The 63,559-nt window shown below is 41.8% G+C and overlaps 1 protein-coding gene across 2 annotated transcripts; it reads right to left on the reverse strand.

The window, feature by feature from the left end:
* Window positions 1-8,948: 8,948 nt before the first annotated feature.
* On the reverse strand, window positions 8,949-54,097 carry UVSSA (UV stimulated scaffold protein A). 2 transcript variants are annotated; one of them, XM_059470053.1, is made up of 13 exons: window positions 53,879-54,097; window positions 53,314-53,644; window positions 49,841-49,961; window positions 48,353-48,793; window positions 47,169-47,278; window positions 46,445-46,573; window positions 33,303-33,414; window positions 25,797-25,974; window positions 24,765-24,914; window positions 19,994-20,177; window positions 19,026-19,137; window positions 14,456-14,639; window positions 8,949-11,409 (listed from the first exon to the last, which is right to left on the reverse strand). In XM_059470053.1, the coding sequence occupies exons 1-13, from the start codon at window positions 53,974-53,976 to the stop codon at window positions 11,316-11,318; spliced, it is 2,244 nt and encodes a 747-aa protein (XP_059326036.1). In that variant the 5' UTR covers window positions 53,977-54,097; the 3' UTR covers window positions 8,949-11,315. The 2 variants fall into 2 exon arrangements, 1 of the variants encoding a protein (XP_059326036.1); XR_009418285.1 differs by lacking the exon at window positions 8,949-11,409 and adding an exon at window positions 18,159-18,501 and having other exon boundaries at window positions 14,489-14,639.
* Between the last annotated feature and the right edge of the window lie 9,462 nt (window positions 54,098-63,559).

The raw sequence follows: 63,559 nt of genomic DNA on the forward strand, positions 1-63,559 counted from the left end.
TTTGTTTGGGGTGGTTTTTCCCTTTTTTCCCTCGGGAGCAATTCTAATACACCGACATTTTGCGGAGGGATTTTTGGGTGGCAGAGCATCCTCCTCCTCTCGGCAGTCACCGAGGGGTGCAGGGGTCTCCGTGCTTTGCTCCCCGCTCCTCTCCTTTCCCTCAGCCCGGCTCCGATCTGGGACTGTGCGGGGCCGGGAGCTCCAGAGCCGCATCCCGCTGCCTCGCACCCGCTCCAGAATGGAACCAAATGGAATCAAATGTCTGAGCCCTCCCGTGGAAACAAAATCTGCCGCGACCGCCGGTGTCAGAGACGAGGGGCTGAGGCCTCCTCTGCGGGGTTTGGCAGCCTGCGGGAGCCGCGGGGAGGATGGGGGATGCTGCAGGTAATGCGGGATGCTGCAGGTAATGCGGGATGCTGCAGGTAATGTGGGATGCTGCAGGTAATGCGGGATGGTCCAGGTAATGTGGGATGCTCCAGGTAATGTGGGATGCTGCAGGTAATGCGGGATGCTGCAGGTAATGTGGGATGGTCCAGGTAATGTGGGATGGTCCAGGTAATGCGGGATGCTGCAGGTAATGTGGGATGGTCCAGGTAATGCGGGATGGTCCAGGTAATGTGGGATGGTCCAGGTAATGTGGGATGGTCCAGGTAATGCGGGATGCTGCAGGTAATGCGGGATGGTCCCGGTAATGTGGGATCGTCCAGGAAATGTGGGATGCTCCAGGTAATGCGGGATGGTCCAGGTAATGTGGGATGGTCCAGGTAATGTGGGATGCTCCAGGTAATGTGGGATGGTCCAGGTAATGTGGGATGGTCCAGGTAATGTGGGATGCTGCAGGTAATGTGGGATGCTCCAGGTAATGCGGGATGCTGCAGGTAATGTGGGATGCTCCAGGTAATGCGGGATGCTGCAGGTAATGCGGGATGCTGCAGGTAATGTGGGATGCTGCAGGTAATGCGGGATGCTGCAGGTAATGCGGGATGCTGCAGGTAATGTGGGATGCTCCAGGTAATGCGGGATGCTCCAGGTAATGCGGGATGCTGCAGGTAATGTGGGATGCTCCAGGTAATGTGGGATGCTCCGGGTAATGCGGGATGCTCCGGGTAATGCGGGATGCTCCAGGTAATGTGGGATGGTCCAGGTAATGCGAGATGCTCCAGGTAATGTGGGATGCTCTGGATAATGTGGGATGCTCCGGGTAATGCGGGATGCTCCGGGTAATGCGGGATGCTCCAGGTAATGTGGGATGGTCCAGGTAATGCGGGATGCTCCAGGTAATGTGGGATGCTCTGGATAATGCGGGATGCTCCGGGAAATGCGGGATGCTCCAGGTAATGTGGGATGCTCCGGGAAATGCGGGATGCTCCAGGTAATGTGGGATGCTCCAGGTAATGTGGGATGCTCCGGATAATGTGGGATGCTCCGGGTAACGTGGGATGCTCCAGGTTCTCACTTCCCCACCTGCAGAAGCCTACAAGCACCAGAAGTCTCTGACCAGACTCATTTGCATTTTTGAACATAAGATCTGTTACAATGAAAGGAGTTCTGAAATAAATTTTCAGGGAAAAACATGACAAGTAGTAATGCTTGGAGTATGTAAGACCGTGTACTGCTCTGCACAGTTTTTACTGGTAGAAGAAAAGCAGCCAAACTGGGAAACAGGCACTGGGGAGACGCTCTCACACTGCACCGCTGTGCACCAGCTTTGAGTCAGTGCCACCAGCAGCCAAACTGCTGGCCCAGGTGAGGCATGACACAGCTGAATAAAGAGATAATTCAACCCCTGCCTGCAGCTCCAAGCAGTTCCCTGCCAGTGGGGAATAATTTGGCTCCAACAGGAGCTGCCCAGAGCTGCAGAGTGCAGGATTGCCCTCCTCCAGGCTGGTTAGTGTCCTGCCAGTGAAACCTGCTCATGTGAGTATTATTACTCACAGCTGCTGGGTGAAGGAGTCAGTTAGCCTGAGATTCCCAGTCATTAAATGCAATTTAACAAGGCTTCTCACATTTTATGGCAGCGCTGAAAACAGAGCCGCAGGTATCTTTCTCAGCATAGTTCAGGCAGTTATTGATAACCCTTGCCCCAGTGCCTCATCCAGAGCTGTGAGATCATAAAATTCTAGAGCAGAGCTGCACAGCCTCAACTCTAGTGTGTGCCTTCCCCAGCACGCAGCTCCTGCAGTGGTGTAGGGCACGTTTTACACTCTGCTCACAGGTACTGTCTGTGCCCAGTGGGCATTTGCAGCACCAGCACCAAAGAGCCAGCTCCAATAATGCTCCCTGGAGCAGAACTCTGCAGCTGGCTCGTGGTGCTGGATCAGAGTGTGTGGGTGTTGACAGTGAGAAGAATGATGGTGTTGACACAGGGCAGCTGCTGAGGAACAGCTCAGGTGTGAGTGCTCAGCCCCTGGTGTGCTGAAGCAAAATGCTCTCACCTGCCTGAAGCTCCCTGCTCCATCCCCTGTTCCTGCCCACTGACACTGGCTCTGCAGGAGTCAAACAGGGCTCGATGCAGCATTGCAGGCTGTCCCATCAGGTGGTCACAGAAAGCCCCCAAAGCTCCCACAGTGACCCCCAAAAGCCAATTCCCACGTGGTGCCTGTGTGGTGTCCCTGGTGCTCCTGCCCAGGGCTCTGGAGCTCATTTTCCGTGAATCATCAATGGAGCAGAGCAATGGAACACTCTGACTGAGGGGATGAGGGCTACGACACAAGCAGGAGGTGTTTGCTCTGGTCCATTCTGTCAGTCTAATTGTCGTTTTAATTACTTCATGATTCATTGATAAAATGTGAAGTGTTAGGGGATTCAGGACAGGGAGCACATCCAAGGGGACATGAGCAGAGCATTTCCAGAGGGCAGAGTCTCAGCTCTGACAGACAGCAGCACATTCAAACCCCAATTCAGTGTGGTCAAGTGATGTCTTTGGCAGGTACCAGAGACGATCTGGGGCATCAGCACATTTTTGGACTAATTCCCATGAAACCAATGCTAAATCCAAGGGTGCAAACCTATATTAGTAAGAAAAGATGCAGATATTAATTGCATCTTGCTATTGTTCACTCTGTGAATGAATGAGGTTAAAAAAAGGAAAGTGCTCCATTTTACTTCATATAACTCAGCTTATACTGAACAAGTTTCAGTTGTTCAGTAAAATGTCTTATAATCAAAACAACAGAAAGAAGCACATAAATACAGACAGATACATTCCAAACAATTGAGAGAGAATGGAAAAATATTTCAAAATATTGTCTGTCATTGATTTCACTCAGCAGTCAATGATGTTTCACAAAGTCATTGCAAACCAGTTCTGTACTATCACCTGCAAAAATTCCTTGTGTTGTTTCCACCAGAGCAGCGTGCAGTGAGTTACTTTTTTAATTCTTAGAGATTTTTGACATGTATTTCAGAGCTTCTGTTTGAGACTAAACTCAGTCATGTTACACATTTCTAGTCTTATACTACACAAATGAAATGTTAAAAATAAGCTTTGGCTGTATAAACTTAAATCCATTTTCCAAAAATACACCGTGATGTCTGCTTGCATTATGTTATATTAACAAATATTAATTCCTGTATTACATGACAAAATAATTCTGCTCAAACAGTTGAATTTAAATACTCAAAGGAAAATTATTTCACAATGCTTGGGCATTTCTGGTCTTCAGGTTGTGTCTCAAAGATAACAAAGTAAATATGGTTGTTGTAGAGCCTTTCTTAAGAGCAAATAAAAGAAAGGTTTTTTTCGGATACTGGAAGATTTTCCAGACTCTGGGAGGTAAACCAAGGCAGGGAACAGAGGGACACTGGGGATGAAGAGGACGGGCAAGTAAAAAAAGAGGATCTTAATCAGTTTGTTGCTCAAAGTGGGCTTACATAAATGGTTCACATAAACCACATTCTTCTCTATCTGGTGGGTTTTTTACTTCTTTCCCTCTTGCTCACACACTCGTGTGCCACATGCTCACATTAAAGAGACATCTCAGGTGGACAGAATGGGGGCTGTCACAGTGAACATAACCCTGGCAGGAAGAGCTTTTCTCCTTTCCTGATGCTGTCTGGCAGAGATGTGAGTTCATGATACAGAATAAGCTTTAAAAAAGGTCATCAAAGCCTTGGAAGGCTACAGCTATGTGCCCACTCAGGAGAAATCCTGCTGGTGCTGGAATTCCTATGGATGAGCCTTGTATCAATAGGATTTCCAGCCAGAAACCAGAGCACGGCCAGAACATAAAAGTCTGGACATGCAGGGTCAGGCAATATCTGCATGTGATTTACTAATTTATTCTCATTATGTGACACATGTTCAGGTAGCTAAAACGAGCCAGGCTCACCCAAAGTGATAGACTTCATTTTAGAATACATCTTATAGATTTTCTTCTCTGCAACGACACAGAAACATTTTACAGTGACAATGAGGGAGAGATGACACCAGAGCAAAGAACTGAAATATTGTCACAGTAACGTTTATGTGAGGTGATGGTTTACACTGTAAATATTCACCCCCTCAGTAAACTGCTGCTTTTTCAAGAGAAGAAAAATAATTATACTAACTTAGTACAAATAAATGAATTATAGCTATTTTTCTTTCTAATTTTTTTTTTCTCTGTAACCACACACATACACTACAAGAACTCATCCTGCTCATACAGGGACTCTGTCCTGCCTTTTCACTGTAACACAGGCAGAGTGACCAGTTTATTTCCTGTTCCTTGGTTCCCAAGGAGGGGAGGAGAAGCGCAGGAAGAGAGAATCTGAATGAGCTGCAGGTTGGGCTCCTCCAGCTCCGTGTGTTGCCCAGGAGTTCACAGCACCAAGCTGCACTCTCTGTGACCTGTTAAATGTTCTGAGAGCTGTGATTAAGGATGCTCTTTGGGACTTCAAGCACCAGCACTATGCCTTGTAGGGGTGATTTGGAGTGAAATACTGTGTTTGCCTTGAGCATGCTCTGCAGCACACCTGATCACACTCACCTCTGCTGCCTCTGCTCCAGCACTGAGGAAAATGAACTCCCCTGCACATGTGGAAGCAGCGTTTAATTTCTGCCCCAGTGAAACCGTGTGGCAGACTCTCCTGGTGGTGCTGTTAGCCTTCAGCTGCCAAAAACACTATTACAAAAATTCAAAGATATCCAAAAGCAATTTCCAAACAAGCAGGATCATATATTACATTTCCATATACCTTTTACAGTGCATGAGGATAAGAGTGGCTCCATAATGGCATTATAAATACAGCAAATGAATGGTGGATGCAATGCCAACACCTTGTCATTATGCAAATTGGAATGTGGCAGAAATGGCTATTCAACAACCCCTTTCAAACAACCACAGGTCTAATGCTGCTCATTACATCCGAACTAATTAGCACCACATTTAAAAAAAAATTAATAAGATTTTCCTTAACCCCTCAACAGAGAGGATTCCTCAGATAATGGAAAAGCATACACTTGGCACAGGTGGGTTTTTGCTCAGGGCACTGGCAGGCAGAAAAGCAAGGGGCAGCCTACCCAGAAAGGCAAATGATGAAATTTCATCACAGACATTTAGAGATGGAGAAACAGGTTGTGCTGACACGAGCCCAGCTCGGTTTGCCCAGGCTCTGGGGCAGCCTGTCTCTGGCACTAACACCCCGTGCCCTCCTCCCTGGCACAGCCTGCTGCCCAGCTCTCCCCCGAGCTGCCACCGGGGCTCTGGGCTCCCCAGACCCAGATGATAGGAAAGGCTCAGCGAGGACACGAATCCTTTTCTTTCTCCACTCAATCAGCTTTGAAGAAGAGGAGGCAAAGCATCAACTCAGAAACATGAGTAATTAAGGGATCTTTCTCCTTCCTTTCCTGCAGGGGCAGCATCCCACTCCCACACCTGGAAGAACAATTTTATCCCACAGGTCACCATCTGTCCCGCTGTCAGGCACCCTGGCTCTCATCCACATGTGCTTCCTAGGGGATGTGCTGTTTTAGGATCTTTAACATCTCTCCCAGCTGAAGGGGTGGGGAGGTGCTGCTGCATGAGGAGGGGGCAGACTGGTCTGACCTAGGCTGCTGCTTTAGGCTTTTCCCTCTTAATTCCTTCAATTTCTGTAGAGGATTTTGTAATAGGACCATCACCACATCCAGTAAGAGATGCTCTGAGGGCTCTGAATGCACCAGCAGGATCTAATTTCTCTCATTACACTCTCACCACCTTTGTAATCCTCTTGGTGTCCCCATCCCACACCTGAAGGGCCCTGCAAAAGACAGTAAACACAACGTTAGTCTATGAAAAGCCTTAGGTTGATGTTCCAGACTGTGAAAAGCAAAACTAAATCAGAACTTACAAATGTATGTTCCTACTGTGATGTGTTGCCTGAACATTTGCATACTGTTAGTCCTTCGTGAGATATGTGAGTATGTTACAGCATCAATTTACTCAAACATATCTTTCCACAGATGCTGCAACTTTGTAATTAAAAGAAAAGGGGGAATTGTGGAGGGATAGAATGTAAGAAAATATAGATAGTGCAGAAGGTAGTGTCACACCTGAGGAGTTGCAGCTGCACTAATCACCAAAGATTAGGAACAGGCCTGCCCTTAACAGGTCACAGCTGTGCCCAGTGAGGATGAGTGCTGCAGAAGAGTGGGCTAGCTGCAGTTTGCTGGCTGTGCTGTGAGGAGGTGCCCGTGAGGAATCGCCCAGAAGGTATGGGACTTTTGAAATAGGATGACAACACTTTTCCTGGCAGGTGTCAGGGGAATAAGCTGATCTGGCCCTCCCTTGCCCCAGTCTGGGACTGTAATCTGCAGAGATCTCTTCCTCTCTGTTTAGTTTCCTACATGAGGCAGTTTTAGCTTCACAGTGGTTCAATTCCAGTTCCCAAGGGGAACAGGTGATGGGAGCTCTCCCACCAGCTCCCCTGCTTTAACTTGCTGGTGGCTTGGGCTGTCCCCTGAGCCAGGACATGGAACTGTCCCCTCTGAGGCTGAGGAGGGACCTGGGCTCCACCTCCTGACCCCGTGCTCCAGCAGGAGAGCTGTTCAGTGCACCACAGCTGCCACTGCCTGTTCAGAGCCAGTGACCTTGCTGAAGGTGTGAGGCATTCCAAAAGGCGTGGATTATTTAAATGGCCAGTTCTCATCACTGAAGTATTGCTGTAGCATCCTTACCTCTTCTGGTGCACAACCTACAGAGACACTCACACCAGCTCTGAGTAAAAGCATTAAAGTACTGACAGAACTGGATGAACCCCAGGCAGCTGCAGCACAGCCAGGCACTTGCAGAATGTGGGACACCACCAGTGGCCATCAGCCTGTGCTGTGACACACCTGAACTGGCTTTGTGCTGCTCCTGACATTCAACACCTCTCGCTTCTGCCTAGAGGCTCCTTGTAACTACTAACACCCTTCTCACCCATTTCCACAGCCACTTTAAATGGAACAGGTTTCTTTTTGCTTTCCACAAAACAAAGGTGGTGTCTTCATTCTTTTTTTTCCCAGTAATGCCCACTTTGATTAACTGAAGCCTTTCCCCAATGTGGAAACTCTTCTGTGTGGCACGATCCACTGTCCATGCAGAACTGCTTACAAATCTCATTTGTATGTTTTGCTTACCAGTAAGAAAATAACTACAAATAAGTATTACAGTTTTCTAATGGAAACTTTCAGCCCTATCCAGTTGATAAAGCCAGCCTTAAGTGAGTTTAAAGAAAATGGAGTCACAAGGCATTGTGCTAAAGATGAGTAAGGGCACATCACCCTGGCCCAGAAACCTTGGATGTGCTGGAGGGTGGCTCTCATTCTTATTCTCACAAGGTCTATTCCAAGCTCATTTATGTCACTAAATGCTCTGAGTTTGAGTGCCAGACCATACATGCTGTGGTCTTTTTCCTTCCAGGCTTTTACTCCCCAGGTGTAACCATGTGCTCAGGTAAGAATAACCACAGAGATTTCTGCTTGCAGTTCTTGTTTGTCCCACTGACACAGCCCTGGTTCAGACAGGATGATTCAGATGCACCAGGATGATTTACCTGCACCAGCACAGCTCACTTCAGCTCAGAGTCCCTTCAAGAACAGAATATTCAGCCTGTATGACACCTGCTCACCTTAACAACTCTCCAAGGACCAAATCACCTCAAGGTGTGCAGGTACCTGGAAATCACACACAGCATCCCCAGTCAGCACAAGCACAATTGCACAGGTGCTGGGGTGAGTTACAAAGACAAAACCACACACAGAGATTATGAGAATTATACTTGTATTTATTCTTTTTTCCCCAGAAGCCCTGAGCACAGGAATAGAAAAGTTCCAGTACAAATGTCACAGGGACAGTAGAGCAACATTTGAACCAGTGAGCCCAGGACCTCAAATTTGTAAACTGACACACAAAAAGTGTGATGTATCAAAAAAGCAGATTCATCTATTTTGAATTTTTGAACATAAAAGGATTTCTATTTGGTGGAGGTATACTGGATCTTTCGGGAGAGATGTCTTCTTAAATTTCTTCTTCCAGCACAGCTACAGATAAACTCAGGAAAAGGAGAAAGTTCCCCCAAAATCTCTGAATTATGTTTGACCAGGTTTAACAAGACAACATCCAAGACCTGCTGCATGTATACCTGCTGAGTGGCTCTTGTAGAGAAATAATTGGATAAAAAGTGTCAGTAATTAACAAGGGCTAAGGGAAGGGTTTGTCCCACACTGGACCATGGGAACACAACACAAAGAAGTGCTACAGGGGATGTGCCATCTACACGTTTTCCTATGAAGGGTCAATGGTTCATCTTGCCTCAAGGCAATAAATGAAGAAAAAGATGCAGAGGAAAAACACCAGAAGAGCTTTAAAAGAAGTCAGCACTGGCCATCAACCTGTCCCAAAGTCCAGGCACCTCTGTCTGAGTTGGCCATTTCTGAGCCACCTGCCAGGGAACTTCAACTTTGAAAATTCTCCTTCTGCACAAATGAGGCACTCCAGGAAGACTTTTTTTTTTTTTTTTAAGCATGCTTTTAATATACAGAGAAAGCACACATATCAGGTTTAACTGCCAGATTGGACAACTGGGTCCAGAAAGGAAGTTTTAATTGCTAATTCTAGAACTGATGTGACTGAGTAGCATCATTAGAACCACAGCATGGTTTGGGTTAGGAGGGGTTAGGAGGGACCTCAAAGATCACCTATTTCCAGCCCTTCTGCCAGAGGCAGGGACACCTTCCATCAGACCAGGCTGCTCACAGTGGAACATAACTGACTGACCACACTTTTCTTTTTTCCCCCTCAGATTTCTGCCATTTCCATTCCCTGTCTTGGTCTTTGGAATCTTTATTTAAGGCCCACAATGGGAACTCCATGGGGTCAAGTGCATCTACTGTTTGCTTTGTAGTGCTGACATTTCATGGCCCCAGCAAAGGAGGGCTAAGAGTCACTGCACAATATAAATTCCCTATTCTTCTTACAGGGGGAAAGCATGTTTTATAATTAACACCTTCAGCCTTTGCAGGCTCAAGAATCTGTGGAATACTGGCACAATGACCTTGGTGGCTGTTTGAAGGTTAATCACCAAATGTCAGTGAAGTCTGGACTGTCTGGGAATCCCAGCAGCCAATGATTACCATCACATTCTAACGTGTGAGGTGGTGGAGCTGCTGGCTTTGTGTGTTTTCTACTTTGTGGGTGCTTTCTATTTTGTGTGTGTGACTTTGTCCTCAGTAAGAAATCAAGTAAGTTCAGCAGTTGATTCAACTGACTTGGTGATGAACTTGATTTGTCCTTATCCACATTTTCACCTGAAATCTTTACTACCACATTAGCAAGACTGACACTAGAAGTGGCTTAACTTTCCAGTGCAGTCAGTAGATGTTACTTGAAATTCTGCCTCTTTATTGTATTAGTTTCAGTATTTCAGAAGTATATCAACCTGTGTTGAAGAACAAAATATGTCTTCCAAATTACAGAGCTCTTGCAAGAAAAATTATCAAAAGTCAGCATTAATTGTTTTCTATGCAATACTTGTGCAAATCAGAAAGCATTTGGCAGAACTGTAAATCAGCTTTTGTCTGAGGTGGTCAGAAGCTACACTGAGTTGTTAAAATTTTCCCAATTTTTAATTCTTAGTCTCCTTACACATGAGGAAACACCTCCAACAGGTGAGTAACTAAGTCTGTGCTATAGAGAATCTATTCTACTCTGTAATGAGCACTTTATTAGAGACTTTTGCAGGTCACTTGAAATTGATTTTCAAACACAACCCTCCTGATTCTCTGGATTTTCTTTACCCAGAAATCTGTATGCAATGTTCCAAGAGCACAACTGGTCACTGCTTTATCCTCTCTCCTTAAGCTTACTGTAGCCAGCAAACAAGTCTGGCAGATTTGTTTAAGTACCCAGCCAAGAACTACAACCCACAGTGGATCCAGCTGCACATTACCTCTCTGGAGTTAGAAGATTCCAGATGCTTGTGTTTATATCTAGGGCCTTAGACTCTGGGGCTTTACCTGATGTAATTTTATCTGTTCCAAGCCAGGCAGTTCACTTGTGCCACTTGAGTGATTCTCTTAAACTTCCTATTTTCACCTCATTCTGGAGCTTTTTTGGCTGCAGTTCAACTGGAGCAACTCGGTACCTGTACAGACCTTCCCAAAGTGCTGCCAGGAGCAGCTCTGACAGACGCTGGGATGCCACCTTGGGAAGAAGCAGGCCAGGATGGTCTTTGCCACCGCAGCTTTCCCATCTGTGCCACAGCTACCAAGACTGACTTAGCCCTGGAATTCAGTTTGCAGAAATCAAACTCTGCTCCATTTATCATCTGAAGGCATGAGTTAATTTGGATTTTTTTTACTGTGCACCAAGGTGTTTGTAGAGGTGCTGCAGGAGCTGCTGGGCTGCTTGTGTGGCTCAGTTTGTACAGAAGGCTGAGAAAATGCTCTGTGCATTGCCAACCCTGGCGGCAATCAAATTGTTTTAAAGTATCTTTTTCCCCGAAGGCCTGAAAGTGGAAAATTAAACACACGTACTGTCAAAGGAAGTATAAATTACATGAGTCCCTTAGGAAGGAAAAGAACCAAGCCCCAAAACACGAACAGTTTACCCAAATTATGTACAAGTCATAAAATGTTCTATTTCATGCATATTTCAAATAATTATCAACTTTTTAAATGCATTCAATTCCACACCACCACATCTTTTCCAAAATTAATATTCATTAGCAAATAAGTTAAACTTGGAAACAATTTAAAAATGACACCTGTAAAAACGTGCCTAGCACAGTATTGTAGTGACAATACAAATATCTTTGATTAAGGGTTTTGCATTGCACTCTTGTAATAAAGAAGGGCAGAGGTGATTAGGAATTTAATTCAGCGCATAGTTGAACTGGTTGGCAAACTTCTCGTGCTTCCTTTGGTCCACCCGGTTCATGGCTTTCATGACCCGTTTCATGGCCCCTCTGAAAGAGAAACAGAACAACAATAACAGTTCTGTTGAGTCTACTCAGTCTCAGAGAACATTTATGAATGTTGGGGAATTTGATTAATCACTATCAGGCTGCTGAGCGTGGCATTGATGTGGCTGAACCAATTTGTCTTGTTAACTGAATTAGTTGCAGCAATATAAATAGTTTAATTCAGCAATGATTTTATTAACAGGAGTAAACAAATTCAAATCTTTCAGTTTATGGCTGTGTACTCCACCCTCCCAGGATTATTTCTTAGAGCCACATGGAGCAAGTTTGATTTTCAAAAGCACCTAAGTACTCCCAAGGAAAAAAAACCTGAAAGTATCTAACAGGATCTTAAAAAATTAATACTCAGAAACCCTTATGAAATCAAGCCCACAATACAGAATGTTTTTGTGAGGGAAGGGTTGGCTGTTCAGTTCATGTGAACTTCCAGAGGTTACTAGAACTCTGTTTCATCAGATGTGGGCTGAGTTAGACTCTTGCTCACACCAGCAGCATCCCCATTCCTGAGCAGCAGCTTTTAATCCACAAGAACTCTAGTTTAGAAGACACAGAGATTATTGTGTATCTCTCCAGGACGGGCTTCTGCTGCAGAAGAATTTAGCACAGGCAGGACAGTATGGCCAACACCTCACTCATAAATCATGTGCAAATGGGATTTCTGCTGCCTTGGGATGGGCAAGACCTGAGCCCTCTGCATCTCCTGCTGCGCCTGAAGAAGGCCCTGGAATATTCTTCAGGTTCAAAAAGGAAGTGAGGGAATGAACTTCAGAGCTGTTAAGCTTTCTGGTGCTCCCAAATCCAGTGAGGGCCTGTCTGTCTCCCTGTTGCTGCTCCATTGCTTCCTCCCAGTAAAATGTGCCCAGAGATTTCTCTAGGGAGGGGCTGCAATGCTTCTGAGCTGGGTCATTCAGACACCTCCTCTTTTTTCCTCTCCACAAACTTTTGAGTGAAGATCACACAGCTAGGATTTTGAGGGTGAGGAAAATGATGAACAGGAGTAGGAGATTGTCATAAAAGGCAGAGAGAGAGCAGGCCCCTACATCCTCCAGCTGGTCAGGCAGAGGAATGGGCTCACAAGTCCAGAAGAGCAAGAAGCAGCAGGAGCAGTCAGGAAAATGTTCTGCTGTGAACATCTGCCCATCAGAAACTTAAAGCAGCTGCTGTGCAGAGCTGAGGGCACTGTGCCTCAGGAATTTTGTTCCTCACTGGATTCTAAAGTTCAGTTTTTATTGGTTACTTCAGATGCCTCTGGAACAGCAGCTCAGCCATCTGAGGCAGATGTTTGCAGGTGTTCTCAGCTGTCAGCCCCCAGCACATCTCCAGGTACACATGGCTGATGGGTGAGGTAGAGCAGCTGCAGGCTTGGTTTGAGGGGCTGTGCCATTCAAAAGCAGGGCACTGACTGATGTCTCCTTTGATTTCTACAAATTTGGCAAGTTCCATCACACAAGCAGATGGTTTCAAGGCCTGTGCTCTTAAGACTCTGCATCGTCACAGTCTGTATTTATCACTTCTGAGGATGTTCCCAGCAGTGCAGGAAAATGAAGCTGATATGCACCTGGGCAGTGTTCCTCAGGATCAGCCCTTACACACTATTCCAGCTCTGCTTCCAGGGTTATCTCCAATAAACAGGCTGACTTCTGGTTTGGGAACTGTTCTCTCTAATGGCTTCATTTCCAAAGCCATTTTGAAACATCTAAAAGAGGTTTCTCCTTAATAACGCTCTAAATGGTGGGATTAAAGATTTTCTCAGCAGCAAGTGCAATGAAAACCAACATTCTGAAAACACACCCTGGAAAAGGTATACTTTTAACAAAAGTCTGCCAATAAAGTTACCAGAGTAAGGAAAATGTGGTCATGGTTTTGCACTTCAAATATTACCTAATTGGTAGGAGAAAAGTGAGCCTTTAGCAGTGCAGAGTGGCCTTGCCACTTTCATGTCATGTAGGTTTTACATTAGCACCAGTGGATTGTGTGATACTGTAAATGAAATGAGATCCCACTTTGATGATCTGTGTGCAATTTCACTTAGCTTTATAGGCAGACTAGAGCCTGGGTTTATCACCTATACATTTCAAGTAATTTGGGGTTGTTACAAGGAGCCAAGGTTATCATCTTGTTTAGTGCTGCAAAGCATGAAACCTATTAAAAACTTGACAGGTTTGATTCCCTATGCCTGGCACCAACACACACCCAAAATCATTAGCACAAACCACAGTAAACCATGATATGAAATTCTAATCACTAGAACTGTATGTCTCTGACTTCTAACTAAGACCAGGTAACTTAAGAAATTCACATAAAATGTGCTATTTCCATAACCAAAAATAATGTGGATTTGGCTTTGTTATTATAATCAGTACATGAGAGAAGGGAAAACTCAGTTTAAACAAATATTGTGTCCTGGATGGTGTTCAACTCATCCAGTATGCTTAGAGAATAACCCACCATTAATGATTTTATAATAATGATTTTTCTTTTTTGATTTGACAACTTTACTTTCCTTTAGACTACTTCATTTCTGACATGTGAAACTCTTTAAATAGCTGCAGCTGCTTCCCATTTGCTGAAGACCAGAGCATGCTCAGGCAAATTTATGTTGTAGCCACATCTAAGCAAGAACAGGCATCAAAAATAGTGTTAATAATGGACAGATGGAGCTACTGTATGTTTTAAAGCACATTTGGGAGTGGCTGGCAGGCTCCCACAGCCACCTGAGATGCTGTGCCTGACTAATAAATAATCATCCAGAGAAGCCAATCCAGCAATTGAAGTTTTTAAGAAATTGAGACAGGATGAAAAAAGCCTTTCATAGGGAAATTTTGCACATTAGTTAAAAATCACTCTCGAAGAAATAACTTTGTTTGTCAGTACCTGCTATTTTTTACCCTCCAGACATATGGAAGACATTCTTGCTTGCAGTTAGCCAAAGAATGTGTTTAGTAAGTGCATGTTAATGTAGAAACAGAAAGTACTGCTGAATCAAACTGAAACAGGAACTAACAAGCTTTAAAGAATAGAAGTATCTTACTTATTGAAGACTTTCTTCTCAAGCCGGGAACGAGACGTGTTAGCCTGCTGCTTCAGGTCTGTCAGATTTGGATATTTTTGCTTCTTCCCTTTCTTTTTCTGTCCTTTTCCATTACTTTTAGAGGAACCAAGATCCAGTCCGGTAGCAGCTTCAATTTCTCTCATGAATTCTGGGTCTCTCCACTCTGCTCAAAAGACAAAACGTGAACTCTGAAACCCCAAACCCAGGGGGATTTGCAGCCCCCTAAGGAGGAGGCTCTTGGCAGCAGTGGGTGAGGGCAGGGCCACTGTGATCCAAGCTGCACACACAAAGGAAGGGGAGGATAAAGCAGTTTCCCAAAATGACAGATCTGGATGAAGAAGCCCTGCCAGTCTGTATTAGTAGCTGCTATGGACAAAACTGTCCTGTAGGAAGAACTAAGTTGAGGTTTTTCAGTGGCACAGTAGCAAAGTCCCAAGGACATTACTCCATGCAGGAGAGATGAATAAGCACAGTGATTATTATTTAGAAATGAAAATGCCAACAATGTAGCTGAGGAACTTATCTGCAGAAATAAATTCAGCATAAGCTTAAAAATAAATCTAAAAAATGGAATATATCAAATTTTTAGCAGAGTAGGGCTGGCAACACTGTGATTTCTTTTCATCAATAATATTTACTTTAAAACATGAACTGGTAACAGACATCTCCATAAAATTCTTGAGCAGGATAACATGACCCTGTTGCCATGACACCCATTTTGCATCTGAAAAAGATACCACTTTCTAAATATCCCATATTGCCTCAGATTAATTATCTAAATCAAGTTTCTTCCCCTGACAATGGCACAAGTTAATTTATCTAAACAAAATCTTGTTTTACATTTTTTAAAACCTTAATGCTTCAGAATCCTTCAGAACTCTAAGTGGATCCTGATCCTAGATGCCAGCAGAGGAAAAAGCATGAACAATTAAGACTGTGGACTGTTTAATGAAGCTGCAGTTTTTCACCTTCAATGTAGTCTTGTGTATCAAACGAAGTAGCACAAAGTGCAAAGTAAAAATGTGGCTGGAGGATGGACATCTGCCAAGGGGAAATTAAAAAAAATTCATTTCATTGTAAAGACTTTGAGCATTTAGGTTGGAAAACAGTCTAGGAAGTACTACTTCAAAAAGAACATGGTCCACACTCAGCAGAAATGCCAGAAGCCTGCTTTTTAACAACAGTAATTGCCAGTCATTTGTCACAGTTTCCCTTATGTCAGTCAGCCCTTCTTGCCTGCAGAAATTGTAACACCAAATGTCGACTCCTCTTACATAACAACTTTGTAAATACGGAGAAATAAACAGTCCTAAAGGACTCTACAAGTTCATTTATACACCAAGATGGTCACTGAGTGTGACAAACGCTGCTAACAACATTTCAGGAAGGTCAGAGGCAATGTCCTCACTTAAGAACACGGTGTTAAGGAACAGCAGAGCAATTTTCCAAGGAAAGGTTAGATCTAAACTACCATCATACATGAAAGCAAGGCCTGATTAAAATCCAACACACCAAAAAGCACCAGGAAAACCAAGCTGTTCAAGAGCTGCACAGGAGAGTTACAAAGGGAGAAAACAGAACACATACACTTGATAGATCATAAGACCTCACAGAATTTTTTTTTTTGAAGTGAGGAATACAGAAGAGCACAATTCAGATACAGGAACGATTAATCCAAGATTAAGGAAAACTGTCTAAACAGTTTATCTCCCAGTAATAAGAAGGCGTCACAGTTTAGGAACCCCGTGAATGGAGCAATTGTTTAAACACAAGGAAAAAATGCCGGCATCCAGTAGAGATGAAATGAGCATTTGAGTAAAATGAAGGAGCAATTTAAAAGCTTTTGAGAAAAATCAATAGAATGCCAGGGAAGAGCAGGCTTTTTGAGCATTGATGGGCCCCTAAAGCTCTTCATACATTGTTACTGAGTTTAGCAGCAGGGAAAAGAAAATTACACAGTTTGCAAGGGTAGGCGGGAATCGATACTGTAGTTAGTAAAGAGATGCTATTTCACATCTGAGTGGCCAGCGGCCTGCCTTCACCAGCCTGTCCTGATACCTGTTTGTTAACAAGTCACTAAGGGCTGAAAAACCAGATACTCTTCAGGGCTGACACAAAAAATAGGCACTTAATTTGCTCCTGTGTGTGAACTATGGGAAAAGGATGAATGCTGCAGATTAGCGGGTCAGGCTAATCCCAAGTGATTCACAGTTCCAGGACTGAAGACCCCAAAGCACCTCTCTGTGGACATTAGCCAGAGTTTAAAATTTTGTACTAAGATAATAAATGATCCATAATAACAATGACAGTGCTGTCAAAACACAGTCATTAGTACACAAAACATATGACCTCTATCTAACTGTTTCCCCCTTTAATCACACAAAGACAGAAACAAATCTACATCCAGCAGGAAGGAGATGCAAGAATAATTTTGGTACAATTTAACCATAAAACTGATCCCCAAATTTAAGTGTTTTTTTCCAGATTTTTCAAACTGTTTGATTGACTACATTAATGATGTTGTCAATCAAAAAATTCTTGACTGTCCAGTAGGTTCCCAGTTGTGTATTTCCCACAGCAGCACTGCTCAGAATTGCTTCAAGACCTTTGTAATAAAAAAAACCCCAAACCAAATACCACTGAAAACCAACCAACACATCCCTCCAGACCACAAGCCTCAAAACAAGCAAAAAAGAAATCAAAATGTTGATGAAAATACTCTGAAGCAGATATAAAAATAGCAAGGCAGAACAAAAAATGAAGCGGATGGAAGTATTTAGTGACATCTGGTATATGTATGGCTATAGAAACATGGAGGATTTTGTCCAAATTGAGTGCCACAGCTTGTGCAGCATGTCCCCAGCCAGATGGGATGGACCTTTGTGTGACATTTCAGCTTAACAACCACACTCAGTAACACAAGGAGCAATGCCAACACTGGTTTGGGACTAACAGACACATCCTTGTGGACCAGAGGTGAGAAGCTGACACTGTAATAAAAATAAATACTATGTCTAGCCTCAAGCAGTGGCAATTTCACAGGAAAAAAAATCAATATTTTTGAGTCCAAGTGATTTTTATACCAGAATATTAGTTTCCAGTTTGAAATTTCAACAACACCTATCAGTTTAATTTGCTAGTTTGAGTTTGTCATAACTAAGCTGGGAACTTTCCTTTTTAACACAACATCCACACTCCTATCCTGGTTTCCCTGTGACAGTCCAACAGTGTGTGTGCTGCTGGCTGGATTCCAGTTTAGAGCACTTCCTCTGCCTGGACAGGGATGGAAACTACCTGCAAATGTAGCACTTTGACACCTGCAAATACCAGAAGGTGCTCAGTAATTGCTGCACTGCTGTGCTGCTGTAATCACCAAGCACTGCCACTCAGAGATGGTCACACAAGTATTAAAGGACACTGGGTGGGTCAATTCTATGTTTAAATGCACATTCATTCCACACAGATCTTTCTGAATACAGATTCCTGTTTTGAATATATGTAACTGCTCCTCAGGCTCTCAAGAGGTTTCATTAAAAGTTCAGTAGCTTCATTAACAATATGCATAACAGTCAAACACCAAGTCAGTCAAACCTGAAGAGAGAACTCCTGCAAGGGAGTACTGTACATAATATCAAAATGCTAATGCCTATGGGTAAGTTTAATTAGAATCCAGAATACTCACCTACAATAAATAGCTCAAACCAGAGAAAACTAAGACCTGCTGAGGGAAGCTAGGTTAAAGAAAAGCTGTCCCCTCCAATTATCCACTGTGCCTTTGCTGGATAGATCCCTCTCTCCCATCTTCCTCTGCAGTCCATCAGCTGCCAGTAGCTTCCTGCTTGTAGTCCACCTGTCCATCACTAACAGGGTTTAGTTGTACTGTTGCAAGAAAGCCTTTTATTCCCCTTGGAAGTCTTCCTGCCTGGGTACTTGTTGCCTGCATTTCTCATCTACCAGTCCAGAGCTGAACCTTGGCTAAAAATGCCCGAATTATCTTGGGAAAGAAGGAGCCCTCCCCTCCACACCTGAAGGATGCAAGAAGAAGGACAATAGTTTTGTTGCCCATTCCCAATTATTTTAAAACAAAAATCCAGCACACCCTCCCAAAACTGGTGGTAACACAGTGATCCTAATAATATTATCATTATATTGCATAAATCACAACTGCCAGGGACCAGCAAGATAAGACATCTTTGCAAAAGCATAGACCAGTTACTGCCAAGCACTTCCCAGGGAACAGGTCCAACCATCCATAAAAACGTTCCTTAAGACAAAGGCTATAACTGGTCTGTCTGAGCAGTGTTGGGAACGTTTCAAAAGCCACTGGAAATAAAGCACACATGCAATGTTAATGTTATTCTGTCTACACGTGTCCATATTTATCACATAAGCAAGAACCACTGCAAATGAGCTGTAATTTAAAATCAATAGGAATGCAAATGCAAATGGGAGAATGTGCTTAGGAGCAGAACAGGTAACAGGTATTTCCCATCTCTGCCTAGTATTTTATTTTTATTCTTATTTTTCAAGATGCTATGCTGACACAGACCTGGCTGGGCTGCTTGCTTCTCAAACTTCATCTTTTCCTCTCTGGCTCTGTCCTCTGCATTTACAGGAATCCCAGAGTCATCCCGAGGAATTATCTTTCCATGGAAAGGGCACTTGAGAAAGAAATATGGGGAAAGAAAAAAAATCTCACAGTTTTTGAATGAAAAGAAAATGTTTACCTTTTATTCAAAACAGCTTAAAGGTGGAAACTGGAATTGAGCAACAGAACTACACTTGACTCCCAGTCCTCTTTAGAAAGCATCAGAATCCCATAAACATAATGTGTTTAATATATTCAGAATGTCAAAGAAATAACCTCTTTTTGAAACAAATACACAATTTCAAGAGACCAGGTAGGACATCCTAGCAAGGCTGGAACTAGGGCACCAATGCTGCATCATATATTGTTTTTTATGCTATATCCCTATCCTGTAACAATCCCATTAAAAGTACTTAAGTTTTAGATCCTTCAATCTCAGATAATAATGGAAGAACAGAGATACTAGAACCAAGTATTTAGGCAAAGTAGTTCTGCTCAGTAGTGCTCATAATTTGAGGCTGTGTAGAGTTTAGCTTTCATAAAACTTAATTTGTAAATAAAATTTCTTTGCCCGTCAAACATGTAAGTTTCTAGAAACAGTTAATCTCAAATATGCCTCTGAGGAAAAATTTTCAGCAAAGAACTATCTCTGCCTTACTGCCAGGTATTCACACATCACAGTAAGAAATAAAATCCAGATAACCTACAATGAACACCAAAAAAATTTGACAGTTCTTTAAATGTTTACAGCTTCTTTACCAAAAGGATGTTTCCCTTACAAAGCACAAATTAGCTATGAACTTCTCCAACAAAATGTTCTTCCACTCCCTTGAGCTATACTTAGAATGTGAAATGAATTTTTATGGCTGTTTTAAGGAGACCTTCTCCATACAGCAGAGACCTTGCAAGTGCTGCAACTCAGTGCCTACCTTGATCCGATCTTGTCTTTCACACAGACTTCCATCAGGCATGGGAGCTCGACATTTATGTTTCACTGGCTCAAACTTGCCAGCAAATGTTATATACCTGGTTTTTAACATTTCTGTTATTTCTTTATTTTCCACCTCTTCCTCTACCTCACTGGGTGCCCAAAATCGATGCTCAGAGGTAAATCTGCGAAAACAACAAATGAAAATTATTCACATACAAAATCATCACACATTAAAACACATTCTCAACCTGTGCTAAACTCATATGTGAAAGGAAGGGAATTACTAGTGATTTAAAAACCCCTAGGAATCTACCAGTCTTTCTTATGGCTCCTGTCTTATGAAGATATTTTTAAAATACACCAAAGCCTGTCTAGTATTGATTTCCTGTTTAACCTGCTAAGCTATTACAAGTCTTAGCTTTAGTTCATGATCTGACATTCAGAGTCAGTTATCCAATTTCTAGATTCAGTGAATAACTTTGTAATTCTGCACTTAACATTGTTCATAACAAAATACTTCTATGATTAAGCACAGATCAAGGAGGAAACAGTTTGATCTTAACGTGGCTGATCTCATTCCTGATAGCTGGACTCCTGCAGCAGCAGTGAAGCAGAAGCTGGAATCAGGATTTTGCACTAAACTGAGACCATGGGAAAGAGAAAACAATCAGCTGAGCCTTACACAGATTCTTCCAGATTCTCCCACACAGTGTCCATAAATCTGAGAAATTAGCAGGTGTTCCTCTAGGAAATTAAGCTAACCCATTGAAAAGCTATTTTAAAATTAGAGACCTTACTGACATTTACAGACAGACAGGCAAACAAAGATTTTCTCAACACCATTAATATAATTTCATATTAATATTCACATTATTTCAGCCAACAGTCTGTAGTGAAAAACAGGCAACCCCAGAGAGCAATTACCTGACTCATTTTAATTACTAATCTTAGGAGACAATGACTATCCCTCTGATGGTAAATGTTTCTTTCTCTTAATCATGAAATGAAATTAGGGTAACCAACCTAAGCTTAGGTATCTGATTTTAAGATATCTGAAGTTAACAACAACAATCCCACCCAAAATTTAAGGAAATATGAAGTTAAAGAGGAAAAAAATACAGCTCAACTAAGGGAAAAAAAATTGCAGCCTGCATGTCTGCTGCTCATGACAAGCAAGATGAAGGTACCTAGATAACAGATGTCTCAATAAGGACATAAAATTCCTAAAGGAACCCTACAGTCCCTTTCTTGCACATAGTGCTTCGACCCAATCAGTTCCAGAGTTGTTTGAGAGGATTTTCTCTGTCCATATCCAATTCCTCTCACTCTAAAATCCTTGGGTGTCATTCCTGCTTTGCTTTCTGTGCACTGCAGAGCCACACATGAACACTGGCTTCACTCATCACGCCAGTCACAGTCTGGCAAAGCACATATGCCAATACTTGAAAGAATTACTTTAAAGGGCCTGAAAAGTTTTGATTAATTTTATCTGACCAAGTTTTCAGCAGATGATGAGGGGAAAAAAAAAAAGTAGAGGAAAATATCTGACCATAGCAACCTACAACATATCTATGTGCTGGTTTTAATGCAATAGTTGGGCATTTAAACCATGTGAAGAGGTTAGAACTAGGTAAAAAAGGGATTAAGGAAAATCTGAAACATCTCTGTGATTTGCCATCATCACAAAAATGTTCAGCAAAATTCTTGTTAAACAGATTGATTCTACCTGTAATTTCTCCATCAAATACACCTCACTAGTGCCAGAGAAATGCTAACCTGCCATAAAGTACAAATAATTTCTTTGGGTAAATTAGGGGATAAAGGCAAAGGAGTTCCAGTGGAAGCTAGTTCAACAATAAACATAGTAATGTATTTCCACAGTTTTTGGTTAAACAAAATATTTTAAATTACACACTTCTGCAAAAGGTAGCAAAAAACCCCAAAAGCCCTGAGAGTATTTCTAAAAAATAAATACTATTTCAGCCCAATATTTGAACAGTACAGTATTTTAGCTCCAGAAATTATGTGGCAAGCTTATACAATAGAGAGTAAATAAAATAATGACATTAATTTCTTATTTGCTTATTTTAATGCAATGCTGAAAGCAAAACTGGCTGGCAGCTCTGTGTCACTAACCTGAAGCCACATGGAGGGGAAAGCATTCCTAAAAAAGGCACCATACAGGATTCCCACATGCATGACAATCTTACAGAATGTCTTAGTAAAATTCTAGTGTCCTTAGGTGGTCTGAACTCCCCTCACCCTCTCAATTATCAAATTACAGTCACATGAGAATGAAGAAGCATTTAAGTTGTGCATGTCAACCCCTCCAGTTAGGAAATAATTCTATTTAACAATTTCTCTGTCTCCCTTCCCCTAAATATGCACCTAACAAATGTCAAGAATATTAAAATTATGTTTTGCCCTGTGTATCATTGACCAGTACTTGGGAACTGAATTTAAAATAGCCTGATTCCTACAAATATATTAACACATATTACTCTTTATTACAAGCATATTTTCTCCCAACATGACTTAGAAGCAGGTGAGAGAACAAAGCAGTGGCAGCTCCCAAAGTTTTCTGATTTCTTGTTGTAGGTTAAGCAACATTACAAACATGCAGATACTTGTTTGAAAAAATGATGCATGTGACAAGTAAAACCTGTTTGTAAGATGGATCAGAAAAGGAACAGATAATCAACTAAAAGATGAAGAAGATCAACAACTCACTCACATTTAGAGTGCTCCTAATCCAGGTAAATAACAGACGCTTTAATGGCAATGGCACAAAAATACATGAGGAGGAAGAGGAATAAAAGACAAGTAATGGTTAACTGAAATCTAAGAGAAACCTCCTGGAGAACTGCTGCACTCTTTCAAGGAATTGATATCATCTTAATTTCTAATCTGAGAGGAAGCTTATAAAAACATTGTATAAATATAAATTCCAACCCTAGATGCTTACAGAGATCCTGAAGTAAAATGGGCTAATTGAGACATGCTAGTCACAGTCAGTGCTGCACCAGCTATTTCACTCTGCTCCTCAGAGTGAGCAGACTTAATTCAGGGAGGAGAGCAGGTGAGCCTGGAAGGTCCATGCTATCCAAAACAAGTCTGTTAAGCTGAATAGCAGATTCTACACAATTCAACACTGTGCAGCATACACTACCTTCTGCCCCCCTGAAAAAACCCAACAAAACTTTTTAGAAAATCTTCCTGGTGGCTACATTCTCACTGTTAAAATCTTAATTTATTGTAAATGCTGTGATTAAGTAAATGCACTGCTAAATAAAATGGAAACACTCTTCCCCTTCAGATTTTAAAAATTCAAATTCCATACACATCCCACATGTGTTGTCTATTTTTCAGTTTGCTTTCTTCCCCTAAAAATCTTACAGAGCAAGTTTGAGTGCATACAGAAATGCTGAAGGAGTTGGCTGATAACTACTTTAATTTTTCAGTAAGTCTATTTTATGCCTGGGGTCAATGGTATTGTGTGTGCAGTTACTTAAATTATCTTTAGTTAGATTGGCACATCTGTAGTTATAGACTGTATGGTTCAGAAGTGTGCCCTCTATTTTATTGGGAAGCATAAAAATAAAACAGTGCAGCACGAGGCAGACAGGCAGTGAAATATGCTTCTGATTTCACTTATGACTTGAATAACTCATTTGCAATGTAAAATAAGGCCTTACTACCTTTTTTGGCATTATCACAGACAAATGCTTCTTAAAGCCCTGCTGAAAATCTCTTCACAGGCTTAGAAGAACCTATACCACAGGAGATGGAATCCAAAGCCTGCAGTGACTGTGGTAAAGCACTTTTATGCACCAAATTGCATCAGTTTACAGTAATTTAACAGATATTCAGCATTTTTCAAAATCAGGTGCAGGGGCAACGATTTCCTCTTGTTCCTTTCTGCCAACATTGTTTTAGAACTGTGACTACACACTGAGGTTTTTTGTTTGTTTTAGTAAGAAAACAAACTAAGTTAAAGTAGTACTGCTAAGAATATAATAGCTTAATTTGCAGCCCAGTCAGTCGGTGATTTTTGCCCTTTTCAAGCCAGGTATGGTACACACTGATACCAAAGTTCTGGTGAACTTAAACAAAATTTATATTTACTCTGCAACCCAACTTTCATTTAAACATAGTAAAAAGGGCTTTAAAACTGACTGCTAGAAACACATTCTGATGTGTACCTTCCACCTCTTCTCCCCAGCAGTGCTAAAGCTTTCCCTGAATCAGCAGTGCTCCATGAAACCCAAAACCTCCCAGACAGCAATGGAAAGTGAAAGATCCAAATCCAAATCCTGTAACTGCCACCTTTCTCTTGTGTGACTGAATAAGCCTAGCAGCTTCCTCAGTTACCAACAAAAACACTTCCCCAGCCTTTCTCCTACCTTGCCTGCTACTTATTTAGATCCTAAAGTCTCCAGCTCAGGGAAGGTCTACCACACACTTGGCAGAGCCCTTGGCATAATGAGGTACCAGCTTAAATTGGAGTAACTGATGCCATGCTGCAAACATAAAAAGAGCAGAAAAAAAAGTGCTTTGAAGCATCAAAGGATATTTAATTAGTATCACATCTTCTCAAAACAAATAACATTTAAAGGTAGAATTTCTGACTTTGTTTATGGGTCCTACAACACAAGGTAAAGAAGAAAAGTAATTATCAAAAGAAATAGCAGTCACCCCACTGCATGACCTCTGAGTACAAGTAAATCTATCTATTTATTTAATTTGTCTTAAAAGAAAAAGAGCATTACTTGAGAATCTTCCCAGCACCTGGCTGATCCTCTCCCCAGTAGTGAAGATCTAATCCAAAAGGCATGAGGGGAGCTTTAGCTCTTTCTTCTAGTTTTCTTCTTTTACTGTCAGGATCTTCCAAGTTTGCTGTCTCAGAAAGTGCAGGTTCACTGGAGAAAATTGATGAGAAGTCAATACAGAACAACAATGACCACAACAACTTTTCCTTTTTTTTTTTGTTTTCATTAGATTTTTTATACCAACACTAATATTACCTTACAGGTACAATTATAACTACTTTTCAAGGTTGTCTCTTTTTTTCTTTAAAGGAAGACATTATGACACAACACCACACACTCTGCAGCTCACTGCATGTTCAGCTAGGGCTGGTTAACACACATCACACTGTGGGGGCAGAAACCCAGAGATCTGATGGGGGCACAGTGGATCATGCATACTGCACTCCCACAGGAGCCACAGACGTGGAACTGGAAATATCAAATTAATTCCAGTTTGCTAGGTTTTGGGGGCCTTCCTGGTCCATGCAGAAGAGTCTTTCCAGGAACATGTCACTAAACAATGACCCCAGCATTATCCACAAATCACAGCCAAATGCTAGGCAAGGCCGGAGTTTCACCAAACTTTGAACAGGATCGATAAAGTATGTCTTTGGAAGCAATGTAACATCTCCAGGCAGCACTGACAGCATAAGTCACTGGGAACAAAGAGATATTGAAACTATTTGCTAACTAAACGTTAGGACACATTGTTCAGCTACAAACAAAATTTACCCAAATAAATGGGGTGGGGGGTGTTGGTAGCAAAGAAGGGGACAGTGAATTTTCATAAAGGCCATTTACACCAAATAAGACTCCTTAAGATCCTGGTGCAATCACCAACAAAATCCCAAACACTAAACAATGAACGTAACTTCAAAACAAGATCAAGCCAGCCTTGTCAGCTTGCCTGGTTCACAAATGCTTTTCAGTGTGCTGTCATGACTAATGAACACAAGAGCAAGAGGTTTGCACAGGAATTAAAGCAAAGATGACCTGGCCTGAGGAGATGGCAGCTTTGGGAGTTTGTCTCTGAGGAGTTTCAGGGTGGCAGCTGCACAGGTTGGATCGAGCTCATCCTCGTTCCCTTTGAGCCGAGTGTGGGAGCTCAGTGGGGCTGCTCCTGTTGATGCCTTCACCACTGCGGCTTTTGGAGGGGACTGGGGTTCAAGTCCTGCAAAAAAACCCTTGATGTTTAGGAGTGATTCACTTCTCCCACCCTCACAGTCCACCCAACCAGCTCGGGGTGCGGACTACATCTTCCTGCTCTCGGTTTGTGTCAGACATCAATCCCACCCAGAGCGAAACAGAATTATTTAGAGCACATTCGTCTTCCACAGATAGTAAACCACACAATTTGCCAGGAGAAAATATCTAAGAGCTGGCAGAAGAAGGAAGTACAGCCAGAGTCTGTCCCAGAGACAGGAAATGCCTGAGCTGCACCTGAGGAACTGCAAGGCAGTACCAGGCACTGATGCTCAGCACCAGCAGCGCAGTGGTGGGGTAACTTTAATTACTTTATACAGCCAGATTAGAGACTCAGCATGGACTGCAAGGATGCAATTAGATAGGCTGAGCTGTTAGACAGCACCTGCCTCTACTTGCTGAGCTGGAGGAGCAACTCCATTAGCCAGTAGTAGCTACAAGAACTTTTCAGCCAATGATAGCTACAATTGGAAAAATATGATTCCTCACACCAACATGATCTGTCCCCTCAGAAAGCCTTTTTATGAAATAATTTATTGAAATGCAAGGTCTCATCCCTCAAGAAAATCCCTAAATTTTATACAAGAAGTCATAGTTTCACAAACCTAACACTTTCAGCAAATTATCTGAGCCTTCTTATGAAAAGTAACTAACATTTATCTAAAATGTTTTGGCCATTACTTAATTGTAACTTTTAATCTTTTGCCCAATTCTAACCAGCCCTGAAGCTGCATTCAGAAGTATTCTTGCTTTGCTGGTCATTAAATGCTAGTCATTTAACATATCATACATTAAATGCATCAGTAAATATATTAAGTAGAAAAGGAAAAGCTAATGTTTTATCTGTGGCCAGCCATCTGAGTAGGAAATTGCAAGACCCACAGTGGCAGGGAGGCTTGGTACACAAAATATTTTTATTTGAGAGAATAATGTATTTTCCATGAACAAAATTAGAACAATTTGCTGTGACCCATCTCACCACATTATAAGGTCTGCCAGTAATTCATGCTGACCTTGACTGGTTTGCACCACTCATTCCCTTTCAGCCATGGGGTGTGAGTGCACAGATGGCACTGCCTGACCAGAACCACAGGCCAAGATGCTGAGGTGGCAACCTCTGAGATCCAGCCCTGGAAATGCACTTTCCAAACACCTGCATCAGGAGCTGAGTCCTGGTGCAGGGAACACCACCCAAACCTGGTTTCCAAACCCAGGGCACTGAGAAGGACACCTGTTTAACCCAATCCCTGGACAGCCTCTCCCCAGAGACACCAACAACCCTCACTCAAAATCCAGAGTCCATCGTGGTGCTGAGCACATCTGGCACTGCTGCTCCCTCACTCACTCCTGCTCACACTACACACTAACAGAAGCTATGAACACTCTACATTCTCCAAAGTCAACAAGCCTTTAAAGAACATTAAAAAAAAAAAAAAAAAAAAAAAAACAAACCTGAAAAAAACCCACCCAAAAATATTTAAAGTTCCAATCTCTGCACTAGAAAACTGTCTGCAGAAGGACCAGGAATAAAGAAAATGATAAATAAATACAATAGGAATGGATTTAAGCAGATATCTAGGTTAAATAGCAGAAGAAATTATTTCATTACACTTATTAAACTGTGGACTTGTTCAAGAGGGAGAATGGTGCCTCCACAAAAATGTGCTTTTAAACAGCACTTCAGTGAAATAATAATGCAGGAACTTTGAATTTATGTCTCTGGAAAGGGGGCAGGGCAGGGCTCCATCTCAGTTCAGGTCACAGGCTAGAAAGGGAAAATGCCTTTCTCAGGTGCTTTAATCAAACTGAAACAGAATTAACCAAAAACATTGTTGTTACCACACTTTAGATTCATCAGTATTTGGAGAAGCAAACTTCCTTTAATGACAGAAACAGTTACAAACAGGGCCTTTGGCCCTTCTCAGTCAACCTGGTTAAGAATATGTCATAAACTATCTGTAATGCAGAATTGCTCAGGCTATATTTAGCACTTAAACTGCCTTCTTTTTCCATTTTTTTTAAAAGGAAACTTTCTGAAAAGCATTATTTAAAGTAAGGTTTGAGAGCACTTGTACTATTTACGAATAGTAAAAAAAAAAATGCAGAAGATAGCAGCTTTGTTTCACTCACCACACCTCTCATCTTCAGAGAAAATATGTGCTATGTATTAAAAGTTCCCAGAAAACCCTATTTTTTCCATTTCTTTTCCTTTGGTGTTTACAGGAAGCATGATTGCTTGCTCACAACACTGGCTTGGTTGAGGAGGAGTGGAACAGCAGAGACAAGCAGTCAGCAACAGACAGGAAAGGCAAGAGAGATAAATGGACAATGTGACATTTAGATAAAAATCACATCTGGAAGATCAATATAGGAATTCCTAAGAGTTACAAGAGCAAAATATTTTCTCATTGATTTCTTATTTTAAACTATTAACAGAAAAATAGCTAAAAATAGATAACACTAAGACATCAGTAACATCACCTCCACTGTGGAGGTTTTAAAAAGTATTTATGTATGAAAGTAGGTTTTGCTAACAAGATAAAGACAAGAGTGACCAGGCAGACAGCCCCAGCTGAATGGTGTCCATTGCCAGGGTGGGGTTGCTTTGTTTTGGTTTTAAAACATAGATGGATTAAGTACAGTTTTTAAAGTAAAATTCCTCTCCAGAATTCTGCTGTTCTGTATGGTTTGTTTAACAAGTACAGTACTGGGTTCAAACTGTGCCAATAGCAGCTTTGAGAAAGAATCATAAAAGTGTTTAAATCCCCCTTTTTGTTTAAATTGACCAAATGGCACCTATTGCCTGAAGCAATAAGGTAGCCCATGTCCACAAGATAAATCTATAGCAGGAAAGAGAGAGGCTGGGGTTTCAGCTGAAGTTAGGCTGCTGAATGCTGACATTATTGATTTTAGCTAGTTCAGCTGGCCTTGTAATTAAAATGTAAATTTGAGAAAGAGATTATGTCCTGACAGAAATGGTGGGATTAGGGGGAGATAAAAGCCCCTCAGTGAAAATTCAGAGAAAAAGCAAGCCCAGGTTTCCTCAGCTGTGTGGATTTAGACCAAATCAAGCTACTTCAGATTCACTGAGGTTTAATTGAAAAAACAGAGATAGAATATAAACAAGTATTATGGACTTCACCTTTCCTGAAAAAAAAATTTAATAATTTCTGCTCCCCATTTGCTGAATCTTAGTCAAGCCAAGTGGATGTGATTTATAATAGACACTGTCCCAGATTGTCAGGAAAATCCAGCAGTTCAGGTCCAGCATTTCCCCTCTCACTCCACTGTGCTCACAATGAAAATGCCTGCTGGTATTTTACTCAGGAAGCACAAGAAGCCTTGGACTTTGCAAAGCTTCCCAGTATTTTGAATGTAGTTATGAATGTAGTTATGTTTCATTTATGTGAAATCTTGGAATCCTTCTTTCAAAATTCAAATTAAAGAAAAAAGATAACTAGGGTAGTTAAGGAGAAGAGTTCACTAACATTACATAAACACTTACTTTGGGTTACTGGAATTACAGAATATGGTGATATAATGTTACCTCTCATTAATTAACCCTACTTACTACTGCTTTACAATCATAGCTAAGAACCAGAAAAAGACACAAATATACAGCATTTATATCAAGCCCTTTCTATGCCTTACACCCTCACCTTTTAAGCTTCTTCCTTATGATTTTGCTTCCCCTGGCCATTGCACAGACCCTCTGAGGGATACTGCTGTGGCAAACTACTTGAAAGTGTACCAGCATCTTGTGCAGTGAGTATTAATTTCCAAGAACTTTGGCAGAAATCAAGTATATCTCATAATCTGTTAAATTTTTTGGGAATTTTTTATTTACATAGAAGAACCTCTCCTGAGAACGAGGAAAGTTTCCATGACCAGCAGATCAGGGTGCATCAGAAGTATCTACAGTCAATACTTCTACTTGGATGTTGAAGTATTTTGTTGGAAGGGATGATCATGTTTTTTCATAAATGTGAAAAGTTAATCTTTATTTCAAATACTGCATTACAAACAGTTTTACTCATTTATTGTCCTAAGTGTGGCTAGGTCTCTACAGGTTCAAGCTGTGCTAAAAGAGGTTCACGTTGGATGTTAGGAAAAATTTCTTCACTGAAAAGAAGAGTTAAACACTGGAAGAGCTCTCTGGGAAGTACTGGAGTCACCATCCCTGAAGCATTCAGCTTAAGGCTCAAATATAAGAGAAATAATCTTATTAACCAGAGTAGAAATAAAGGTTTGTGACTGCACAGTCATTCCTAATATAACTTTGGATAAAGATGAAACTTGATAAGCAGCAGACTGCTTCCATGCTGACAGTCCCAAGACAGATGGGTTCCTCCATCACCTGTAAAACAGCAACAGGACTCCCCTGTCCCCAAAGCACTATTGCATGGGTACGTAATGCTTGCAATGAGACAGACAAGAACTTTGGACTAGAGCTGAGAACTGCTCCATTTTATGTGGGAAAGCACATCCCTCATAAGAGATCACTTCCCATGTGGGTCAGAGCTCAGCTGCAAGCCAGGCCAAGACCACCAAGGGCAGGCAGGGATCTCTCATTCTTTGGCATCAGCCCAAAATTCTGTTTTATGGGACAAGAGCAGTGTCAGGGCTGCACAGTTCCATCCCTTACCTCATCCACCCTAAGGTTTTATACCAATGGAACCAAGAACTGACCAGCATGTGGCTGGAATGTGGAGAATCTCCTGTAGAAAGATTTTACTTTCCCCAAAAGTTTTCCTTTAAATGAACAATGGCTCCGTTTTCCAGGGCTGAGCAATGCCAGCCATACAAGGGCAGGTCACTCATCAGTGCTCTCAGCAACATCAGTGCCCAGTGGTGAGATCTGAGCAACTGTATGAAAATTATTTCCAGTGGTGTTTCTTTTTCAGCCAAATATTCTCTTCAGCACCACAGTGTATTTGAAATGACCCTGTGGTCCCACAGGAGAGCTGGCCTCTTGTCAGCTGCAGACATCAGATGCAAGTGTAAATAAGGGTTATACAAATGGGAGGTCATTAAAATTCTGGTAATGCTAATTTGGCATGACACCTCTAATGGGTTATATCTTCACACTTCAATTATCTAATCACCTAAATTCTTTTAACAAATTTACATTTCATTTTATACATCAAGATTCAAATTGACTTGTTCAATCCTACCTCCACCCAAACTGCACCCATGCTAAATTCAATTTCTATATTTAATATCATCACCAATTTTGAGACTGTAGTTATTAACCACATAAACACACAGATGATACAACTGCATATGTCTATGTACTTATGCACAGAACTTGTCCTTCTAAATAAATTTTCCTTTTTAACAAGTTTTCAGTTCTCAGGAAAAACACAAAATTTACCTTGTTGGTAGGACACATCTTTGTGAGAGAAGTGAAAGGAAATAAAGTGATATTTAAATCAATAATTTACATGTCATGTTTCAATCCATTTCCACAGTCATGTTTTACAGCTTTCTTTTCTGGTTTACTGTATCAAGTTAATCTGGCTTGTTCAGGAAAAGTAACAACAAAAGGAAAAATAGCTTTTAACCATTCATACCTTCCACATAACACTGGGATTTTATTTTACATGGGAGGTTTGATGTTCCAGTTAGAACATTCCACTCATGCAGACTTTCATTGTCTAAGCTGTGATTTTCAGGAATTCTGAGTTATTTTCAGACCATTTTCTAAACTGGGAACTAACATAATAGTTTTAAATGGCAGTAAGTAAAGCTGAATGTCTTCAGAAGCATCAGGAATGATTACTTTCTTTCAAAATGTTATTTTTTAATGAACACATCAGATAAAGAACATCTAAGTGTGACCATTAGCTCCTACATAACCACAGGTACACAAAATGAGAGGTTTTGTTTTCTGATTGATTGACTTCTTCACTATAATGTATTTTCCTATCAGCAATAGTTTAAATACAAATTGGGAATTTCTTAATCCATTTTGATTTTTAAAATATCCCTGAGTAGATAGCAGGGTTGTTCTTTTATCCTTCCCTATAAGAAGGAATTCAAATAGCAGCCAAGTATTTGTGATACAAAGGGTGGTAAGATGCTTTATTTTGGAAAAATGTGTGTCCATGAGGAAGATGGGATAAAAGGGAAGAGGTGAATACATTTCATTTCCAGTGGAAACTGGCAAGTGCAAACAGAACTTCTGCATGTTAGAATTACTTAGGCTGCTGCTAAAAATGAAAAAACAAGTTCCAGGTGGTAGCTGCAGCCTGACTTTTATGAGGTAAACTGCAGAAATGGGAAAAATAAGCATCAACAGGACTGATAAAGCCACAGCAACAGCACCAGTCTGACACAAACACTCATGGACAAACACAGAAGCAAGACATGCTTAGAAGTTTTTTAACTTAAAGCTTTGTGATGGCAGCTACCCTTCTCCACAATATACTGAAATCTCGGGAGTCCTCAAATATACTGAGTTACACAGAAGTAAAGCTGCAGATTTACTAAGCAAGAGGTACAAAGGACAAGGAGCAATGCACTGAAGCTGAATTAAGATGAACTTTCTTCAGTAACACCACTCTCAATTTCACAAGAACACAAGTAAGTATAACTTCATTTAAAAATTATCTACTTTTACTAAGAATGCAAAATTATAGTTGGTCATCTGGTATGTGCTCTGTGGCTGTATTCTGCACTTGAAGGCTGAGCTGCATTTAAAATCTTCTGACAGCAACACCTGAACAAAAAGAGCCACCCTGCAGAGCTCTAGGCTGGCCATTCATGGGAGGAAGGGGCTGTGCAAATCCAGCTGCTACTGATGATGGAACAGCCCCTTATCCCAGCTCACCAGACTGGCACCAGCATTTGTAACATTCAGGCTCACTGCCAACCTCACCTGGCCATCCCTTCACTCCCAGTGTGTGCTCTGCACCCCTACAAGCACACAGGGTGCTGCTCCTGGCTCTAAGCTCCTGAGGAAGATGATTGGAATGGAATGGAATGGAATGGAATGAGCTGTGGAACATGATGTGTGCTCTGCACCCCTACAAGCACACAGGGTGCTGCTCCTGGCTCTGAGCTCCTGAGGAAGATGATGGAATGGAATAAGCTGCTCGTCTCAGTTGCTCCTGCCCCTGAAAGTGTTTGTTTATCCAGAGCCAACCACTGCTCTGGTGTCCATGTAAGGACTTCCTAGAGCAGGCAGAGATTACCCACACTGCTGATCACTTTATTACTTCAGCATGGCTGTTTATTTACCTTGGTGCAGCAGTAACACGCAGGATAAAGCTTGTCACAGCTGGGCAAACTCACCATATTCCTTCCGCAGGTGGTCTGGAATGTGGGGCTCATAACCTTCCTTCTCAGGGACCTCCACAAACTCATCTTCATCCTCACCCTCGTCATCATCATCCGAGGCTTTCATCTACAGAGATATTTTTGTTGGGGTTATTTTCTCTTTATTTCCATGTGAAGACTGTTTTTCATTTCCCTTCACACTGAAAATATTTTGCAATCATCCTGATAGCCCTACTGAGACTTCTCTATGTCAAAAGTATTTCCCTAATTATGTATTTAATCTTTATCTAAGATTAGGCTTTTGCTTAACATTTTATCTCTAAAGCCATTCTCTATCCTAAGGGCTTCCTTAAAGCCCCTTTTATCCAGTAAAACACATGCACTTGGTGAAGTCTGACAAAGTGTGAAGCTATAAAATAAGACCAAAAAATCTTAAAATAACATCAAGATTTTGCCTTAATGAGCGAATTACAGTCTTAACTCTTCTCATTTTGATGATTTTACTCATTTACCAGCACCCAATCTGTGGCATGTTAAATGGTATCACAAATTGTTTAAGAGTTCAAAACCAGAGCAGGCAAACAGGAGGGAAGCTGATGAATGGGCAAGCTAAAAGTGACCCCAATAAGAATATTCAGATCTGTATGCTACAGTGGTTCATTGTGTTTCTTCACAACAGCCCTAAGAATAATTTCACACATTCATTTCTTAAGTGATTTGGTACATTCCAACAATTTACACCACCAGACAGCACACACTACTCTGATAAAGACCAACAAAACAGGATTTTCCTAAATGTGCACTTGGTCTGTCTTGCAGTCTGAAATTGAGGATCTGTGAGTAGGTGAAACAAAAAAAGGAGTTCCAACTAACCAGTGTAATTCATCCACATAAGTGGATTCCCTATGTATAATTTAAGCTAGCAACTGCTGTGTATGTGCCATCAAATCTATACTTCTTCTAAGCTTGTTCCATATCTGAAAATGATTTTTATTTCCAAATTGCACATAAGCTACAAGAATCTGTGTCACCAGACATGGCCTATACTATCAGAGCTTTAAAAAGGCAAATGCCAACTATCCTAAAAAGGCAACAATGATGGAGACTTTAAGCTTATATTTCCTTTGTCCATGTTCAGAGTCACCTCATTCCCAACAACACAATTAGCACTTTATTATTGTATGTTTGCCACGTGCTTTTACAAGAAAACAGTAAAAGGTATCCACTAAATCCAACCTCAGCACAGGCTATCACTTCTTCCACTTCATTGCAGCAACCCAACTGACAAGGAATAGCATAATTTTCACTATTTTCAGTTGTGTTCTTTACTTCTACTAGTGCACCTGGCTTCTGTCAATATTCATACCAACTACTCATTGTTACAAGCACCAGAGCATACTGCAGGTTTTGCCTGCAGCAGAATTTCCCCAATCTAATTCACTACTCTAATCTTGTGTCACAGCTGAGTTCCTTTAATCACACATATACTCTGAAGCCAAAAATCCAGCAGCTAACCTTGGTTCATCAAATGTGGTTAAAAAATTAAAATAAATAATAACTTGAAAAAAACCCAGTATTTCTTTTTGATCATAATTAATTGTAAGCTGGACTGTATTAATTTCTAACAAAGAATGTTAATTGCTATTAATACAAAGACATACATTAACACATAATGAATGGATGGTAAAAGTTAGAAGTAAAATTCTACAAGCAGGACATCATTAAAATTTTCATGTTCAGGTTCCATTTCTTACCTAGCTATTAAAAAAAGATTTAATCAGGATAAGATTTCTCATAGATTATCTCAGTCTGCAACTTTGTGTCATAATGTACAAACTGACTAACTTTCACATCATAAAAAGAGAAAGTAAATTCAGTGTATTCCCTTTGTTTTGACTCAGTCTGTAAACAAATAAACAGCAACAGGTTTAAGGAACAGAGAAATAGTGTTAGACAACAAGAGGGCAAAAGTTATCAGTCCAGCCTGATAACTTAAGTTGCCAGATTATACCTAAAATAGCAGGGACACAATGTCAGTACTTCCTTGCATGTCATATCTGAGAGACTAGAGGGAAAGCAGAGTACTATCTTTAATTGAAATTTCACCTAATTTGTTCATAGCACTGGAAGCACATATCTCTCTGTATGGTAATATTCTAAAATTCAGTGGATCTCACTAATCCTCCACCTGAAAACTGCACTGGAAGCAACTTTCTGTATTACCTGCATGATCTAAAACTTTAAAGCACGTGAAAAGCCTGGCAGAGAAAAGGCATAATCAGATGCAAATTCACTTTGTTTAGGTACAATCCATGAACTGTGCATTCAAGTACTATAGAAAACATTAATCATAGGAAACTGTAATTTTTGTTATCAGTCTAACACTAATCAAAAGGGAAACCTGTCACTAGCACTGACCTGTGAAACGTCCCAATTATACTCTTCAGAAATGACAGGAGCACTTAACTTCCTCACTGGGTAAATGACGACAATCAATCAACTTTGAATAACAATGAGCCACGGAGCTGAAAATTATTTTTTGTATAGAATCTACCCAGGAATTTATGAAAGGTGAAAAGCAACCCAAGGTTTTAGGGGCATTATGGCTTTCAGCTAGTGCAGCACATATCAAACACTAAACAGAATTTATGTGTTTTAATTTTCTAAAAGGTAGATGTGGACTTGGTGCTACAATGCATAACATATAATGCCAGATTTTAAATATGGGGGTCATTTTCATAAAATATTATGCGTATTGTTCACACCCTTGAATTTCCCTGGAGCCTTCTATTAAATTTAGATTTCCTGAAAAAAAAAATTAACTGCTTAGCTAACTATCAGGAATTAAGCCCTCTTTTCCTTTCAAACAGACAAAGTCTTTATCTCGATAAAATCCTTAACAAGTGAAATAAGTTATCTTTTTACTTTAAAATATTGAAGTTGTCACTGTTGGAAATTCAAGAAGTTGCGCAGTAATAGCAGGTAGTTATATCTCAATTTACTTCATTCCAGTGGGACTTTATCAGAACCATCCCATTTATGTATGTTTGCTCCATTTCCTTGCAAGAGAAAGTGGGAGAGCTCATGGGCAATATTATTAGTTAGAAATGTATGTTTTTTTAAAGTTCCAAAAAGCAACTTCTACAGAGGTAGTGGGAAAGCTCAACCCCCTCCTATTTAGGCTTCCACTACAGGAAAACTTTTTCAGTCAATTAAAAAAGTTAAAATAAACAATCCACCACTAAATCAGAGAAATAAATATTTAAGACAATAGTTTTAAGTGGCCAATTAAATAAATTATAATCCTTTTAGGAATGAGGGGTTCGGGTACTTGCAACCACGACAAAGGATACGAAGATAAAAACAAATGAAATTTCTAGTGTGCCACGGCTGAAGGGAATAAAGCATAAGAGCAAGTGATAAATACCACAATGGAAAGCTTTTCTTGTAGCGTACAAGATTAAATACCTCGAAGATAGGTAGTCACAAACTGCTTTGTTTCTCAATCATCTGTCAAAGAATGTGAGAAAGAAGCTCCTGGGTTCAAATCCATTCTAATTATCAGGTGCTATGAGGAAACTAACACAGTTATCCCAGACGGAGGGTGAACAGCCCCTCTCTGTCACTGGAGAATGGCCACCAGACCCCCAGACATCAGGGGCTGCTTGCACCACCACTGCTCCTCGGCTTCCAAGCAAAGGGAATTTTTAGCCTGTTAATCTGCTCTGAAATGCTGATATTTATTTTTGTATTTATTTATCTAAGTCATAGAAAGATGTATTTGCAAAACTATGTGTTGGCTGTTGGTTTCTTTAACATGGCAGGATCACTAACTAGGTAGTAGCTATAATTCCTGTGAGAAGAAATGGGATTTAGTTAGGCAATTTTCAGAGTGTTGAGCTGGACTTATTTACATATAAGAATATGGTTTCAAAAAAGACAGAAAATATACACATATTCTTTTCACTGTGATCACTTAGAACATTTTCACAATTTTCCAGATTTTTCACTAAAAACTTAAAATAGTGCTGACCATTCCAACTAGACAAGTGCAATCAAACAATTTCCTTCCTAACTCATTTAAAAAAACTTGAAAAAACAGATGTTTCCTTATTACTCTGCATCATTAAAAAACCTGGGAAAAGCACTGGATGCCAGTAGAAATGCAATTGTTACTTTTACTTTGCAGTCAGCGCCCAACAGCCTCCATCTGTTAGTGCAGCTCAGGGCAAGCAGAGCCCCAGTACAAGGCCTTGTTCACCCATCCCAACCAGTAATAAATGTAAAAAAGCCTCCACCCACCACACAGCACTTGGAAAGATGTGAAGAAAAGCCCTTGATCCTTTGCTCACTTTTATACATTGACTGCTACATTCTGTTAAGAGGATTTAAAAACCCGAGTCTCTGCAATCATAATTAAAGCAAGCAATAAAATTACTGAAATATAGAATGCAATCAGTTTATAGGGCTAGATGTACAGCCACTACTAATTATTTTAGAAAACGAAGGAAGAGAAAAGATAGCACATGAAGAAGTCACATCTACTCACTAAAACACCACTTGCAAACTACAGCTGGGACCATTAAATAAATTTTGCATGGTCTAATTAACTTGGTTTGCAATCTCAATTACTTTTCACCCAAGAAATCACTTTTGTTCAGTTTTATGCATGCCTGTTTCCCTTTTCTAAAAAAAAAAATGATGTAAGGCATCCTCAGACAAGTGAACTCTAAACTTCATTTGTCTTTCAGCAGGCTTGATGGCTATGCATTTAAAAACCCATTCTATCTTATAAACTAAAAATTAAATGTACTCAGCTGTGATGGTCGTCATTGCATCTGCTATTTATATGCTAATACCCTCACTGAAAGATCTTGCAAATTATTCCACCATGCCAATATCTCATGTGCATCTACTCAAAGCCAACTAAATATTTTTCTAGAAGATTTTGGTTGGGGAACCAGAATATTTATTGCTGTAGAACCTAGTTAGAGGGGCAACCTTAAGCACATGCATTTTTTATTCAACCATAACACAAAACATACTTCAGGCAGGTTAAAATGAAATTTGGGGATATTCTATGTAAGAAAACAGTGACTGGGGTAAAAATCGTCAGTGCCAGTAATAGAAACTGAGTAGTCAAAACAGTGTATCTTTAATGTAAAGACACATTCCCCCATTTCCATTCTTTTATATCATCCAACACAGGGTGACATGGACATAAATGCTGGCATTTGGACAGATTTTAGAACCATGTTTGAGTTTTATCATGTGCAACACAAGGAAAACACAAACTACTAACAGAGCTGTATTTATAAGAAGCTCCCACACAGCCTCCCTCCCCTTCACTTTGTGATATGAACATAAATTCAAACTCCAGGACTGCAAATTAGATATGTGGTCCAGGCAAAGCACATTTTATGTTCACCCGTAAAAGTATCACCATTCATTCTGGGTGTAGTTGCTCAACACCACATAAGCATCTTGGCCAGGCTGACTTTTATTTAGGAATGCACTTTTCACATTATTTCCTAATTTCCAGGGGTTAGTATAAACGCTTGAAGGGCTCCAGCCCAACACTTTGCCAAAGTACACTGGGGAATGAACATACCTTGCTCCAAATTGCTTTGGCAAGATAACAACTACCTGATGAACCAGTTTTCCCTAAAGTAAGAGTCTGAGAGGATTCTCACAGTCCTGCAGGGGCAAGCTCAAAACCCAGCTCAAAAGACTCTGCATCTTCATGAATCCTTTCAGAAAAAAATGGTATGTCCAAGAGACCCAGTGGACCAGCGTGTGCCTTCACAGTTTCAGAGGGCAGAAAATAAAGGCAGTCTAGAAAACTGGTACATTGGATAAATTATTACCCCAGGAAGATATTGCAAGGCAAGTTCAGTATTCCTTTAGCAATAACCATTCAGATGTATTTTCATACCTCACTACTGGAGCTCCTACCATCCGCCAAAATGGTGGTTGCATAAATCATCTAAATCCTTAAGCAGGTACATCAAAAAGGCCAAGTTCTCTTGCACAATCCACATTTTCCAGAAAGTATCAGATTCAGGGAAGATGCAGCAGTTTCAGTTTAACTAGTGAAGGTTTCCAAGTCAAACAATAACAGGTAGATACATATCTCAATTGAATAAACCTAATTAATTACAGACAGGTAAAAAATTATTCTATGCAAGATACACATAACCTTACATGCATTTCTGATTGTGGATTTCGGGTACAAGACATTATAGATGTGAACAGATTTACCTTCATATTGCTCATCAGCTAAATTTAAATGCATTGACGTATGTTTCAAGCCTAAAACTTTTCTTATTTTTCCATTTTTATAAATATACACTTAGCAATGTACCTCTATGAACCTCACAGAAAAATTCACTTCAATACACAATTCCCCCTTGTAAGGTAGGATGGATAAAAAGCAGGAAGCAAATTTGTATCTCCTAGAGAATACACACTGCTCAGTATTCACAGATGAATCAAGGGAGATGACCCTTGGGCCTGGAAAACTTAAATACTTAACATAAGGGTTAAGCTGATGATGGAGACATCCTCCTTTATTTTCCACTCTATTAGAGGAGCTCCAAATTGCATTGTGCGACCTGCGCGTCACACGGGGCTCGGAGGTCGTCACAGTGACAGCCCCAAGAATTCATGGCTACATCTGCATAACAAGATATTTTTAATAACTTCAGAGCAGTGGCAGGCTGCATGGCCAGGGCAAAGCATAGACCACACCACAGGAACACTCAGCTCTTGGGAAGAGACAAAATCCCCCAAACGCATCACCCAGCTATCAGGCACTTTACCAAGGGACTGCTGTTCTGAGGGCTAATTCTACAGTGTTTTGTTTTATATCAGTCCTACATCCTAATAAAACATAAAAAATAGAAAGCTCTTTTAGCTGAAAAGTGATCCTTTAACAGAAATAATAAGAACATGGCAAACATGACAATAAAAATAACACCAATTAAAACAGGAAGGAGGGAGAGGAAGCATTAAGTATCTGTATGACCCATTTACTAGTCTGTGTTTACTTTTACAGTTATGGTTGACCTGGCTTTTTTGATAAATATTACCTAGACAAAAAACCCAAACCATTTAAATGTTGCCTAGGCTACCAATTTGATCACATACCTATTAATAAATTTTACTGTTTATTCTGACCACATTACATGCTAACAATGTATAAATCTGGTAAAGAACATCTTTAGGAATAATGCTGCTCTAGTTATCAAATATTCCTGTATTTCTCTATAGAAAACATACTAACAATCAACATCAACTTATCATTTAAACCTTAAAATTAAATGCTTCCAGTTTTCATAGGACAACTTCTTGGTAAGAGTTGGGGTTTCTGTTAAAAAGCAGCACCTGGGGAAAAGACTTCTCTACAAAGGCGTCTCTGTTGCTGCATGGTCTGAGCATGTTTTTTAGTAAATGTGGTTTCAGTTGTTTCTAACCCCCAGGACCAACTTCTCTAAAATGAACAAGAGAAAAAACTGTAAGGATGTGAGTACAGGAAGCTGTTACAGAGAGCTGTCACCAGGACTGGATTCTCTATAGCTACAGAAGCAGAAAAAGAAATCTAAAATTCAAGTGCAGGTCTTTTTTTTTTTTTTCCTAAAGCAGGCACTAGCTTAACAAAAAGACAGACTTGAAAAGAGCTGGTTATAATGCTACAAGTTTATTAGGTAGAAATAACTCATTTGAATTGCTAAAATGCCAAACTGTAGTTGAAGACATGGGGAAAAAAATCAGCAAGTGTTGTAACATGTAATTGGCAGAACTCTTGGCTTAATTTATACCATATTAAAATTTCAACCTTTTAATGTATTTTGGGACTAAATAATTAGCAGCAAATATTTAAATTGTTAATTTGTAATAATTTTCTGATATTAATCTTTCTGAAAAAAATCTTCCTTGTATTATAGTGAGGTTTGAGTTATCAGGTTCTGGACAACACAAGGACAGGCTCCTCCAAATCTAATTATTAATGGCATTATTGAGTTCAACCAGATGTTTCACATGGATAAAATTAAGTACACGAATAAATCAAGATCTAAGCACATGCTTAGATTTGACAGAAGATAAGGAAAGGTGAAACAAAAAGTAATGAATACAGTTAATGAAAAACTATATATCCCTGGTAGTTAATGTAATTTGAAATTTAAAATTCAAAGTGTACCAGGTGTGTTAAATGATCCCTCTGCTGACAGACACATGAATGGGATGTTTCTCACATCATCTTTCCTCCTGGATTCTGTCTGCCTAAGTTTTAGGCAGCCTCAGTACTAAACTTCCACAGCTTCCCAAAGTAATCACATAAAACATAAGCATACTTAGAGTGTACAAAATCCAGCTAATGAGCTACATTTCTATTAACAATGTCAGGATGTCAAGTATTACCCTAGTGGGTAATTCTTTATGGAGAGGATGTCAGTGAAAGGTGGCATGCATGATTTAAAATACAGAACATACTCGTCTTCTCTAAAATTGCAAGATCATTTGCATTTAATCAGCAGCAAATCAGACATTAAACAAGAAAATTTTAAATCCAGTATTATAAGAAAGCAAGGAGACATTGAGAAACAAATCTATATCTAACCAGAAAAAAAAAATTAATAACAATTTGATGGTAAGTTATTCCTGCAAAAGAACTGAGTCTACAGTAGTGTTTAAATAAAACACCAACCTAAGGCAGTAATTACAACTGTACTTTTATAATAATTCATAAAGTCACCAATTAACTTGAAATCTCTCTGGTGTTGCTGTCATAGTAAGTTTACCTGGAAACACAGACTGAGCAGATGGCTGGCTCTGGATCAAGGTGGCACAGAGAAAAACGTGGAGCATGCAGTTTGCACTCCCTCTGCTGGGCACTGGAATTATCCTGAGCAGGCACTCAGAGAAGGAAGGTTCCTGTCTGAGCACCGTGCTGCCGTCAAATAAAAGCCTTTTACAGCTCCCACCCTCTTCACCCGGATCCAGCCATAACCCAGATTCACAGAAAAATGAGTATCAAAACCCTCAAAACGTTTACACCCTCAAAATCCACTTTCACTGTCAGAAACCTGGCACCCCACACAAGGATTTAATTACAGTGAACATAACCCATGTAAGCACACAAAAACATATTTGCCTTTGACCAATACAGGCAGTCTGTGATTTTTTTTTTGTCCACTCTCCACCCACTTGAAAAAGTAACAGCTTGTAAAAAATGCCTTGAGTTCTGATCTGCTGGGGGCACAGCAGTGGCAATGGGGAATGTGTGGACTGGGCAACTGGGATGGATTTATAATTATAAAATCTGCTTCAAGGGATTTGTTTCTATCAGTTAAAGGATAACCTTTGTTTTTCTTTTCCCTCTCCTCCCACAGCTCCCGAGAGGCAAGCACAAAGCACAGGCTGCTCCTGCTGGCAGGGTGTAAGTGTCACACAGAAATGATGGCCCTCCTTGTAATTAAGACTCTCTGATGGTTTGTGTTCTTCACTCTCATGGAGGAGAAAAGTAAAAGTGGTTATAGCTCATGTCACTATAAACCATTTTAAGTCAAAGTGTCTCACTGTATAAAGTTCTGTGCTTTCCTTCAAGAGACTTTGTATAAGGCAAGTTCCCCAAACCTCCAAGAAGTTCACCTGTGGTTTGAAAAGCAGTTTGACATTTTCATTTTTCAGTAAAGCTAAAAAAGAACTTCAGAGAAAGTAACTTGTGCTAATTGTCTAACAGGCTTAGATTGCCAAAAACTCCTGCCTTGTAGCCTTGTGCTCTGTGATATGGAAAATGAAATGAGAAACAATGGGAAGCATGGATGTAATAATAAGGATTTCCAAAAGCACACACCTTGTGAACCAAGCAAATATTTCTTCTGTGGAATCAGGCCATGTAACCACCAATTTCTTGCTCTCAGTGTAATTTACATCAAGCTACACTGCTGGTATATTCATATTTCAGCCATATCCATGTGTAACTGATCACCTAAAAGAGAGTAGCAATGACATATGGCAGTGGTAAGGCACTCCTGGACCTTCCCTCTTTGAAGAGGCAATTTAAATCTCTGTGGGATTGAGAGTTATAGTGGAGTTCACAGTAATAAATCTCCAGTTTCATTGTCTCTCAATAAACTCTTCCCTTTATCAACTTTCTTGATCTCAGTTTGAGGATGGGTAAAACCTTTACTCCCTCTGTTCCCAGACAGAACAGAAAAAAAGCACAGACTAGAACAGATGAAAAGGGGGGAAATCAGTGACCACAGAAACCTGGAGATTGAACATGAAGAAAAGGCTAAAAGTGCCTGGAGAATGGGCAAGCCCAAGTCCCCAGCCAAGCTGCCAAGTCCCTGTCACTCTGTTTTATATTTGCTAATTAAATAAAACCCCTCTCTCTGAAAGAATGGTTTGCTGTGGTGCAGGATCATAATAAGAGTTGAAATAGCAAGTGCACAAAAAATTCACTTTTACATTCCCCAGTTAGGGATACAGCCACCTCAGAGTGCAGAACTGCCATTCACCTGTACACTGTCCAGTTATAGATACAGCCACCTCAGAGTGCAGAACTGCCATTCACCTTTACAGTGTCCAGTTATAGATACAGCCACCTCAGAGTGCAGAACTGCCATTCACCTGTACACTGTCCAGTTAAATATACAGCCACCTCAGAGTGCAGAACTGCCATTCACCTGTACACTGTCCAGTTAGGGATACAGCCACCTCAGAGTGCAGAGCTGCCATTCACCTGTACACTGTCCAGTTAAATATACAGCCACCTCAGAGTGCAGAGCTGCCATTCACCTGTACACTGTCCAGTTATAGATACAGCCACCTCAGAGTGCAGAACTGCCATTCACCTTTACACTGTCCAGTTAGAGATACAGCCACCTCAGAGTGCAGAGCTGCCATTCACCTTTACATTCCCCAGTTAGGGATACAGCCACCTCAGAGTGCAGAACTGCCATTCACCTGTACACTGTCCAGTTAGAGATACAGCCACCTCAGAATGCAGAACTGCCATTCACCTGTACACTGTCCAGTTAAATATACAGCCACCTCAGAGTGCAGAACTGCCATTCACCTTTACACTGTCCAGTTATAGATACAGCCACCTCAGAGTGCAGAACTGCCATCCTCTCCCACCACAGAGATGGCACAGACCACCCCCAAACCCATCTACGTGGGACCCTGTGCACTCAGCCAGTGATGCCCACTGTCCCCCTCTGCTCACTGCTCACAGCTTTGCAGCTGTGCTCAGCCCCACACTTGAGCAGGTCCAGCCCTCGTGGTCCCCATGTGCCACCAAATCCCATCTGGAAGGACAGGGGGCTGGGAGCCAGGGCTGTGCAGGACAGCCAGGCTGCCACTACTGCTTCTCTTGGCTTCAGAGACACAGAGACAGCAAAAGGGGCATGGCAAGAGCTGCAAGGACACGAGGACACCTGGACAAAGCCACACACCTAACACAGGCAGCAGTGCTCTAGTGAAGAGGAGATGTGTGCAGTGTTTCACATGCTGACATGTAAATATCTGACAGATGGGGATTCAATAACCATGGCCTAAGAGATTCTGTTTATTTTGTTCTACTAGACTCCCAATTTGCCACACTTTTATGTTTCAATAAAGTCATCTGACACATGAATAAAATATAATTTATGCAGTTTGCTTCTGCTGTACAAAGCTCTCTGTGTTCAGGTTATAAATTTAAAATAGCTCAGCACTAACACTAAATTTAGTTATTTCCCACTGGAGAGAAAACCTAGGAATATTTATATATTGTTTTCAATGCTTAAGTTACCTCAGTTTGCATTGCTTCATTTTGAAAGCATTGTGAGCATTATGTGCTTCCTATCTTTTTCTCCTTTTAACAACAGAATTTATTAGCTTTCAAATTAATAAAGTTATTAGTTCTAAACATGCTATAGAAGCATACAGACAGCACTGGTCACTCTAAGTGGTAACAATACCATTGTAAACACACACACATCCCATTCACACACACACACAAAAATCAAGGCTTGAATGTCTTTTACATCTTACAAGAAATATAGCAACCAATATTCCATGCAGAGGTGCAGCAAATGAAGTCCTGTCAAGCAAATGGCAGGAATGACAGCAGATGTCTGGATTCCTTCATAGCTGGTTGCATAAAGGTAGCACACATATTTCACTGGAGACAAAAGCCTCTGACAAGACAGTCTCTCAGTACTTTTCATTCAGAGTTGGCATTTTTGACTGGTGTGGCACATCAGGAGGTGTTAAGATGATGAACCAGATTAATCTTGATTTAGCTTCATTTGTACAATGAAGGCAAAGCCTACAACACTCAGTCATGGCTAAATGAGGCTACACAATTTAGCTCAAGGTGTTATGTCCAGATCAAATCCTTACAATCAAGTAAATCCAAACCAGACTCTAGTCTGGACTCTGACCCAAAGCACTCATTTTCATGTCAAGCTATGCAGTTATTTAATTTCATCACAGCCAACAGAAATTAGTATCATGCAGCTCTGATTTTTATCTATGTAAGCAGGGCATACACTTCTTTTTGGTTCTGAATAATGTATTTGATCCTTCAGCCTGTTTACTCACAAAGTCTACCTGTCTCACAAGAACTGTCATAGGTAGTTAATCTCTGTGAAATAAGGTTGATAATCTCTGTGAAATAAGTTTGATGCTCTAAACTTTCCTATCACAACCTTAATCACATTACATGTTTAGTACAGAGTAAATGCTACAAAGCAGAGAGACTACTTTCCTGAACTGAGAGAATCTCAGAGTTTAGCAAATTGTGAAAGAACACGAGCAGTGCAGTGTCTATTGAGAAATATGCACAAAAGAAGCTGAGGATTTAACAGTGTTACACATAAAGCAACTAAGAGTAAATAAAATCTGCACTTACCCACTTCTCTATCCTTAACAACAAAAGGGATGCCATAAACAGTTTTGTTCTAATAACCAGGCCCCTGGAATATCATACAGGTGTTTACTGCTCCTTGAGGGAAGCTACAATCAGCTGAATTAATGTACTTTACAATAAAACCTGTGTTGAAAAGTTTCCCAGGTTAGGGCTTAAGAGAAAGAGCATTTTTCTGTATACAAGCTAAACTTTATTAATGGTTCTCTCTAGTAAAACAGAATTTTAAGAAACTCACCACTTTTCTTTTTCTTGCTTTAAAGGAAATGTCCATTTCCTTGTATTTCTTCATAGCAGTCTCCATTTTATTCTTGAGTTCAATGGCACATCTTAGCTGATCATCATTGACTCCTGCTCTGGTAAGCAGCTGCAAACCAAGAAAACAACAACCTTATTCTCTTCTAGAAATCTGAGCCAAAAAAAACAATTTCCAGTTTTCCCTCATAATTAATGAAATAACATCACAAATTCCTTTGTTGTACAAGCGACAATTAATGAAGCCAATTCATTTTCTATCCAGACTAGAAAAACTATCAGCAACTAGTGAAGCCAAAGAATGAACAGACATTAAAAACATCTTCTGGAAGTGCCCTCCAGTAGGCCAAACTGCACTCAGGAGGCTCCATGATACACTGCTAACCTGATAGAGAGCTGTCTAACAAAAATAAGCTGTGTTTTACTTTAAGACTTTGCAAAGAAGCCAAGTTTTACCTATCTTAAAAAAAAATTTAAAAAAGAATTGCCTATAGGTACCACACCCAAGGCTGAGAGCTACCCAACAAGCTCCTGCAGTGTCCTTTAGTGCAGCCTTACTGAAATGGAAATCTTCTCTAATTGTTCCTGCTTCTTCAACCTTCATTTCCTTTTGGTTCACTCTCCCTCAAGCTTTAGTGTATCCCAGCCCTTGTTTCACCATCTTTTTATTAAAAAATGAAGAAAAAATAATTAATTCTTTATCCCACCTGAATCCAGGACTGCACAGAAGGCCAGAACTTATTTCTGAGAAGTTTGTGAGCATCCATGACACTGTTTATGATGGCAGTATTATCTTCATTCTCTTGCACTTTTATATCTGCTCAAAACAGGGGAAAAGAGTTAGTGCAAGACATTTATGGTAGCTGCACTACAGGAGTTAAAGAAGGCAAATTACTCTTTCTAAGACATTTGATCACTTCAGGGGGAGTTACAAACATCAGAATGCTTCTCTGCTCAGTATTAATTATTCTGTTACTATCCACACACTCAAAAAATCTGAGGAAAATATGAAAAGTGTTCAGTCCAACATGCCAGAAAGAGTTGTTAAGCCATCATCAGCAAGGAATGACCAAATAAATCACAGACAGGTTCAGTCTTACTATTTTCATTACATCTTGTCCCAAGTTCAAATGAACTGGGCCTTATTGTACCAATTTCTACATATTCAATACAAAATAATCTCTACCCTGGTAGTAACAGGGAATGGATTGTAAAGAAGCCAAGCATGCCATTATCCAAGTGAAAGTTATACTTTTCACCCATTGTTGTCAGCAAACAGAAAAGCAGACATCACCCCTGCTGTCTGCACATGGAATTCCCTTAGGACAGGAACTGTAAGAGATTTCCAAAACACAAACCATCCTGATTTTTCTACAGGTAACTCACACTAGAAAAGTTATACAAAAATGGTATGATCACTTGCTAGCAAAACTACTTTCTTGCAAGGAAGAAGTTTAAGAAACACCCAATTGTAAGATTTTAAACTATCAGCTTATTCCCCAGCTACAGAGGGAAAGAGGTGAATAGCAAAGAGGAAGAAAGTTGTATTTGATAAACAGATTGTTTTTAAACACAAAAGACTCATCATAGATACTATGAAGTGCTATAATGGGCTCACAACAACTACTACAAAAGTTCAGTCTTAGAAGGTAATTAATGAAATCTGCTAATCACACACAAGAACACCCAAAACTAAGAACAGTTACTAGAGGAACGAGAAACAGAAAAATAAAAAATAAATTAAAAAAAAAAATCAAAGTGATGTCCAGTAATCCCAAAGCAAAATGGTGTCCAGTAACCCCAGCATTCAAGTAAAGAAACAAAACCACAAGCACAGAACACTTCAGAGAAAGGCTGCCTCCAGCTACATGTCAGAAGTTTTTCCAGGTACCTGTGGAGATTTCAAGGTCTAGAGTATATTTATGTGAAATAAGCCCATGGTTCCTAACAAAAGTCTGGTAATCATCATCATCATCATCATTATCATGGAGATCAGGGCCACTGTATGGAACATCTGAGCGTGTGCCTCCATCCAGCTCTTCTTGCTCAGCCTTCTCATCTGCCTCCTTGCTTCCATCAGCTGTAACACACTGGGAAACAGGAAGGATGTCCTTGCTGCAGCAGGGCTGCTCATCATCCATGCACCCCAAGGAGGATGGGGTCACTTTCCCCTGGGAGGACAAGGGGCATGCAGGTCCAGCCTCATTAGCAGGTGTTTGTTTGCTGAGCTCCGGGTCAATCTCGCTCATCCCAAAATTGAGAGGATCTGGCATCAGCAGCTGGAAACAGTTCTCCATCTCTGTCAGTGTGTCAGCAATCTCTTGGGACATTTCTATCAAGACACAATTGTTTTATACAATTGTTAGATACTGTAAAATGTTAATGTCTCCAGAGCAGACACAGAGGTACAAATCAAATATGACTGCCAAAGGGGGAAGCCATTTATCCAGTGACAACTGAGCCATACAGATCTTCCTCTTCTACAGAAATTGTCCTTATAAAAGTGACAATCCCTAAGCAGGAAATCTAGAATTTCAGAATCTACATGCCAGACATGTAGAATCAGAGCTCCTCCTTTCCTCAGCCTCTCTAAATTTCACTATGTAAAGATGACTCAAGTGTTTCATAGAAGTTGAAGGAAAACAAGGTTCAAGGAGATATTCTGAAAAGTGAAATCTCTTTAAAATTCCACTCTAGTGCATGAAAACATTTCCAGCATGCAGAATAAATGCAGACACAATTGCATGCATCACATATAACAAATTTAATTAAATAACGCTTTAAACTGCAGCATAATACACTCACTATCTCTGTTATTCTTTGGGTGACAGAAATGTGTCTGCTCTGCACATATTGCTCAGACTCAGGCCCCAGTTACAGTTTCTAGCTGCACCGTGACACTTTTCACAATTATCCGACACTGCATCCAGGATTCCTGAGCAGACCGTTGCCTGTATTTCTGGAACACAAGGACCGTATGTATAACATAAGTAACGCCACAGACCAACAAGGCATTGGGAAGTCTGTGCCTAACAGAAATTAAGTCACTAGCTGCAAAAAGTCTCATGGTTTGTTTACCTGGGGTCATGCACTCACACTTTACTGAATTAGAGACCAGATCTTTACTTGATAACATTTTCTTTCTTTCCCATCTCTTCCTACTGAACTCACAGGACAGTCACTTCTTTCCCCTGATATTCTTTAGGTGAGAGAAAGGGAGGGCTGAGCTCCAAATGCAGTATTCCTGCTTTCTGTGGTCAGCTATTACCTGGATAGCTATTCTCTCAATTTATTTTATATAACCTTTAAAAAGGTTGCTTTAAAAATGAACAAAAAAAAAACAAACAAAAAATGCACTAAAAGAAGCAAAGCAACCAACCTTCCATTTCTTTTTCAGTTCTTTTGACTTTTTCTTTGTAAATGTTCTCCAGACGTTTCTGCTTCTCCTCTTCCCTCCTCCTCTCAGCCACAGTTCTGGCATGCACATCCTGAAAATCCACCTAAGGAGGAAATGAAGAAAAAAGGGTAACATTCCTCGTAAGAAATATATAGAAAATCCATTTCCTAAGATCCTTATCTGTGGTGAAAAATCCTGGAACATCAGCCATCAAGCAGAAGCTCAGCAGCATTTCCTTTTATCTCTTCTCTCCCTTGAATCAATAACTGCAGCAATTGTGAACAGAGTTTTTACTCCTACTAATAAAGGACTGTTGAGAATCAATGGCTTTCAAAAGGAAATCATAAAGTAGAAAAACAAACCCCCTAAACCCCTTAGATTTTCACATCCAGAGTGCAGGAACAAACAGGGCTTTGGGAGACTTCTGTCACAGCACTGGAGACCAGGAGTCAGGGAGAATGAGCAGGAAGAGACAATGCAGGGGAGATATTAAGATTACATGAAAACATCACACCATGTCCACCAGGAAATTTAGGAAAATTCTGTAAGCACTATAACAACCAGTGTATAAATATACATACATATACATATATCTATATATCAGTCTTACAAAAAGAACTTTTTAAGAAAGGAAAGTAAAAGAGAAGACCTACAATTTTATTAAGAAACAACTAATTTGTGATTTTACAATTCCATTGTTGGATTTTGATAGTGAGGGGAAAAACATTCAGTCTCACTTCCTTATGGGTGAATTATAAATATTAATCTGAACAACTCAAAATGCCGTTTCTTAAAATATTAGCAATATTTGGTTTTTTTTTTTTTTAGTATGGTCTTAGAAGGGATTGAAAACACAAAATAAATTCACTCCTGTTTTAAAGAAGGGAGGCTTGATTGCATTAATGCTGAAGGAAATCCTTTTGGAAAACACAGAATTTCCTTTGATTGCTACCACATAACTTCTATGAACTGCCAGACAGACAGTGCTGAGCAAGCCTGCACTTTGCTGATTGTGCAGCCCACGACTCTCCATCACAAACACTCAGTGAAATTTGTTATTCTTGCCACTGCTAGATGATCAAGCGTGTCAACAGCCAGGAGTGGCTCTCAGCAACCTACAACAAAGTTTTGGAGTCACACAAAGGTTTTTGTCTAACAGCTCTCAGAGAAGCTGGCATGGAGGGTCTCCATCAGTTCAGAAACAGGGACACACACCAAGCTGGTTTTACAGTAGGGAATGGGTGGGCAGAAGGGTGGCAGGGAAAAGATCTGGCTTCACAGCCTACTGCACCATGCAGAGCACCAGAGTGAGCTTTCTTGGTTTTCAGGATCTGAAAACCAGGATCTGACTTCTGCAGGTTTGCACAGCTCCCCACAGAGAACTGGGAGAAACAGACCCACCCAAAGAGCAACACTGCTCACAAAAGCAGAACAAAGATCCAGAGCCCAGCAAGCGCAGCCACCATCTGCTGCCAGTCAGACTGCAGTGCACAGCAAACCAGGCACAGCTACAGCTTCCTAAAGCACAACTTCTGCCTCCTGCCACAGCACCTGCAGGGGAGGCATCTGCCCATCCTTTCCCATTGTGCCAGAAGGACCATGAAGCCTCTTATTGCTGGTCTGCAGTTATGGAACTAAGTGTCTGAGGAGCAAAAAACTGCTCAAGTGAAAGGATGCTGAGCAGCAGGCTGACACAATTACTGCAACTTCTGTGAAAATACTGGAATACAGCAGTACCATTCTCTGTGTGCATCTGAAATCCTGTTCTGTCATTCCATCCAGGCATTCCCCAGCCACAAAGATACTACGATATGGGTCTGTGCCCAAATATGCAAACATTTGGAAATATGTGAAATATTTTTCCTCTTTCTTCTTCTTTTTAACTTTGAGACTGCAGTTTGAAAATAATTACTTTTATGTATACTGAAGCATTATTTGCTCTTGAAGTCAAACATCTACGGAGGCACCTACTTGGTCCCTATTACTACTGACCTACTAACATGAACAGAGTGGGGAGTTCTCTAGCTCTACACCCTAAAAGAGCAGCAGCTGTCATCTTCTGACTGTTTATAAAGTGATTTTGGTGATTATTACAAGAAACCCAACGAAAACCCAACTATGGGCCACACACAGAGCTAGCACACCACCCAAGCTGCCCCATGTTACTGTGCCAAACCAGTAAAACTCAACAGTGATGTATTTTGCTACAAAAAAGTAGAAATGCCTTCTCAAACTTTTGGTTGCTTCTCACACTTCAAGCATTAAGCTGGCAAAAGGCCAGTTGGCTCACAGCAAGTCTTTGAGTACAAGAGTTACCAAACTACCTGAGATTGCTTCTATTGACGTTAATGTTTGCAGAGGAGCTCAAATCCAGCTGCTCTAGAAAAGAGCACAGCTGGTTCAAAACCTGGAGAGGGATCCCCAGTTGTTACTGGGGAGCAGCCCCTGACCCCAGGAGCACAGACAGACCTGCCACACTTCAGCAGAGCTGTTGGACACCTGTGTGAAACTGCATTACATGTTAAAGCCCCCAGTCTTGCACTGTCATTTAATTTTCTTCCTTTCTTAAACAAGATAAGAAAGGATAATTCAAAAACAGTCATCTTTTGTGAGCAGATGCCAATATCTGTATAAAAAACCAGCACAGTACAGTTCAGGAGGGAACATCATTAGCTTACTGTGGAACCAGAACAACAGAAATACTTCAGGTATCACAAAAGCTTTTCATCTGTTGTTAGGAATCTGAATCTGCCTTTGTGAAGAGAAAGAAAACCAGTATATTTACTGAAAGCCTGTTATTATCATTGTAGGTAGTGTGAATGCTAGAACAGTGCTGCAAATTTCACTGTTGCACCTCAGAAGACAGACTAAAGCAGCAGAATGTTCCAAACACAGTAACTTGAAGTGACATCTAAAAGCTAAGGTTTACATGAAATTTCTCTGTCATAAAAGCTCTTTTCTGGCACAGTAACACTGCAGCTGAGGATGGCAGGCATGCACACTGGCAAAGTTGCACAGTAAAGGGGAACTAGAATGGGGCAGCCCAGTACAGAAATTAAGCTAGTTTAAACTAGCTATGGAAAGATGTAGCAGGTGTTTATCCTCAGTTTAGTGCATGACCATTGCTGCCCTTCCCAAAAGAGCTAAACCTTGGGGCTCCAGTGAGGAATCAGTGGGTGAAAGCCAGCAGGTGAGCAATGCTTGCACCCTGAAAAAGGCACAGCCCAGCCATGAGTACAGAACAGAGTTTTAAATACCTACAGTACTGCAAGATGAACAGAAAGCCTGGGGTTTGTTTTCCAAAGACCATCCCCAAGATAAAGTCTCCTACAGGCAGTGTCATTTCCTACAGCTTTCTTTTTTTTTTTTTTTAACATTTATTGGTTTCCTTACTTTAAGCATCCCCTGGTGATCATCACCTAATACCACACAGCGGAGTAAAAAACGCCGAGTACCTTCTTGTTCTGCTTTAGGAAGTGGTATCCCAGGGAGAGCTGCTTGTAGGCCTCCCCGTATTTCTCGTGCCAGTCCTGCACTGCCTTGATGGCCGCTTTCCTCAGCTTCTGCGCCACCTCCTTGGGCGGGGGCAGCGGCTGCTCGTGGTCGATGCCCACGGTGAGCTCCAGGAACTCCTGGAAGTTGGAGATGAGCAGCGTCCTGAAGTGGTGGGACCTGGCGAACAGCTCCTGCAGCACCTGGAAGGCGGAGAAGCGCATCTCGGCGTGCTCCTCGCGGAGCCGCGTCAGCAGCAGGTGGTACGCGTGGCCGATGTGCTCCTCCGACGCCCTGAGCGCGGGGACAACGAAGGAAAAGGAGGGGGAGATATTTAAAAAGACGCTCAGCACGTAACAGCATAAGCCTGAGGACGTAATTGATTTTAAATTTTAAGTGAACAGCCTCTGTGCTGGCAGCACCCGGTCCCCACGGCAGGCCCAGGAGCAGCGCTCGGGGCGGCCCCGCCCGGGACCGCCGACATGGGGACAACAGCGGGCCCGGCTCTGCCCCTCCCTCCGGCCGTACTTGCAGATCTTCTTCAGCTCCTTCATCCTGCCGGGCTCCAGCTGCGGCTCCCCCGACGTGGTGAGCTCCTCCACCAGCTCAGCCAGGCGCTGCTCCATCTCCGCCGGCACCGGGGCACCGGAGCTGCCGGGACACCCGCTCCGAGGGTCCCTCAAGCCGGGAGAGCCCCGGCCGGGAACCACCGGGGCTGACGGGCCCGGCCGCGGCTGGGCGGCGCCATCTTCCGGCCCTCAGCGGAGCCCCGCCCCGGAGGAAACCCCGCCCCGGAGGGAGCCCCGCCCCAGAGGGAGCCCCGCCCCCGAGGAACCCCCGCCCCTCACACGAACCCGCCTCTCGTGTAGGCCCCGCCCCTCAGGGGACACACGCCCTTGTGGAGCCACGCCCACATGGAACCACGCCCATAGAGTGCTGAGCCCGCGCTCCTGCCCATTGACCACACCCGCATGCGAGCCCCGCCCCCTTGGGTGCTGCTCCCCCCGCACCGGCGGGTGGTACCTTCCTCCCCCCCCCCCCCGGCACCTACCATCTCCCCCGCCCATGTGACGTGCCGGCACCCGGAAGCGGGGCCGGGGATAGGCAGGGGAAGCCTTAAAGGCGCCGCGCCCCGGTTTTGTGTGAGGGGGTGTTGTGTTTAACCCGAGCCCGCCGGTTTTGCGTGAGGGGGTGTTGTGTTTAACCCCAGCCCGCCGGTTTTGTGTGAGGGGGTGTTGTGTTTAACCCGAGCCCGCCGGTTTTGTGTGAGGGGGTGTTGTGTTTAACCCGAGCCCGCCGGTTTTGTGTGAGGGGGTGTTGTGTTTAACCCCAGCCCGCCGGTTTTGTGTGAGGGGGTGTTGTGTTTAACCCGAGCCTGCCTGGAGGGGCGAGCAGCCGCTACACAACGCCCCTGCTTGTCACAGAGTCACACCTCCGAATCATTGACACCAACCAAACATCACCGCTCTAGTCTTTCCTTAAACAGCTCCCTGGGCAGCCCGTGCTGAGGTGCAATCAGCCCTTCTGTGAAGAAATTCCTCCTAATGTCAAACTGAGCCTCTCCTGGCGCGCCTTAGAGCCTTGTCCTCTCGTCCTGTCGCTGTTTGCCTGGCGGCAGAGCCCGATCCCCTCCCGGCCTCCAGCTCCTGACAGGGAATTGCAGAGATCCACAGGGTCCCCCTGAGCCTCCTGTGAGCCCCCTCAGCCCCCTCAGCCGCTCCTCGCAGCCCTTGTGCTCCAGAGCCTTCCCCGGCCCCGTCCCGATCCCTGGGCAGGCTCCAGCACCTCAAGGTTCTTCTGGTCGTGAGGGGCCCGACCCTGGGCGCCGCTGCACCGCCACAAAAGTGTCCCAAAAGTGTCCTTGTGTGCCACCCGCACAGGTCCGGTTCTGCTGTGGGACACCGTGAGGCGGCCCTGGCTTCGCTGCCGGCAGAACCTGCAGCTCTGGGTTCCCTGCAGACCCCCGGCTCTGAGGGTGCTGCTGAACCGCTGGGAACGAACAAGACCTTGCGGATACCCCCACTTGGAACAGCCTAAAGAAAACAGACATCTAAACTGTCTCTTCCCGTTTGAGGATGTCAGCTAAATGACAGGTATTTCCTTTAATCCACAGTTCAGGCAGGTGTTGGAAGCCGTTTGTGTGGATTGGTGTTGCAGCTGTGTCTGCTGGCTGCTGTGGTGGGGAAGGATGGCACTGAACAATTTTCACTAGGAATAGACTGTGAAAAATGCGTGGTTTATGATTGGCTTTTTGAAAATATTAAAATGAATATTATATGTGTTATGTTAGAAAGTTATGCTGTGTTTTCTTAAGTAGTGTGTTAAATATAGTTTTAGGTTATAAGATAATGTTAAAATAGAAACTGTGCTATGTGAGATACTTTATTTAAAGAGAGGACTCACACCAAGGTAGCAGCCACAAGACACCTAAATCTTTCAGAGAAAAAGAATTTATTGCTCTCTTATCAGAAGAAACTAACTTCTTCCCGCCTCGGTCAGCTGAAGACATGGTTAGGATTCAGAGGAAGAAGCTGACACTTTTATGCATCATGTATGAGGTGTATGAATATACAACAGGTTATTGTTTTTAAGGGTTAATCCTCTGTTAACGTGGGTCCTTTTTCAGGCTTATTTTGTCCAGAAAAAGGTACCCAGACTTTCTGTAACTCTTTGTTTTTATTGTTTTGGTCCTAATTTGGTCCTAATCCAAATTGTCCAAATTATTATTACTCTGCTATTTTATAGTCCTTTTATTATTATTAAACTTCTAAAATTTTAAAAACAAGTGATTGGCGTTTTTCACATGGACTCACATCTTCAACCAGGTTTACTGCAGTAAATGAATACATACATTTTGCAGTGGCTCTGCTATTTCTGACTCAATGCAAGAAACCAGTGTCATCCTAGTTTTTAATAATGTTTATCCTTTCCCCATTGCCTTCCCTCAAGCACAGTGCATTTCCATGTGAAATTCATGCTGAGTGGCACAGCTCATCTGTAAAGTTTAGATCAGTTTACTCTCACTGTTTATATCTATTTCTTTTCTTCATTTGATTGAAAGTGCCAGGACAACTGCTTTCTGTTAGGGTATGACTTGCAAAAGGAGCATTGCTGTGCTATCTGGAAATGGAATTTCAAAATGAGCCTCAAGCAACAGACTTAGCATCTACAAAGGCACCGATTTCATACTTTTGCATAATGTTTAAAGAAATCCCTGCAAGGAGCCATATGGTTTTGCAAAGAATCAGTTGATGAATGGGTGAATGAGTGCTGAGTTGTGTAACTCATTCATGATAGTCCCTTAGGCAAATCCCAATGAGAGCCAGGCTATTTATTTATTTATTTGTTTGTTAAAATCAAAGACAATTCCATAAAATTGTGTTGGCTGAAGTTGCTGAGTCTCCTTTTCCCTTCTACTTAATGAACATGGCAAATATCCACCATTTAATAATTTCAATATTCTCTTCATCTGGACCAGCCTGATAAAAGGCTGTAGAGAGCCTGAACACTGAAAAACCCACTCAGCTGCAAAAGTCACAGACGTTGCAGCTGCACTGATTTTCCCCAGCTGGTCTGGGCTGTTGCAAGGGGTGGAACAGAACACTGTGGAGTGCAGAGGCAGGGCTGAGCACCAGCTGATATCCCTTCAGAACCTTTGATTTAAATGGTTTTTTTGTTTACACCTGGTTTCAGCAAAACCTGGGTCTGTAGCTTCGTGTTATGGGGATTGCTGAATCCAGGAGTTGCATTTCCCATGTCTGTACTGAGACATCAGCAGGAGCAGCGTGGTGACACTTTGTGGGTGCCCAGAGTGAGTGACACCGTGCAGGAGCAGCGTGGTGACACTTTGTGGGTGCCCAGAGTGAGTGACACCGTGCAGGAGCAGCGTGGTGACACTTTGTGGGTGCCCAGAGTGAGTGACACCATGCAGGAGCACAGCCTCTGCCAGAGGCACTGTCCTTGCACACCTCTCCAGAGCACCCAGTGCTGTCACTGTGGGCAGGAGCCATTTGCAAAGGGGATGTTCTCCTGCAGGAAGGGATCTCCAGACAGGAACAGTTGGTCCATCCAGAGATCATCTTTGGTTGGTCCAGTACCTTTGGCCAAATTCACAGGCAGAGAAAAACTCCAGAATTTTGTCCACTGACAGTGATTTGAGTCTGGATGTTTTTACATAAAAGAATAACCATTTGTTCCATCACAAATATAAAAGGTAAAACTGGTGGCTCTAGGAAGGATTATTTCAGACTTCGTGGAGTACTAAATTATCTGGTTTAGTTTTTTTCATAAAATAAACATCTCAGTAGGATACAGTTCCACCATTTTACTGGATGATTCTTTGCTAAGGGTTGTTTTCCAGCTTTGCAATAAAGGAGAATGTCAGCCAAAAAGAAACCCCCTGAAATTTTAGGATAGCTGTATTCAGCTTAATGACATGAAATTAAAAAGGAGGATTTCTTCCCCTGCCAAAATGGAACTTAGGCAAAGAAAGGCTTCCCTACAAATAATTTGGAGCTAAAATAACTTTTGTTTCAGATCTGAAGATACAGAAACATGATAAACATTTACATTAAATTGTCACAGTTTGTGCCAGTTGGGTTGTAAAGAAAATGACCTGTGTGAGCTGAAGAGATGCTGAACCAGCAGTGAGTTGAGCAAAAGGGTGACAGATATTTCAGAGCTCTGAACTACCGTGTAATGGGTAAAGAGCATATTTGAACATGTTCTCAAAGGGGAAATAGTCTATTCATGAAACCATCAATAATGCAAGGCCAAAGGTGCTTGGTGACCTCCTCTAATTGTGTGAAATAGTGACTGTGACAACACTTCAGCCTACTGTAACATTTTATAGTTCTGTCATAGGAGGAGATGAATGAACCTGCTCTGTGTGCTCTAGATCAATAATTAAATATCCACTTGTGGGTTGGATGGAGCAGCAGTAGCTGTAGGAGAACCATCACAAATCAAGCAGCACCTTCCTATACAAAGCTTATATTCATCTCTTGAATAATTTTTAAAAATGATCCTACAGAATTCCTGAAACTGCACACCGATGTGGACACACTTGATTAGTATCAGTGAAGGTAAATTGTTTCTTTCTTCACTGGAATATCTGTGCAGACTCAAAGTGGAGTTTAATGAGCATTTTCCTGTGTTAGACAGTATATATCCACACCAGGAGTTAACATTTCTGCAGCATGTCACGACAGTTCCACTGACCAACATTATTTTAGATTTTGCCCTGCTAGGATTCCTAAATGTTTCACAATTTTTAGGCAATTGAACCTCAGTACAGCTTGGAATGGGTGCTGCAGGTGCAGCCAGCTGATGTGATCCCATCCCTTGGGCAGCAGCACCTCCTGCAGGGTGACCTCAGCCGTGTTGCTCCTGCAGCCACCCCTATCCTGAGCTTCAGCTTTGTCTCACCTGAGTGCTAAAAATCCTCTTAAATTGATAATTCCTGCTTTTCCTCTTTGCACATGTCATAGTGGTAAAATTATACCAAATACTGAAAACGCAGCATTTGTGGTGAACATTGCTCGGTAAACTGTACACAAAATTCTCTTGGTATCCTTGACATCCAGTTCTGCTGCCGGTGATGGAACCTGAATTCTAGTCAGGTATGGGGTTTAGTTTTCTGAGATGTAAACAAAACTGGCAGGCAGTAGTTTCAAGGTATATTTACAGGGACGGCAGAGGAAACTGCACTGCCAGCACTGGTCTGAGCTGGGCGACTGAGAGCCTCTGCTCAGCTGAAATCACAGAAAATAAATACCCTGTCACTGCCTTTGGCACTGCATTCCTGCATGGCCAGAGGGCACAGCCCCTGAGAGACACGGGCTCCTGGCTGCTGAGGGAAACAGTTCTACATCCATTTAGAAAATGGTTTATTTATTTAATAAAAAACGCAAAAATACACAAACAAACAAAAACAACCAAAACCACCCAAAAAAACCAACAACAACAACAACAAAAAGACATAGAGCTATGTCTAAGTACATTTTTAAATGTGAACAGAAATGAAATTTATACAGGAGCATCATGTCCTTTTAAGAAGAGTTTCTTTGCAGATAAGAGTAAAACTTGACATTATCAGGCTGTGAACTTTGTCACTCTTCACACCAGTGTCCCTAGCGAATTGCACACACCAAAAACTCCATTGATTTCCCCGTCCAGGAGCAGCCCGGGGCATTTCTGCCGGGGTAAAGCCACACACGGGGGGAGCACTGGACACTCCTGCAGGAGTGACCCTGTGTCCCCGTGTCTCTGTGTCCCCATGTCCCTGTGTCCCCTTGTCCCTGGGTGTCACAGACATCTTTTCTGAAAAATCCTTTCCTTAGGATTTTTCCCTCCTGAGAAGCTGAGAGGCCTCAGGAACAAAATGCAAGCAATGATTATCTGCTGCTGTGGAATGCAACAGGTGCATCTGGGATCGGTCTCATGTGGTTGTTTCTAATTAATGGCCAATCACAGTCAGCTGGCTCGGAGTCTCTGAGACACAAGCCTTTGTTTTTCATTCCTTTTTTTTCTATTCTCAGCCAGCCTTCTGATGAAATCCTTTCTTCTATTATTTTAGTATAGTTTGAATATAATATATATTATAAAATAATAAATCAGCCTTCTGAAACATGGAGTCAGATCCTTATCTCTTCCCTCATCCTAAGACCCTGTGAACACGGTCACACCTCTGTCTCCTTGTCCCCGTGTCCCCTTGTCACCGTGTCCCCGTGTCGCCGTGTCCCTGTGTCACTGTGTCACTGTGTCCCCTTGTCTCTGTGTCCCTGTGTCCCCCTGTCCCTGTGTCCCCGTGTCCCTAATGTCCCCTTGCCCCTGTGTCCCCGTGTCCTTTTTTCCCCGTGTCCCCGTATCTTTGTGTCCCCTTACCCCCGTGTCCCCTTGTACCCCTGTGTCCCCGTGTCCCTAAGGTCCCCGTGTCCCGGTGTCCCGGTGTCCCGGTGTCCCGGTGTCCCCTTACCCCCGTGTCCCCTTGTACCCCTGTGTCCCCGTGTCCCTAAGGTCCCCGTGTCCCGGTGTCCCGGTGTCCCGGTGTCCCGGTGTCCCCTTACCCCCGTGTCCCCTTGTACCCCTGTGTCCCCGTGTCCCTAAGGTCCCCGTGTCCCGGTCCCGGTGTCCCGGTGTCCCGGTGTCCCCGTGTCCCGGTGTCCCCGCCCTGGCGCAGCCCCCAGCAGGTGGCAATGCAGGCGCACCTGCGGCCCTTCCAGCCGGGGAAGGCCGGGGCTGCTCCTGGGGAAACGCCTCGCCTTGGAAATCCCGGAAATGTTTGCAGCATCGGCTCCAAACCGTTTTCACTGTCAGCGAGAGATCTGAATTTTTCAGACTGGAGGGTTTGAGCTTACAGCAGCCTGTGGCAATGGGGTGGGTGTGCCAAAACCTTGGGGGTCCTGGCAAAGTCATGGAATGATTTATGTTGGAAAGGATCCCCAAGACCACCAAGTCCAGCCATTAACCCAGCCTTATCAAGGCCACAGATATTGAAATGTGGCATGTTATATTTATCTATAGATACAGACGCACACACACACAAACATACATACATACATACATACATACATATAAAATGTCCCTTAAGAGCCCCACTTTCAACCCTTTTCCGCATATTCTGTTGCATCTTCCATCCCTGTGCAGAGCCACTCTGTTTCCAAGCCAGGAATAAATCTTGAAACAGATCTGAACCTTTAAACATGACCACAGTCTCACAATAAAATAGGCAAAGAAGAGATTTCGTTTGAACAAAGCATTCCTGAGTATCATATCATAGAAACAATTTTAATGACAGTTTAAAAGAGAACACATGTCTCTGAGAAAGCACTGGAGGTGGGGGCATTTTCCAAGAGGAATGACTGTGTTTGTAGAGGTAAATTAAATGAGTAACCCAAAATATAGAAACAGATAAACACAGAAACATTAAAAGTGTCTAGTGGTATTCTGCCTTTTTTCTAAACACACATGCACACACAAAAATATCCATCTAAAACAAATAAAACCAACACCCTCCAAAAAAACCCAACAAAAGCATCCCCTCCTCCCCAAACTCTAAAGTAAATTTAAAAAATCAATATGGAAGATATTTGATCTTGTTAAGATATTTGATCAATGAAAAAAGCTTGATTGCACCAAAAAGCTGCTGAAAAAATTATTTTAATTATTTTCCCTTTTTATTATTACTGTAAAAGCTGTTCCTGTCAGAGGAGTGACTGTGCCCTGAAAGGCCAGTGCTGGTGAGCTGAAATCACAGCAGAGCTGCCCAAACACTGCCCTGGGCACCCCAAGCACAGCTCGGTTCAGGTGGCTCCAGAGGAAACGAGGGGAGTGCTGAGAGCTTCCATTGCACCAGTCAAACACAGTGCAACTTTGCTTGCTACAAACATGAACCCGAATCATCTGCAATCACTGTGCTTTCTCTCATCTCCAAATGCTCCTATCACTGCTTGGACTCTGCTTTAAATGGTGCAGCAAAAACCCTAGGGAACAAAATCTATCTGACACAGAAACACCCTGCACTGTCTCTTCAGAAGTGTCACAGATCTTGAAGTGCACAGGAATATTTTACTGTCAATCCATGTTCTGCATTTGCTGCATAGAAAAGCAGCAGCCCTTGCTATTTCAGAGGCATCAGCAAATTTCAAATATGTCTCTATTATACAGAATCATTCTGTGGGAACAGCAGGGTTAAACAGTTTCAGAGCAATAACAAAAAGCACTAAGTAGTTTAAGCTCTGTAAAATGTGTAAATAGCACAGCAAATACTAAAAGAATCTGCATTTTATAAAGTTCTTTAAAAAATTCTGTGACATATAGGAAGGGTACAAGAACAAACAGCAGAACAGAAATAGTTGCAATAGTGCCTACTAGTAAAGATTTAAATCAGTTTTGATTATTGCTGGGTAACTTGTTCATAAAATAAAATTATCTTCAGGGAAAAAGATCACATTAAATAATTCTGGGTATAGCAGTGAAAAACACAAGGAACAAAAGATGAATTCAAACTGGAAACCAGGCACATATTTTACCAGTGAGGAAACAGATTCCCTGTGTCATGATGATGTTTTTCTGACAGATGTGCTTGAACCAAACAGCCCTGGATTGTCAATAGTTTTGAGACTCGGCATCCCAAATCAGGACACTGGAGATCTGTTGCCAGTGGCTCTTTTGGAGGGCATTCCATTACAGAGAAGACATTTTAGACAAAGCAGAGATGGCAGGACAGGAAATTCCCGGTGACTCAGTGACTGTTAAAGCAGGACCTGGCTATCCCTGGAGTTATCTGTGGGTCCTGGAGAGGGGGCAGCACAGAGGGTTTTGCAAATAGAGTGTAAGAAAAAGGATATTGTGTCCCTCTGAAGCATCCTTGATTTAAAAGTGAGTACTGGAAGTTTTCAAGAATATTCCAAATTTCAGGACTCAATTACCCAAGGACAAAGAAGGGTGATAGGAAGGTTCCTCTAATGGTGGGAGCAGCCCCTCGAACTGCTTGGAGCAGATGAAGTTGTGAGTTGGCATTTTTAATCTTTGGTATTTTAACAGAACTGATCCATACTGGTGTATTTAATGGGATTTGCACAAAGTTTTAGAACATTCCAAAAATTTGTTCTGTAAGACATCTTGTTTTAGCCTAGATCTTTTAGTATCTCTTCACCTGAGCATGATCTTCACCTATACCTTGAGGTGTTATATTGAAATAATATTTTTAATAGCCACCCAAAATTTCAGTGTTAGATTCACTAGCCCAAAGATTCTCGGCTTCTTTGGCCAAGACAAAACTGACACCAGCACTCTGAGTTCTTTTCATGGTGTTCCTGGAAATAAGGGAGGGAAAGAATTATGCCAAACACTTTATTCAGATAAAAATTTACTCCAGCATCTCACACCCTCAAGTGCAGAGATCACAGGTGATGTTATTTATGGTTTCCCAGTGCAAAGAAAGCAGTCATTATCCTTTGCTAATTGGCTTAGAATAAGGGAGGTATTTCTGGATGTGGCAGCTGCTAATCTTACTTCAGTGAGGAACTCTTCATTTTACCTCCTCAGAAGAAAGTTCCAGAGACTCAGGGAATATGTTTTGGCCAAGTGTAGGAAAATTTCTCTCTTAACAGGGCAGGTGACATTCTTTCCAATTATTATAAAAAATGAGGTGTGTCAAAGAAGGTCTGTTACTCACTGAAAGAGCAAAGCAGCAATTCAGCTGTA

This window comes from Ammospiza nelsoni, chromosome 4 (assembly GCF_027579445.1).
Source record: "Ammospiza nelsoni isolate bAmmNel1 chromosome 4, bAmmNel1.pri, whole genome shotgun sequence".
In the NCBI taxonomy this organism is placed as follows: Eukaryota; Metazoa; Chordata; class Aves; order Passeriformes; family Passerellidae; genus Ammospiza; species Ammospiza nelsoni.

Coding starts and splice junctions, on each gene's coding strand:
- UVSSA (XM_059470053.1), bottom strand. CDS start 53,976: ATGGAGCAGCGCCTGGCTGAGCTGGTGGAGGAGCTCACCACGTCGGGG. Junction 25,975..33,302: donor CCACCTGCGGAAGGAATATG/GTGAGTTTGCCC, acceptor GTTTTTTTGCAG/GACTTGAACCCCAGTCCCCT. Junction 20,178..24,764: donor GGTGCTGGGAAGATTCTCAA/GTAATGCTCTTT, acceptor TTGTTTTCGCAG/ATTTACCTCTGAGCATCGAT.